This window comes from Leguminivora glycinivorella, chromosome 9 (genome assembly GCF_023078275.1).
Source record: "Leguminivora glycinivorella isolate SPB_JAAS2020 chromosome 9, LegGlyc_1.1, whole genome shotgun sequence".
NCBI classification, from domain to species: Eukaryota; Metazoa; Arthropoda; class Insecta; order Lepidoptera; family Tortricidae; genus Leguminivora; species Leguminivora glycinivorella.
The window spans coordinates 10,849,116-10,921,204 of NC_062979.1; the positions used below are offsets into that span (position 1 = coordinate 10,849,116).

The 72,089-nt window shown below is 36.3% G+C and overlaps 2 protein-coding genes across 4 annotated transcripts; one reads left to right on the forward strand and one right to left on the reverse strand.

Annotated features, from left to right (window-relative positions):
• The first annotated feature begins 3,327 nt into the window (after positions 1-3,327).
• Positions 3,328-29,902, forward strand: LOC125229460. 3 transcript variants are annotated; one of them, XM_048134305.1, is made up of 6 exons: positions 3,328-3,479; positions 22,082-22,221; positions 22,736-22,837; positions 27,643-27,795; positions 28,669-28,842; positions 29,127-29,902. In XM_048134305.1, exons 1-6 carry the CDS (start codon positions 3,440-3,442, stop codon positions 29,289-29,291), a joined length of 774 nt encoding a protein of 257 aa, XP_047990262.1. In that variant the 5' UTR covers positions 3,328-3,439; the 3' UTR covers positions 29,292-29,902. The 3 variants fall into 3 exon arrangements, with proteins under 3 accessions (XP_047990262.1, XP_047990261.1, XP_047990260.1); XM_048134303.1 differs by lacking the exon at positions 3,328-3,479 and adding an exon at positions 15,234-15,547; XM_048134304.1 differs by lacking the exons at positions 3,328-3,479; positions 22,736-22,837 and adding an exon at positions 15,226-15,547.
• Positions 29,903-46,787: 16,885 nt separating this feature from the next.
• On the reverse strand, positions 46,788-48,035 carry LOC125229606 (succinate dehydrogenase iron-sulfur subunit-like). Its single transcript, XM_048134490.1, has one exon. The coding sequence runs from the start codon at positions 48,027-48,029 to the stop codon at positions 47,091-47,093; it is 939 nt and encodes a 312-aa protein (XP_047990447.1). The 5' UTR covers positions 48,030-48,035; the 3' UTR covers positions 46,788-47,090.
• Positions 48,036-72,089: the final 24,054 nt, after the last annotated feature.

Below are 72,089 nucleotides of genomic sequence, written 5' to 3' on the forward strand. Positions count from 1 at the left end.
TCGGTTGCGTGGTTTAAGCGGGAAAGCGTAACAGACAGACAGACAGAGTTACTTTCGCATTTATAATATTAGTATAGTAAGTATAGTATAGTATAGTATATAGTATATGGAGTATGGATTATTTTTATAAGCACTGTTTTGAACTTAGTTAATCAATGATACATACTCATAATCCATTTGTTCAAACGTTTATCCAACAACGATTTATTCTGACCTTCTCGTACGTAATCGTATCTGAGATGCGATATGACAGGTTGTAATTTTACCAATACATGTCCATTATTAACATAACCGCTGCTAATAACCATAACCAGTGCCATTTTAAGATGTATATTCATTGTTATAAGGTTCTTAATAGTTATTTTTTCTGTATTAAGGTGCCAAAGAAGTGAGGTCTATTAAATTTGGATTGTGATTGTGATGTTCCAAAAATCTAGGTCACGTAAGCTGTTGCTTGCAGGCTAAACCTAAAACTTAAACCCTAATCAATAAGCGAATTATCATTAAACACGGACTAATAAACGGTTGCGAGAGCAAAACATACGATCATGAAATTGGCTATTTAATTTGATCACTTTGTCTTAATGTGCTTTTTTTATTTGCAGGACTTGGCGGTTTCAGCCGGCAACTGAAAGCGGTTTTAAGGTATGTGCATTCATTACTTATATTTAAATACCTGAATACAAGCGGAGATGGCGGGATGATCTGGACGCATATCATGGCGACTGGCCAGACATTGCTCAAGACCGTGACGGATGGCGATCCGTGGGGGGAGGCCTTTACCCAGCAGTGGGACACTATGTACGCTATTAATAATAATAATAAATACCTGAATATCCCAATAAAGCGCTGGTGCAGGGTGTAAAGCCAAGGTGTCGGATGTTCAAACCCCGGCTCGGAGTAATAAGTTTTTCGAAACTTGTGCATGCCGTTCACATATTTTTATATACCTCGGCCGGTCTTGATTTATCTGATGCACTCCAAAATCATACATACTATGACCAATCTGCAAAGAGTGAAGACATCTTCTAACTCCACCACACCGTACACAACAGAAAAAATTCGGAAACAAGAATAGTTATTATCCCAACAAGAGACCAAAATTGCGTGAGTAAATTTGTGTCGGGTAAGCGAAATATTCTTATTTAGAATTTTGAACATAGTGAGGGCTTTAAAAGTCGCGAAACGTAAACTTCGGTTTCGTGTCTCACATAGAAATTTTCACCTCAGCAGTGAGAACATAAATTATGTAGAATGAAAAATATAGCTTGATAGCAGTATTCCGTCTATATAATTTATTTATTTATAGGTTTCTTCATCTTAAGGTCATCTAGTTCACTCATTTTACATTACCTCACTAAAACACAAATGCAAAACGCAGATACCACATAATTGTTTAAAAATATCGAACTTCAAGGCAGTTTCCGTCAAACCCATAGAGTAAGGTTTGGCCCACAGTTTTGTTCCTTGGAAACTTGATTTCGGTTTTTACAACCCCGTACCACACAGGCCTCTCCTCTTGAAATTGATATATTATACAAATCTTATTGAGTATAAATCAACACATATAAGAAAACGTTGTGAATCATTTGGGGAGAGTGAAGTGTTCACAACAAATCGACGTCATGGCAACGCGGGGGCATAGAACTTCACCATAAACTATATCTAGTGAAATTCTATTATCTTTGGTCAAACCCGCCAAACTTTTTTCTTGATAAACGTTGTAATGCAAGATAAAGTCCGAATTGCGGATACTACTATTTGCTAACAATATACCTATTTTTCACCGCCTTCCAAATCTCAAGGGAAGGGGTTCTCAATTCGTCTGTATTTTATTTTTGTTTTTTTTTTTATTTTTTTTAATGTTTGTTCCTCGATATCTCCGTCGTTACTGAACCAATTTTGAAATAAGACATTCAATCAAAAAAAAAAATTTTTTTTTGATTGAATGTATATGCATACAGATTGGTCCCATTTTTCTCAGAACCCAGTTCTGATGATGGGATCCTGGAGAAATCGAGGGAACTCCTCAAATATGAAAAGCATACATAAGTATGGTGATTTTTGTGTTTTTAAAGGAACAGAATGCATTTACGTACGGAACAGTAACATTTGGTGCAGTGGAACTCCTGATGATGGTCAGAATGGAACTCCTCAAATCTGAACGGCACACTTATAGTGACTTTGGTATTTTTATAAGAACAGCATGCACTTACGTCCAGAACAGTGACATTTGGTGCAGTGGAACTGCTGATGATGGTCAGAACGGAACTCCTCAAATCTGAACGGCACACTTATAGTGACTTTGGTATTTTTATAAGAACAGCATGCACTTACGTCCAGAACAGTGACATTTGATGCAGTGGATCTGCTGATGGAGAGTGAGCCGCCCCTGGTTAGAGTTCCGTTCTGATAATCATTCTCATCTGTAAGTACTTCAGAATCATCCAAATTTCAAAATTGGTTCAGAAATGACGGAGATATCGAATAACAAACATTAAAAAATATACAGACGAATTGATAACATAATCCAACATTTGAAAGTATTTATCACCAGAAGACCAAAGGAAGGCGGTTTTTTTTTTTCTTAAAAACTATTATATTAAACATCGTAATCTTAACAATGTAATTTGAGGTTTAAGGCCATGCAAAGCAGACTGACAGGGCCGATATGTAATTTTTATAAAGGTCCTTTAAAAAAAAACTTAAAAAAAAAAACATCGTAAAATTTTTGCGTAAAAGTCACAATAAAATAATGCGTATAATAATATAGTCGTGAATGTGAAACAATTTTTAAGAGCAAGTTTTGCTCACTTAGTGTAAAACGCCAAAGAGCATTGAATCACTGCGCTATATTGCTAATTTTAAGCAACAACAACAAAGCACTCGTTTTCCAGCTGCTGGGCGATTTTTTTTCTCTGACTCTTGAAATTATAAATAAAATCAAAAGAAAGGAATAAATTGATTAACATATAGGGAATGTATGAACCGCATTAATTACAAGTGCGTGATAAAAAAGAAGTCAAGAGGTGAATAGTTATAGGTTACTCAGAAATTATACTATTACTTTGGAAAAAAATTATAAAACGAAACAAACCTTGACATAAAACCTTTACTCATTGACGAGTAACTGGCCGTCGTTATTTTTTTCTTTATTTATTTTTCAATTGACACATTGTTAATATTGTCTATGGCCAGTCGACTGATGACTTTGACAATTTACGCTGACTTCAGTGCATTCACATGTTACGGTGTAAATGTGATTTTTTTAAATTGATTTTGGAATATTTTTCGTGTTATCTATTTTAGAGGAAATTGTTTATTTACGCGCGGTCATGGTTAAATATCATGTGTTGTAAATTGTTTGCGAAAACATTAGGTAGCGGATTATTCGTTAGGAGCGCGAAGGAAGTACTAGTGTTGTCAACATGCTGAACGAATGGTGCCATCGGACAGAAGAACTACGAAGAAAATTTCAGGTATATGTAATACTAATTAAAAATTAATGATTTCGTCATTTTCGTACATATTGACACGGCGTTTTTGTGTAAAGGCAGTGATACTCATAATCCCGAAGTCGTAGGTTGAAATCCCGGCTCATAATAATATAAATGAGTGTATATTATTGGTACCTACATTTATTATGTGATGAATGTCAAAAAGTGATTCTATAGATATTGGCAGACATAACACTATTAAGTAGCCACTCTATATTTAGGCAGAAATATGCAAGTTAGTAGAAGAATTTCATTAAGGATTATGGCCTTGTTTCTTTCTACCTAAATATGGAATAGTCATTACTATGGTGACGGAAATAGCTATAGCAAATCACCACCTATTTAAACGCACTATTGATTTTGGTACGTTTCCTTAGCTTTTAATTTTCCTCACACATCGTAAGATAAGAATTCTTTACTCACATGCCTACACCTCGGAAAACTTAAACAAAACGAAAAGAACCACCTACTTTAGTCCTAGAACATAAGAGCGGTTCAACAGTATCTTCTCCGCGGCAAAGTATACTTATTTAAATAGAACGGGATAAAACACTGACTCGCCGCTGCTAGTTCAAGACTAGAACATTTTTTCTATAGAAACTTCAAGTTTCGAAGTAAAACTTTTGAACAACATATTAACATGTTACAAAATTAACAATTATCCTCATCGAAATCATCCGATCGTACGATACATGAGTTTTAAAACTCATTTTAGGTCATAGCATGTATTTTCCTCCCGCTACCGTTACTTTAATCACATGTGAACAAACGCCGTCTTGCGATGGATATTTTCACGCAGCCGTCCTCCCTCTGTCATAGATTAATATTTATTGTAGACGACCCGTCATTTTATTTAATATTTACGGCATCCATACTTCCATACTAATATTATAAATGGGAAAGTGTGTCTGTCTGTTTGTTTGTCCGTCTTTCACAGCAAGACGGAGCGACGACTTGACTTGATTTCTTAAGACTTTTTGTATCTTTCTAACCTCCCACTTCCCTGTAATGGAGGGTGGAAGTTTATATGGAGCATTCCGCATTTATCAAATATATCGCAAACGATGCCGCCGGCAAAAGCCAGTAGGTAATAAAGGATTAATTTTAGCACTTAAAACATTTTTACTTTTTATGTGAAAATACATCCAAAAAAACTAGAAAAAAGTTACACAACAAATTTTTTTTTGGCGACATTTGCTTGACGACATAAAATATTTTATCATTATTTTGCCCTCACAAAAGCATAGTTAAAATCTTTCGGTTTCCTCATGTTACACCGTGTATATTCTTATTACTTACTATCAGGTACAGTCAGACCAAGTCAGTTCTCTTTCTCGAAATAAAGTGCGCCATTGTGAATGTAAGGCGATCTTAGAACTACAAACTGTAGTCTTTTTCAGTCGTTCAGGATGTTAAATTGAACTCATTTATTTCCCGTAATCAACTAGGTATCTTATTTGTCTTATCTTATTTGTTTTGTTATAACTTATAACCCTTAATTGCGTAAATTACAAACGAGTACTTTATATTACATGTGATTAGTCGCTTCTGTATCCTTACAATTCTGGGCCGCCAACAAAAAGAGGATCGCTTCCCACTCAACTTTTTATCACCATAATGACCTTCGATTTTAATTGTCCAGCTAATTACGACATAATTTGACGACGGCGGAGTAATGTTTTAATTGTACACCCTTCTCTTTGTATTTCTTGCTAATTAGTCGAAGTGATTTAATTATTACATCATGGGAGAAAAGAAATCCAAAATGGTTCAATTTGAAAGGCGGGGTGGTTTTGGAAGATTGATCGCGTGACGTTTCCATGATGGCGCGTTGCGTGCAGCGATAGAGAACCGAAAAAGCGATCGCGATGGTTTCGCAGCGAATTCTGAATTTAAATTCAAAAATGGAATACAAAAAGGGCAAGAGCGGCCACCGTGCCCACCCAGTTGGCGACCGGCCGCTCGCTATGCGGCTCCTCGGCAGTGTTTTGCAAATACCGCCAATTCCTTTACCGAGCCCCTCCCCAGAGCACAAGACTTAAAGTCCACCTTCATTGCTTGCAGTTTAATACTTTACACACATCATTATTAAATCCAAAGTTGAACGCCGTCGACTCCTTTAATTTTCCGACAGAGATAATGATTAAATTGTTTCGGCATGTCAAATCAAACGAAATTATGCTGTTATATCTTGTTTAATAGCGGGACGATTATTTGTTTCTTACATACCAACATGGATACCTCCAAGTGAGATTTCTCCTTTGAGTGATTTTCTTTAAGTAAAAATTTAATAGGTAGGTGTATCCATTTTTTTTCAAACGAAATTATTTACTAAGAGACGAATATATTCAAGTCAATGTGTGAAATTATTGGTGTTTCGCTCTCTTATTCTGGGTTCGTATTGGCATCGTGTAAGACTTAACACTCATCATGATATTCATGTTTATTCAGGTTTTATTATTTCTAGTCATCGATTTATGACTGAGAAGACCAATTAAAATTATAATCCAAAAGACGCAAACTCACGGTACATAGTTCATCTGCATCACATCCTAAGGTACAAGAACTGTGCCCTTAGGAAAGCCCCATGGCTCATGCGTGATCAAGAGATTCACCATAAACGAAAAGCTAATGGAATCCTATATCCAGTTATATTCCCAATACCCAAGGGTAAGAGCGTCATCAATTTCTGAGGAAACGTACGTTTAGTTCATTTTACATTACCGGTTGTGTTTCCGATCGCCTAAGGTGAACGGGTATAGGAAAAGTATTGTATTACTCAACCGATTGCGGAGCGTGTCGTGACGTAGTTAAATACATTAACCTCAGTAGTTGCCCCGACTGTGAGTCATACTCAACCTGTTGCTGTGTTTATATTGCTATAATCGTTGACAAGGTGTTTGAACTATTTTATTTTTATAGTGATACATTTTTAGTTTCCTGATTTACTTATCGTAATAATACGGTACATTTGCTCAATAGGGGATTATTTGAAACTCTTTGGAATAGGTATTATTAGTCACTCCAAGTCTGCATTTTTTGACACCAGTTAAATACTGCGAAATTTTGAATATTTTTTTATTAATATTTTCATGATCATAATTGTCATTTTGTTTAAAAGGAACTTTAATTTACACAAAATAAATCATATAATGCTATGGTCATATAGGCCATTATGCGTAAGAAAAAGTAGACAAACTGCATACCTGCGGACTGCGGGCTTGCAAACTCGCTTAATTTCGTAAGACCCTTTTTGTAATTAAATGCTCCATACTTGCGGATCTGTCAAACCTAGATACATGGATCCGTATGGCCCCTTTCTTACGTATGGTAACGGATACGCATTGACGTAGTTTTTGATGCAACCATATTATTATGGAAACTGGTTAAATTGCAGGTTGCTCATTAGTTGCTTAGTAAGATAATTTTTTTACGTTGTTGTGTGTCGTAATAAAAATGAAGGCGTTTTAAACTTTACAGTGAACTCTACAGACTTTACAAAGCTTGCAATTTTATTCAATCATATCATATCATACTGTTCTTTAAAATATCATACTGAAGGGATTTTTGCGTATTGTTTGTTCAGGTTATTTCAATATGATTTCATTCGTTCATTTCATAATATCATCACATTTTTTTTAATACGGTATCGATGATTCACCAAGTTATGCACACCAGCCGTGACACTATTACTTAACTAAGTCTGCCGTAACGAGTCTGACAAAAACTCAAGTCCATATTCATTCTTCAAACCGGAAAGTAGGCGTATTATTGACTTACAATTTATCACACAAACATCCAATGATGCGACTATTGATACCGCTTCTAAAGGAAATTTCACGGCGATCCCTTGTTCCCCTTTAAATTGTATTGCGCTTAGACAGCTCATTGTGCACCCATTTATAAGGCCGCCTGCGCACGGTAAAAACAAACAATGCACTAGTGAAATTTCCAAACTTGTCGCACGCTATTTTTTGTAGGGAGCTAATACAGTTTTATTACGCCTCCCTGAGCGGTTCAGGTTTTGCTCACCGTTAAAGCGTAAACAAAAGACTGTAAACGAAGATCTATTCTAACACGGGCACCGACAATGCTTTAATTTATTACGTCATATATAAAGTAGTGAAAGTAAAAATAAGGCTTTGTTTCTAGCATTCATCGGTTAACGGTAAACAAAACAAGGTCCACAAAGATGCCGCCCTTGTACAGGAGTCGGATGTTTTACAAGCGCCCATAAACATTTTGCGAATTTTAATGGGACTTTTACGTCTTTTATATTTATGGGAAGCGAAATAGTCGAGACGTGTTTTAAATGCCAAATATTTCGTTTGTTTCTTCGATTTTCAAGTCATATTCTACCTATTGAAATATAAAAATACGCCGCTACTTACATTTGTAACTAAGATAAATCGACAACCTACTACTGACTATCCTTTGTAGGCGTATTTCCACTATTTCCAGTGCATCCGGGAAGATGGAACTCGATATCCGGTATATCTTCACACTAGTTCACTGAGAGGTGTCCTATTAATTTTATTTACACCTTAGATTTCCTATTAATACAACGAATTCAGGAAGTTAGAAAGCCTACGTCAATATTATAACTATCTAATATAGATTTTATTTAACGGTAGCTAAATAGCCATTTGTGCTATTTTTTCTCTAGACAATGCTAGTAGTATAATTATATGTAAGTAATAGGCTATATTTTTATTCTACTTATAACATTTGTTGGTATATGTAGCAAATATATACATAGATACCTAGTTCTAAATGAATGTGAGCTTCTCCTTACATAAGTTTATTACTTATGTCTTAAGTTTTTGATAGAACTATGGTTTGTTTTTATAATTATTACAGATAATGTTAGACTTTATGCATAACTAACTTGTTTTACTTCCCTATACGATTGGTCCCCATACTTCTAAAACGTGATTAGTCGCGGGTCTGAAAAGAAGTCTTGAATCATCGGTCCCGGATCTTGACAAAAGCCTACCAAAGTCACGCTCAATGTTCTTAAACTTACCCAAATTACTCAGATGTCCTCCTAAACCAAGGTTGTATCAACAGAAGTGTATTGGTCACCTGTAACGGTACATATTGTTATTTGTTAATTAAAAGATCGCGAAGGTTACATTTTTTTTCTTTACCTATAAGTGTAGCTATTATAAAGCTTTGAGCAACGACATTGTCTGTATGCTACTCGAACTAGGTTAGCCAATCGAGAATTATGTAAAAAATATCTTGTAAGTAATAACTAATAAACGTATTTATTCTATTATTTAAGGCTGGAATAATAAAAAATGATTCCTTAAGAAAATGAACATGGCTTTTCTCTGCAAACGTCCTTAATTACTTATTACATTTGTCAGATTTACTTTCTATCGTTGAAGAACTAAAGAGAGTTCTTCAACGATAGAAAGTAAATCCCTAATATGTTTCGCCGGAAATCGCTAAGAAATAAGAAATTGCTAACTTAAATTAGTACCTAAATCTTTAAGTCAACTACGAAAATAAATTGATTTCTATTGCAATGGAAGGAAGTTTAAAAATAGTGCAGACGTAATTTTAAATCGTAGATTCCAAAGACAGTCGTGCAAACTGCCACATATGGCTATATCAATAATGTCTCGAGTCATACCGCGAACCACGTCTTGCTTCCCTGTCACACTTATTAAAGACTTTACTAGAGCGACAAAGAAGCAACGCGTCGAACGTATGTAGTTCGCGGTAGGTCCTCAGGATTGACCCATGTTTAGAAAGACTGACGTTGTATGTCGAATGACGAGTATTTGCAACATGGGAGTGGCGATGGCGACATAGACGACATATTTCATGTTTGACAATACTATGACGCGTTTACTGCAAATCGTGAATGGACTCGTTTTAGACGGTTCTCAGATTTTTACACATCATTGATTTTTTTATGATGTTTATGTCAATGTTACTTAGGGAAAACTCTTATGGGAATACGTTTGTATCAGTTGACTAGACGTTAATTTTCAAAGTAGAAAGTATGATCTGTTTTATCAATGCCCCCGCACCCTTTTCGTTAGGTACATAATCTAATTAAAGAACATAATTCCATAAATCAATATCTACCTAACATTTATTATGCTGCAAAAATAAGTGAAATAAGGGCCATTTTTTTTCAAAGTTGTCCACCCCACATTTTTTAGGGTTCCGTAGTCAACTAGGAACCCTTATAGTTTCGCCATGTCTGTCTGTCCGTCTGTCCGTCCGTCCGTCCGTCCGTCCGTCCGTCCGTCCGTCCGCGGATAATCTCAGTAACCGTTAGCACTAGAAATCTAAAATTTGGTACCAACATGTATATCAATCACGCCGACAAAGTGCAAAAATAAAAAATGCAAAAAAATGTTTTATTAGGGTACCCCTACATGTAAAGTGGGGGCTGATATTTTTTTTCATTCCAACCCCAACGTGTGATATATTGTTGGATAGGTATTTAAAAATGAATAAGGGTTTACTAAGATCGTTTTTTGATAATATTAATATTTTCGGAAATAATCGTTCCTAAAGGAAAAAAAAGTGCGTCCCCCCCCTCTAGCTTTTGAACCATATGTTCAAAAAATATGACAAAAATCACAAAAGTAGAACTTTATAAAGACTTTCTAGGAAAATTATTTTGAACGTGATAGGTTCAGTAGTTTTTGAGAAAAATACGGAAAACTACGGAACCCTACACTGAGCGTGGCCCGACACGCTCTTGGCCGGTTTTTTTGGATTTGGATAATTTTATGTGGTTTCCAGTGTTTCAGAATTGCAAGCTCCTTCAATCCTAATAGGAGAAAAAAAGTGGCCCAAGGTTTTTTTCCCATTCCGTTACGTTTTCATACATTTTGTATGGCGGTAACGGAATGGAAGGTTTGAAAAATGTATGGAAATCATGGGACATTTTTTTCTCCTATCTGGATCGAAAGACCTCGCGATTCTGACTATGACTCGCGTAAAAAATACCCATGTTACAAAAAAAGTGCGGTCGACAACTTTGAAAAAAAAAAATGGCCCATAAGTGCAATTTATGAGTATTCTAAATAATTCTATAATAGGTGATATTTTAATCTATAACTAACAAGACGCACTGGCTGGCTACTGGCTACATGCCCATCCCTCACCAAACACTGGTACTTTCTTGGATCCGACCTCCCTTAGACTGGCGATCGGTCTGCGACTTGGGGTTTCGGTGTGTACGCCACACATATGCTCTTGTGGCACGGACGTGGACCGACTGGGACACCATGGATTATCTTGTCAAAAAAGTGCAGGCCGTTTTTCGAGACATGCGTCGCTTAATGACATTATCCGTCGGTCCCTTGCAACCATCAATGTGCCTGCTCTCCTTGAGCCGACTGGCATAATCAGAGATGATGGCAAGAGATGGAGTGTCCTTGGTCCCTTGGAGTATGGGACGAATGTTAGTGTGGGATGCTACCTGCGTAGACACATTGGCACCGTCTCACCTCCAACGGACCAAGATAAAAGCGGGCGCAGCGGCAGAAAGTGCCGAAATTTTGAAACGTAAAAAATACAAAAGTCTTGGCAAAGAATACCTTTTTGTACCCTTTGGTGTAGAAACTCTAGGTCCATGGGGCCCCAGCGCGAACAAGTTGTTCACAGAAATCGCGAAGCGTCTGGTTGAGGTAACTGGTGACCGAAGAGCTGGCGACTTCCTCGCACAACGTATCAGCATTGCGATACAGCGAGGAAATGTCGCCAGTATCCTTGGTACAATGCCTCAAGGGCCTATTTTAGACATTAGCTAGCTTTTAAGTTTAGTCTTAGTTTCTTATATAATTATGTAAATATGTTCATGTAAATAAAGAAAATGCTACAAGACGCTGTAATTTTCCTTAAGCTTGTAGCTGTAGATTAAAGGTGGTCTGCTGCGTACTCTTATCTGGAACTACAAATTTTGGCAAATAATAATTGCGAATTTTGTCACACAATTACTGCAAGAAACATAATATTTTTGTTTATACATTAATAAACAGTAGTTAATTATTTGTTGACATGTAATGGCTTCTAAGTAATTGATAAGAGTCGTAGACAGCTTGACGACGCTATGTTTCCACAGGCCATATGATCGCAGTAATTTTATAGTATCAGTAAGATAATTGTTAATAAAGTAAAAACATTGTTACACGACTGTTCGCTTTTTTTTGTAATATTGGTAGGTGCTGTCATATAAGCCCAAATACAAACTTTCGGCCTGATTGGCCATAATATTCATAATGAACCACTCTACATTATGTTAGTATTTTCTAGGGAAACTTTAAGTAAATAGGTACCTTATATTATTTTATCAGTTACAAAAAAATCTTATGATTTATTTTCATTTATTGAAGTTAGTAATTACATCAGTAATGAAAAAAAGTATCACTTTCATTTATTCGTGTAAAATTACCAACTAATTTCTATCGCAACTTTTTCCTGACTAATTTCTATCGCAAATATAATTTTTATAATAAATATAGTCTAGAATGAGATGCATGACGTTGCTTGTCAACAATTAAATGGATTTAACTCTTCTTCACACGCTAGACTAATTTCTTTCAGAATGCGTACATTTTGAATTATTAATTAAAGCCTGGCCAGAATTATATTACTATTGTCAGGAGGGCGCTGTTATTCTGATGTATGTCAACGCATGACAGTTCAGTACAGTATGAAAAAAATAGTTCTAATGAAATTCCGCAACATGGCGCGTAGTCATATATTTCTAGTCAGGCTATATTTGTTTATTTATTTCTATAATATTGACACATTATTACGTTTAAAAAATACTAAAGCTCTTGTTTGCCTGTGACCTATTTCACAATAGTGACAATTATCGCCCGACAATGACACTTCGCCGTTCATTGCCTGTTCAACAAGGTAATATTGACGCTGAGTAACAATGTTACTTATCAACCCAGAAATATCCACACAATTGTCAGTGTCAACTGTCAAGTGTCCATGTCACTGTGCACGATGCGCGGATCCAGGGGGGGGGGTCTAGGGGCCATGACCCCACCCCTGGAGCTTAAGTTGGCCATACAAATAGACCACGTGACCCCTCCCTGGGGCCCTGGGCCTTTACCATGTGACCCCCCCCCCCCTGGGCACGAAGCTGGATCCGCGCTTGTCACTGTGGTGACAAAACCCACTGTTCAAATATTTATACTGTTAAATATGCACCGCGTAGGCGATCCACATCATCAGTTTGTTATCAGGAGCTGATGCACAGGCTACGTGCAAGTGTTTCAGCATAGTTCAGCATCGATTCGAAGAAATTGAAACGTGAAGTCATTCTTAGATAACAATTGTCGTTAGGATTTCCGTAATATTAATGACTTACATCCGGACTACAAGGTGTAGGAAATAGGTAGTTAATAGGTAATGTTAAATTTTGTACAATATGTTACAAAATAAAAATAAAAATATTTCAAGTCTCAAGAAAAACTATTTATATATAAGGTCCTAATTTATTAGATACAGATATTTTTACAGCTGATAGTACTCGGTCTCTGGAGTATATTAAACCGTGAAACATTATAGCTTTTACGATGTTTTTTTGGAGAAAACGGAAAAACAAATTTGCTACGTAAAAACACCCTGTTTATGTGATTATTAAATGAAAACTCATTGAACAGATTCTAGTACCTCTTTTACGTACCACTTAACTGTAACTGGCCACTTCAATGACATGTGCAGTTTTCCCGCCGAACCTTTACGACATTTACAACAAACAATTGTTGACATGACGGACAGTGTTATTGTGACATGTGATAATGCACATGATGATTTTTTTTAGACGAAATTATAATTATTTTTTTTGTTAGGAAAATGAAATCAAAAAAGTTACATGAAAAGATTTCTTAATTTATATTTAAAGTTAATTATTTTAATGTAAAGTATCATGTGTTAAAATATCTGCAACTAATAAATTAGGACCTTATACACCGTGTTTCCGGTATCACTCAAAACCTCAGACACCCCAACTGATTTTTATTTTTTTAAACGTATCTAGAATATTCATTTTTTAATTTGATGATTATTATTTTTTTAAATTGAATATTTAATTTTCTGTGCAGCTCTACTCGACTTTTAACTCTACACTCAATAAAACACTCAGTAAACCTTAAAACTGATTAATTGTGTACGTTACTGCAACGACATAAGGTTTACCAATAGACAGCTATGTCACTGTAAAGCACGTTAAACTGTGTCACAGTAAACTTCAAATTGGACAGGTGACGCAGTAAGCAAATTTAAACCTAACGTTCAAAATGACAAGGTTGTAATTAGGTAAGAGTTCAATTTGTTATGACTTATGATAAACTTTAAAATTAAAGTGATGCACAACGTCAAACTCGTAGCGGAAAAAATAATCGTCCAAGTAACCAGCCAGTATTAATACCCCTAAATACTGAAAAAGGTATACAACCTCTAGCAATATGATATGCACAATGTTGTATTACGAATTTGTAGAATGGGCACGTAAACAATAACTAATAATACAAATTAAAACAAAAAATATTACCCCCATCAAGATATAGCTCAATCGATTCTACTCTCGATTCTGAACAAACAGTTTTCAGGTTTTTAGTGTTAAGTGAAACACGGTGTATAGGTAGGTAGAAATTTTAATCATACCCATTGTAAGTTGAATATGTCGGTATCTATCTCAAAAAAATATTTAATTAAAAATTAGCTTATTTCAGACTGCTTGCTAAAATGTTTTCATAGTAAATATTCACGATAATAGGCATAAGTAAAGAAACATTGATAGAACTTATTAAGACTAGATTCGATTTTCTCTTACCGATTTTATTAAATATCTTTTTAAAATGTAACCTTAAAGAAAAACATAATTTTAAAAAATATATTTGCTTAACTTAGACAAATGAAATTTATTTGCACATGAGTCAAAAAAATCAACACTGTGGAATTCATGAATTTCATTAGGCACCTAAACAAAATTAGGTACCTTTAATTTGTCTTTATAAGTAGGTAATATGCCATTTACCTATTCCACAATAAACTAACCAAAGAATACAACTTTCCATGCAACAAGACATTTTCAGCAAGAGAGTACCTAATATGTAACTGTGCGCTGTACCTAATAATTTTTACCTAAACAAAACGCAAGTGACCTAATTCATATTTTCCCAATTTCCACGGAAAATTGAGCGATTGATTTATTACCCACGGGAGATGTAGATACCATAGTATATAACTTTTGTACAAAAATAGATGTCAATTACGGTATACGCCTTACGCTCTACCTAATTTATTGTGTAATGTAGAGTAAGTATTTAATTTATTTATAAAGTCAAATTGTCTCGCTGCTAATTTGAAATACGTTGGAAAACAGTTGATTCAAATACATCATTATTTTAGGTATTGTTATTTTTCAATATTTAAAGCTATTTGTAAATAAAACTAAAAGTTTTTCGTAAATAAATCGTCACTCAAGCTTATGTACGCATACGCAAATATATAGTACATGGACCCCCATCGAAGCGAAACCAATAATATAAATGGAGCACACGGATACAGCATATAACCGCATCCACGATGAATACCTACCAACCCCTATCTACTCGGGTAGCGCTGCAGTGGGTAGGTGGAGGGTCTGACCCGCCTCGAGCCGCCATTGGCCGAGCCGAGGGAGTCCCTGCGCTCACTGGCTGATACCCCACTCAAGCGTCGGCACACGTGCTTACTTTATGTTACGCGCGGGCACAGAGTCATTTAGTCGTTTACCCGACACTCGGCGCGCGCGACCACCGTTTAGGGGATGTCATACTAATCAACATCGATCATGGACATCGCCTTGCCCGCTTGTGCCCAGCTGCGGCAGACCGGTACCGTTATAACCAAACCTAAGGACGATTGCTACAGGATATGTACAGGACGTACCAATTTTGTTAGTACGCTAAAATGTGAACTTTGTGGTAGGACTAGAACCAATAGCCAATACAGTGACTGTGATAGTGAAACAGTGAAGAAATGTCGACCCCACAGATCGAGTACAGCTAGAAGCAGTAAGATTTTATTCAATTTATTTATTTTAATTTTCGGATAAAATGGAAAATTAAAAAAAAATCCTTAATACTAATTTATAATATTATATATACAGTATAATTATTACTTTACATAAAATATTTAATTTTTAATATAAAAGGCATGCCATAATAATAAAAATTAACATTTAAACGTTAATATAATATCATTTGCAAAATATTACAATTCATTCAACTCAGTAGCATGTCTATTAGTTAATTGAAGAAAATAAATAAAGGGTTTATTAAATTATATCACAGAGATCATAATTACGTAATGACCATCCAATTAACAGGTGACCCTTGGTGCTTTATTACAAAGCGACATAAATCGACTAGCGGTATACCTACATCAGTAACTAATTACCTCTATAATTACCTGTCATAATAAACCCTTTCATAATATAAATCAGTTATTAAAACTCCACGTTCTCTAATAACACATGTGATTTATGCCTGCAACTATTAATATTTAATAAAGCAAAACCTATAATAATTAACTGTCTTTAACTATAATAATGTAAATAGAATATCCGGTGTCCAGCCTATTCTCATGTCGGAGTAATCGCCGTCCGTAATAGAGCTTACAATTTCATTACGCAAAAAACTTGGCTCGTTCTCTACAATGTTAAACACGAAGATCAGAACTAACTAACTAGGCTTAAACTGCTATTAAACTGGCCGAGTACTGTTACGGGAATGACATGTCTAACTAAATGTTTCTATCCTTTAAAGAACCGTACAGTTACGCTGGTCGTCCGACGTTTCGTAATTGCAAGTATCGCTAGGTACAGTACCGGCCGATAATATATCACATTCTTGGTTTTTTCCATATTTTTATACTTATATGTAGGTAGTTTTTACCTCACTAATTTTCGTAGTCTAGTAGCAGTCCTTTTGGCAATGAAAGCCAAAAAAATGCCCCATATTTTTTTTTCATATAGAATTTTTTGTGGAAGCCATAAATTGCATTGTATTTTTTGATAACACATTTTATAGTTGTAGCCTTTTAAAGTTGTAATTGACTATATTCAATTGCAGTATTCATTAGGTACACAATTTAAAGGCCTAGTAAAATATACTATCTACAAAACGGACAAAAATACTCTATACATGTTCATACAAAAAAATCACAAATATGATGTTATTGGCCGGTACTGTACCTCTCTATATGGGGCCGAGAAATGATTTAAGTGTAGCAAGACAAAAAATAATAGTGGATCAGCTTCGGTATGACCGGAAATTTTCCCGTGCGGTATTAATTAGAATCTTCCCTGACTTTCCTATTGATTGGAGTCATTACCGGAAAAAAAAACAAACATTGCTTGCCTATGTAACTGTGGGTGTGTTAACCTAATTAAAATATTGATTTTGTGCTCAGTACACAAAATACTTTTTATTATTTATTTAAATATTACAGCAGTTCTCGAAAAGTTTGTACAAAAATTAAGGAAAAAGTTAAATTTGTTTTTATTAATTCCTATTTTGTTACCAAGACTTTGTTGATGAATTGAGATTTTATTAAGTTTTATTTCGTCATTAAGGTTCCCTAGTATCTATATTTTCTTAATTATAACAATTAACCTGTATATATCTTACGACAGTCGACTTATATTACTAAATGTTGGTAACAAAATAGGATCAATTAAAATTTGCTGACGTGGCTATGTACAAAGTTGCCGGGAATTGCTCATTAGGTATTTTCAATTTTTTTTAATTTGCAAGTCTCAATTAGTCTCATCATAAGTTGAATCCCAACCCTTTAAAGCTCAGTCTAGGTCAAAATATGTACCTACCTGTATCATCATTTTTAAATAACTTTTATTTATATAGTATTCAAAATTACAAATAAAATGTAATATCACACTGTAAGTAATTGAGTTACATATTGTACTTGACCACAAAACCGCAATTATTCCATTCATTAAATTGTAGGCATGTATGTATGTAGTTCACTAGATATAACTTTAGAACTAATAATATAATTTTAAAGTAACATACAAATATTCTAGTTAGGATATTTTTAATTCTTCTATTACCAGATACTTCATATAACTATTACTTATCAATAAATATATTTCCACCTATTCTTAATTAGATTACATACAGTCTACATTAACTATAACTATAATTATGATGATTACAACTTCCGACTCCTTTCCGAAGACGTCAATTTCTGAAAACAGTCACGACAATTTTCTTGCTAAATCCGAAATCGGAAAACCACTCTTATCTCAACGAATGAGTCATCGCCGCGCAAGGTAAATATTACCTATGGTAATCGACATAGCGCGAATACACCCGCGTGACGTCAAACTATAGTAGTAGCCGTTCCATGTTCGATAGATAATACGCCCGATCGAAAACGTAAGTCGACATATTGAAACTATTGGCGCTTGGGTTGTTGCTGGGTAGTAATTAATTAAAGTTGATTGATCGCTTACTTATTTCAATTTGTTTGCTATCTTGGAAAATCTATATTAATTGTTTGAGATTTTTCTGTATTGATCTTATTGAATTTACTTAGTTTGCGAATCTTATACGCATAGAATAACTACTCAAACAAGGAATACATTGAGATAGGTCGTGATTAAGGTAATATTATTTTACATATGTTATCTATCAGCCCAAAAGAATTACTTAGTTTTTTTATGTTATTTTGTATCTTTTTTAACACACACTTTTCTAAAAATACTTGAGGCGGGTGAACGATGAACCACAAAACAGTTCCTGAGCTTTTAAATAGACTTAATTTCTAAATAACTTAAGTGTTGTAATATGTTTCAACAATTTTTATTATTACTCCAAAGATGCATCTCCAAATAAAAAGTATGTTGGAACACCAAAAAACGTTCAAAAATGGATACAAAGTCACTCCTTACAAAAATGATCTATCATAGGTACGAATCATCATTCGCCCCTTAAATATCTAAACTCAAAATAAATGCTTTAAAATACAAGGCAAGAAAATATTTAGTAAAATAAGAGAACATCTAAAAGCGTACATTTTAGTTAAGTTAGTCGTGTCGTTAAAAACTGGTACAGGCTCCTCGGCTCGAGAACGCCGCGCTTGCGCTCGATTTCAGACATGAACTATGTCCGCGTCATTAGGGTTGATCCACTCTCATTAGCAACATTTTCACATAAAACGCTCATCATTTACGCGGCAAAGCAGCCGCATCAATTATAAACAGTTATTTCAGTGAGACGGCTCATAATTGCAGTATTTAACTGTCACCCACCCATTTAGCAACATGTCGATCTCGGCTAAACAGCAATCACTTGCTTTCATGCCGACGCGGCGCACTTGTTCTGAAAATGAAAAATCTCAACCCTAAATAACCACGATGTTCACCCGCAATTTCGGTAATAAGGTTTTCGTTATAACTGTACAAACGACTGATACAGATTGGTTTTCTAGAAATTGAGATGAAAGTAAGGAAATAACTGCAGCAAATTGCATCCTGATAGGCGCATCTTCGGCACGCACCGCCTTATGCGTGTCAAGTTCTGATTGACCGAAATTATTCTGCAATATTACCGAAAATGCAATACACATTTGCATTTAATTTTGCTTTAATAAAAGTTATTGCGCTACCGTTAAGTATAATATCAAATTGTTACCTTATTAAATTAAATTCGCGAAAAATTCACGGTTGTTTCGTTAATTTTGTCGGAGGCTATTAGCATTTAGAGCGATTTTCAGTTGATGAAGAGCGCACCGCGCTCGTGGTGGCGTCGCGCCGATAATCGCACTTATTATGCGCAGTCAAATTTTACGACCGCATCGGTTGTTAGCCGCTACTAACAGAATGATGATCTGACTCAAATTAACTCTATTATGGATAAACATAACGCTTTTTCTATGTAATGTCACACGAACGGATATTAGTAGGTACCGTTAATGACCTGGACCAAGGAGCTTGGAACGCGTTGGCACCGACGAGACAACAAAATTCCCTGCTCATAATTAAATAACATCTGGTATTGTTTAATAAGCGTACATTCTGATTAATAGTGGGCGTCATATCATAAGTGATAGTCAGAAAAAAAAACTGATGACGTACAAAATAACAGGACTTTATTCTTTCAGCGTTCAAAAGATTAGCCGTTGGTCACAGACGGACGCGGCGAGCTCGGTTTAAACAGTATAATGTTTGATTTACATAATGATTTCGCAGGCGCCGGCCGCGGCCAACATCCGGCGCTCTGTCGACGCAAACTTTTCTCGGTTTTCGAGCCGAAATTCTAGTTAGCGGCGATTTCTTTAAAGAAGGTAACAAGGTGCTCTCGTTTGGGTCGTTTTTCGTGCAGCCAGCCTCCACGGGCGAGCTGTTAAAAAATAAACGAACTCTTTGTTTCTCGAGTAGTCGCGCCGACCTCCGACGCGGACCCTACTTTTTTATGCCCCCTTATAACCTGTGTATTACGTGTAGGTATCTACGGTTTTTATGGTCGCCCGGTCAGTTCTTCAATGGGCTAAGGAATTCGATCGAGTCTCCTTATACTCCTTATTGTTCATCTTAGTAGCGTTAACAAATAAGTTTATTTAATAAAAGAAAGTAATTAGTATTGTCATCTTAAATCACACTATTTTATTTTATTGTACAAGATATCGATAAAAATGTTGTAATAAAGCAACCTTCTCGACTTGCTTCAATTTATTTTAATTAAACGCTATTAAATAACAAAAGCTATTTGGAAAAAAATAAGGTATAAAATTATTTTACGTGTAGAATGGCTCCACGTCTCTTCCAAGTTGACCTGTTATTTTTTTGGTTGAACTTTTGCCGGCGGTCTCGGATGCTTTTGACCGCGCCACTAATAAAATGTTATGATCGTGTGTTTAACGCGTGTTGTGGTGTCGGACCTTCTTTTGACATGATCGTTATTACCTCTCCACCTTTGTGGTCTCCGAAACTGTAACAACATTATTATAGTGTCAATAAGACGGCAATATACCAATAAAGGGCCTATAGATGGTCTAGTTAGCCAGGGTTTTTAATGATCACAATTTGTTTATGCAAATGGCTGTGCGTTTTCGAACGCTCCGTGCCGTGAGACGGTTTTATAGCGCCGTCCTTCTTTATAATACGAGGGGCGTGCGATAATCGAGATCAGTTCACGGGGTCTAGTTAAATAATAAGCGGCGCGAAGCCCTGTAACTATAATTTCCTTTATTTGACCGCCGCCGCGCCGCCGGCCGAGGGGCGAAATCGCAGCGGAGCTTGCTAACGAGACCGAAGAACAAAAAAAGCGCACGCACACTTCACCCACACTCGGGCTTATATTGAAGGCATAACTTTAAGCTCATTGAAAAAAGAGGTTAAGTCCTTCAGTGTTACTAAAGGGTGTAAGCCTTTGGGACTACGTTTGCACGACCAAGATTACGTGAACGTCTTTATTTCTATGAGAGTTTAAATAGATTAGTTTGGCGAGGGCACTTGTTGTGAGATTGTTTTGAGTCACCACGCGTTAACGCACTGACTCAGTCTTGAGTCAAAACATTAAAAAAATTAATAACCATGAGTAAGATGCGTAATGCATAGTCCAACGCTTATGTTGTATCAAAATTAATATTGGCTGAAAACGTAAGCACCACATGATGTAAAGTCGTTATATTGCTGACGTAACAATTTACCAAAAAAAATCATAGGTAATGACGTTTCACTTAAACAGATGTACGGTATACGATATCAGCAGTACGAATATTAAATAAATAAACAAGAGAAGAACTTATCAGTTGCCAAATACCCAGTCGAAAGATAATTTGCATAAACATAAACACTACTTATCACTCAATAAAATCATAATAAGGAAAACCATCATACGTGCCGCTGTCCGTTACAATAAGTACATAGATAACCTATTTTTTGCGTATAGATTTATCGATATCAAAAGAATGTCCGTCCGGCAACGGTTAAGTAGCGCCACATTATCTATTCACGTAGGTTCACTGCACAATTAGCAAAGGCTGTCCACCTCTCGAGTGCTCATCGATTCATCGGATGTCCATTGATTACCATAATCGATAGCACCGCGCGTGCCGCATACGATACGTTATCGCCCATTCATGAGAAGATTCGATTATATACATACGATATAAAACACTTGAATGAAATTTAAAAATGTGATAGTTGGCGCTAATCCAGAAATTCCGTTGTATGTGCCAAAAACATATTGTTTTGTTTCTATGGGAAATTGTACACGATACATACAAACAAACTTTTGATTATTAAAACGTACGGTAGTACGTGTTTATACGAGAAAATTAACACATCATTAAATTATACAACAATAATTAGGTAACACTTAATCACCCAGCCGTGAATGGTATTCAAATACATTTGTGTAATACAAATTGTTGGCAAATTGTGGTGGAGAAAGTATCAAATCACAACAACTGTTTGTAGAATGGGGTAGATTTTTTGGCGCGCTTTCGTGACTGCCGCGGTACCTAAAGGTCCAATCCTTGTACTCCTTTTTTGACGTCATTAAAAGTATATTCTCTTGCAGGATACGTCAACGTCTGTGCAGCGGTGTGTCTACTGCTACTGGTCGGCTTCACCCCGCGGACATCAGCGGCGCCGCGGCCTAGAAGAGACAGCATGGAGAACGAAGCGTGGGCGAACCCATGTGACTTCGCTCCTGATAGCGTGAGTACCTGATCTTCTTTCTATACTCGTTCATGAAAATTGTAATCCCTGTCTAATATTTTTATCTGTTTTTTTTTCTGATCTGATAATTGCTGAAACTTAGACATGTAAATTGAACTAAATATTTAATTTGGATATATCTATATCGATGTCTGTTAAATTCGATATGCATTAGTTCTTTACACTCCTATATGTCTAGCATATCTTGCCGTAGCTTGCGCGACTTACTTCAAACATTACTGAATTCGATATTTGAATTTCTTAGAGTTGTGGCACGGCACGAGATGCTAGACGTTCGAGTGTTTCGAGCGATTTGTCACCAGAGGATGAAAAACGCAACGCCTTTCATTGTAAACTCTGAATTAAGTATGACTCATGTAATACAAACATTGTACTGGATAGTTGCCGCACCATACCATCACATGTATAACTTGTCTGAACATTTTACAAAAGATTAGTCACTGCGTAAATTCCAAGGTTGTGTTGTAAATAACCTTCTTTTTTTTCGTTACAGTCACCATCATCACCAAAACCATTTACAAAAGCCCAAGCCAAAAGAGTCGCGAATCAAGCAAAAGCAGCACTCGACAATGCACAATCATTCAAAAATAATTTCGTAAGTACCTATTCATATTTCATAATTCAAGTTGGCAAGTCTTTCTCTTTCATTCACCGAGTGTAGTATTCGCGGGGCATCGATATGCCCGACGCGTCGCACGAAATGAACGGACGGACTCTACCACCGGCCAATACCAATAAAACCTGGCTGAGGACGTCAATAGCGTATGCACAGGTTTGCGCATGATTATTGCCGATTTTATCTGAATGAATGAAAGTGTCGCCATGTCGGTTGCTTTGTCTCGTCGTTTTATTATTTGCGACTAATGTAATTGACTAGACGGGACAACATTCCCATATGCGTACAAGACATTTCCTTGCAGAAGTCTAGACTTCGTGTTGAGTCGAACGGCTTTCATCGAATTTTGACCCCATTACTGATTCCCGGCGTGCCCATGTTTAGCGCCTTTTTCTCACCGCGGCGAATGGCATGGAGAGATTGCATCGGGACGGGCGCCGGTTTCGCCGCTACGTGTCCGGTTCTCATCGCTTCCTCTCTTTTAATTATTTTGCACACCCCTCCTACCACGTGACGGTGTCATAAATTTAATAGAGAATCTGGACGTAGATAAGACATAGTTGGAACAAGTCTTGTAGACTACAAAGGCTTTAGACTTAACTATTGCGGAAACGCAAGCACCTCAACCTACATTCGAGAATTCATAAATAATTCACGATTTATATGGAACAAATGTTTGGCATGTTAATAAAACAATTCATATGACGCTTCTATAATTCCAATCCTCTGAATATATTTCCGAATCGGAAGTGTGGTGGGTCGATCACGAGCAGTAATGCGTTGTCGCTGTCGCGCTTCGCATCACTTATAGAAGCCTCTTACCAGAGTCCGTAATTAACAAGGCGACCTTAAACGCATTTGTAGTACATTTCGGCTTCTTCGAGTGTCACTCTTCCTTGTCTGTCGGACACAGCGTCAATGGACGAGCTACACTCGCCGCTCGTATAGTATGCGTGTAGAGCAGCCTGCAGAGTTGTTCGTTTATGAAGTATGGTGGCATTGTAATAGGCTCAGCACTCATAACGACGGCGACGTCCTGTCCGCTGCCTCCTTGTCGTAAAACGACATATCGACTCACAGTAGCCGGAACGAAGTACAGGACGGTGCGCGGACGACTCGAATACTGATTGCGCATTAGTATTGCACGACACACCTGCCCGTCGATGTGTCTTTTTTTCTGTCTCTCCCCTTAATATCGGTCATTCGTTGCTAATGTATCATATTTATTGCGATTTAGACTCCCGGGAGGCGTTGAACCGCCATTGTTGGCGATAGACAAGGACGCTCGGCTCTTTGTTTTATTCGGGATACGTTTTTTGACTCCTCATTACATCAGTCCACCTTTGTGATCGCTCATGTTATAAAACACTTTTTACGGCCGAGATAGAGAGATAGTTGTTAAAATAATTCGGGCTGAGCCAAGTGTTGTCAGACCATTTTGTTTAAATAATAACTGCCCAGGTTGTACTAAGAACGCCATAATAAATTCAACGAACCCTACCGGTACTGTGTGACTCGCCACTGGCGGCCACCGTGTGAATGTGTTTTAACACTCGGCTTTTGACATTACCGGTGTCAGGTTATCGCATATTTTGGACATGGAATACCTCTAATATGACCGACCAAATTATAACAAAAAATGCGCGATAATACATTTTTTATCTCACTAGCAATGCGATTAGGTATTTGAAGGAATCTGAAGGTGATTTTTTTCCTGAACTATAATTATCGGCACACAAACGTTGCTTGAAAAACAGTTTTCTTGGCCTGTATACATTTGGTACTGATTATTCTCGTAGTCAGAAGTTATCGAATACTTAATTGTTGCTATACCTATATCGGGGTTTTATTATAAATGAATTTAATAATAATGTTTCGTTTCCAATAATATATTTTTCTGATCTCAGTGATCTTCTTTTAGAAGTTTAGAAATAAACAAAGGAACACAGCATATCATAGTCGCAAACCAATCTGAGAGCAAATCGTGATCGGGCCACATGTGTGAATCTGTTCTTATCTCAGCATAGCGTCGATACATAAACAGTGAATACATACGATATGTACATACTTAGTATGATAGCGTTGTTCACACGGCGACAGGCTGTCTGCTACGGCCTGCGTGTGTGCTATGTAGACTATGTAACGACGGATGTGTGAGTGCCTCGATAAGCTTCCGATGGTCCGAGCTAGGCATTCGGATGGTAGTCAAATTTCTTGGAGGAAGCCCACCCAGTTGTGTCCTAAAGAGGACCTACAGAGCTGTTTACAACGTGCCGTGAGAAAGCATTCACGTATATCATATTTAGTTGGATATTTAAAAAAATCATACAGTATAAAAAAGGCATTGTTGCATTTAATGGTGTCGGTTGTTTGCTACTTATAAGAAGTTTACTTTGGCAATCAAATCGAGTTTTTGTATTTCTTTCAACATTTAAATCGTTCGCATGCTCAGGTAAAGGTATCAATATAAGCTCAAGGGGGCATCTAAGATAAATGGGTAACTTCTTCAAACTTCAACTGTGTCAATATAATGCAAATTGTAATTTTAAAGATTTGAGACTAAAAGTTTTTTTTTTACATTAAATAAAATTCATATAAAAATCTTAAAAAACAATCATATCTGACTGTGTCGTACCTAATTAGGTGGCATAAGGCGTGAGACACCGGACGCGCACCTGTGCCCACAGTATGCCCAGGTCAGCACATTCCGAATCTACCGTGATTCATGCCTCTCCTCCCAAACATAAACAAATGCACTAACGTTCCCAGAACGAATTGTAGAACCTAGTAATCAAATATGCAGGAGTAATCATTTCGCGATCGTACGATTTGCCTACATGATTGTATGCGTGTACGCTTCTGTAACTAGGTTTCTTAGTAAGTTATAATTTGTAATAGTTACTTTGAATGCAACTCATGAGTTTATAGCTTGCATATTGTTCATAAAACTAAAGTAATTTCAAATTGATTATAATTTTATCTAAAATAACCCGCTTGATAAAATCTGCTTAATATTTGGAAATCCTCGTTTTGCACAAATTTCTATTGCGGTTTTAATTGCACTGATCTACTGATATAATAAGCATTGTTGTCGTATATTGTCGCCGCGGGCCGGGCTCTTTCGTTTAATTAGCTACATTGTCGAGTGACCATATTTCTCCAATAATCGACATCTCGTTAACAAAGGGACAGATCATTTCTATCACCTCCGTTGCATCTGCCACCGGTGAGCACGTGGCAAAGGTTTTTGAACTCTCAACGGTACAACATAAAAATTGTTTTTGTGCACGTATAGCGCGTCACGTACTTGCAATAAACCACTAGTTTAGCACAATTTTAAACGATAATGCGAAACATAATGTGTCTAACAAAATATGCTAGTGTCAAACTTTATCGGCAACCGGAATAAGTTGGCTCTATTAAAGTGTCGAATTCGACTGTCGCAATGGTTGCTAGCCAGACGTTATCAGATCGCGATCCGGTCTTGTTTCGGCTCATCTTGCAGGGACGGCCTTCGTTTGGCCGTCAAATTGTAAGCGAAGGAGTAGCTCCCGGCTTCCGATCACGAGATGCACAGTTTAAATTATCAATAAAAAAAACACAGATAAAAACGGTTATAAGGTTGAAGTACTTTAATTCGAACACATAGCAAATGAATCTAACCAACCATCAAACATGAGCGGTATCAACCTCGAACACTACAGAGGATAATCATCTGTGTGACATACAGATTGCAATTGCAGTAGTACAACCAGGACCAACTACCTGTGACATCGCACCGGGTACTGGTGTAACGCGTTGATAGATCGACGTAACTGGACTGTTGTTCACTTGATCTATAAATATCATTTCGAGGAACAGTTGCTCGTATGTGGGCGACTTAATACCATTAGTGTATTTTTTCCGCATCGCAATAACAAATAATTGAAAATGTCTTAGACAACTTTCTTGTACTTTGGCAAGATACTATATAAAATGGATAATCATGGCATAGGTCATTCCGTGCTAATCTAAATCCTGTTAACTGTTCGTATTCAATGTGTTCTCTTAGTATTTACTTTGATAACCTTTACATTTTCCTAGTATTTCATTGATCTATCATGACCTCCATAATTATAACGTTAATACAATAAATCAATAATCAAAGAATCAATGAATTCTTATTGATAAGATTTAAGCATATAAACACTTACATGGGGAAAGGTATCCTGTCCATGTCAAATCCTCAGGACCACTGTCCCAGACAGCAAACCCCAGCCTTTTATATACCGGATTAGAAGCAGGATACGGCAATATGGACACCAACTCATCTTCCGCTCATCTCGTCTTTCCATGAAAGTCAATCAGCGACCATTTTATTGTCCAGCTGGACACGGAGTCAGATTGATTGCTCTGTTCTGTATGATTCACACTTTTTACGGGTATTCCGCAAGATATTAGTAAATATTTATTATTTGTAACAACTTGTTTCCATGCGCAATTGATAAGACGGGAGCGAAGAGTTCGGTTTGACATAACAATATAATATGAGATTATTTCGCTATAAAACTGTTTTCAACTGACAACGTTTACAAGCAATACATGTTATGGCAAAGTTCAAGTTTAAAATTGTAGATAAAATGGGAATGGGATTCTCCCGGTTGAAATTTTAAATATGTAGCAACGAGTGCTTCTTGGCTAAATACAAAAAGAAAACGCCATCTTATACTTTAATCATAGCATTATGTTAGATGTTAAGATAATAATGAAATCAGAAAATAACCGTTTTTTCTCCTTCTTTGCAGTCTGACAGCATACAAAGCTTTCCATCATTCAGCGAGACGTTCGACACGACGCCCTGGCTGCGGAACAAACCATTTGTTACTCAATACACTTTTCCCGAAACCAAGAACAAGATCGAAATGGAATTGCCGGCAGAGGATCTGAGCAATGTTGTTGTAAGTATATTTTATTGTTAAATTCCTATAGTTGTGTAAACAAGTACAAATGCAGAGATAATAGCATAGAAACGCGTTTTGCAGGGGGTCAATCTCTGGAACATAATATTCATATACATATTCGCGGAACTAAATGATAAAGTGACAATAACAATAACATATCCGTAATTTGTGTTTGCATAATGATGTGTGAAATCCAATCGAAGTAATTTATTTAATTTGTTTATCACAATACATTCTGCATTAATAAACCGATGGGCTAAACCAGAAATATTAAGAACGAACAGGGATTTTTTTAAATATAAATCGAAGTTACTAAAACATAACTTATCATTGTTATAATCTAATTTGTAGTACCACTTGTACTTTTCGTAAGTTGTTGCCAAATTGTCCTCCAAAATAATCGAAGGGCGGCGAATGCGCTGATGCCAAAAACGTGCATCCGTATGTGTTTTTCAATCGATTTCAAGGAATCACCTCCGTCGGTGGCACTCATTGTCGTGGGCCGACTATCGATTACGTGAGAACACAATGGTTTTGCAATGTGGATGTTTCAATCTGTAATAATTGACAAAATGCTCGGTGATAATGCTCATTGGGAAAGGTTAAAGACTTTAAAGTAACCGTATTTGTTGTTCAGTATATACAACATCAGTGAAGATCATGAATATAATTTGCCACTATCTTCTTGAACCTTGTGTTATCAAAGCATTTTGCACTAGTTACTGACCAAGCGACTGACCTTCCAACCCTGCGGGAAATCTAAGCCCTATTGTTACAAGAATTAGTCCTTGCCCTACCTATACTAGAATATAAAAACCTTTAGAAAAAAAACGTAGGTAATATTAATATGTCATTATCTTTTGTTCACAGGCTAATATTGACGACCATTTGCCAGCCATGTACAAGGCTCTGAAGATGGTCGCGGCAGGACTGTACGCAATCAAGGAGAACGGACTCAAGCAAGACGTTCGAGAAGAGAAGAATCTAAAGCCTTTCTTTGACCACTACTTCAACGCTGTGAGACAAGTTCTTTGCGAATTTAATGTAAGTATCACAATCATGTAATTTTCCTTTCATTATTTACCATAAAGGAAAATTTAGTACCTAATAAGTGCTGAAAGTACATAAGCATGAAGGTCTTCCTTTTAAAATTAAAATATTAACATTCAGCTCGTCAAGATATTACATGTCAAGATATTATACATATTATTATTGAAATTGAGAATAAAGTTCTTAAACCGTAATTTTTAAAAAATAACCCGTTTAGTTGTACCGAAAGTAATTTTTATAATATCAAATTCTAATGTTTTCTTTTTCTATTTTTGCAGGAAGTGATGCTGTCAAAAAACTTGCAAATCCTTCCTTTGCCAGACAACGAAATTCCATTGATCGGAGAGAACAGAACCGACACAATGTTCCACATATACAGAGATACGATGCTGTACCTCGACTACCTTCGGCAAGTCATGGACCACTGGGCCCACAGTCCCTAGACCTCAAAGCTTCGGACTCCCAAATGTTGCAACTCTGGAAACGGAGTGACTTAGGTTCAAAATGGTCAGATTTAGTGACATAGTAGCCTAGCGATACCGCTATTTCACGGAGAAATAAAATCCATTAGATCAATTAATAGGCATACTATAAACCCATGTACATTAAATTATACATAGGCATTAATTACATATATGATCTCATAGATCTGTCCATTCTCGAACGAATTTGACAAATTTGCTCGTCATCGTGAATGGCACTATCTTGAGTAAAATCACCCTAACCTATTAAAAGTACAATATAATGTTTAGCGACAATACGTATGTAAAACCCAGTTGTAGAACACATCCGTCCCTATCCCATTTATTGTAAACACACTCACAATTGTGTAATTTGTAATTTCTACATCGTCTCACATAGCACTTGTGTTTCGTTTAGAGTGTAACTTAGAATTTGGTACAGATTAGTTTATCTTACCACAGTCCTCCACTGGTATATCGAAGTTCTATAAATTAGGTATTTTCATTTTGTAATAGCTGCATATTGAATTGTTTTAAAAAACTCCGCATGTCAATATATCAGTAAATAGTACAGTATTATCAATTTATCAATTACTGTAGGCAGTATTATCGCCGCGAGATTGACACGTCTTTGTCTATCATAAGGACAGGTTCTATCTCGCGGCGACATACTCCCGCGGCCATCATCAAAGATTTTAACTGCGGAGTTTTTTAAACATTCTTAAAATTGTTGTCTTCGCTTAGTAAATTAACATTATTAATAGTAGAATGTCATTGCCATTACATTGCCATTTTGGTCTAGAACAAATAAGTTCCTTTATTTTTGTAAATAGTTGTAAATTATGACTTATTTATTATCGGACCGGCATTCATAACTCCCTAAATTCCCGTTATCCTAGTCAAGGTCTTAACTTATTTTTACATGCTTAACTTCATTATAATTTTGACTTGTAATTTTTTAGTTTAGATTTTAGTTACGACTTGATTCCATCAGACTTGGTTGTTGATGTTGTGATGAATTCATGAATGTATCTGATGCTGTATCGTGATTTTGTGTAGTGACTAGTACTCATGACTATGTGGTCGTTAGAGACGTCTATATTCCTACTTTCATTAGTATTACTTAACTTTGTTACTATTTATTATTACTGTTACAGAAATCCAATGAAATATTGATTAGCTTTAATACACCTGTTAAATATTATTATTATAAAGAGCAGAGCTGGCTATAGCTATAGCTAGAGCTATTTATGACTTAATCATTATTTGTATAGCTCAAACAATATGTTTGAGGAATTAAATTATTATTACATTTACACGCTTTGTTTCAATCCATATTTAACTCCACTATTCAACCGTCAGGTTGCAGATTAACCTTTTCGCCGCTATCCACTTCATAATTATAAAGTCAGTACATTTCGTGCCCCACGCGCTAAGATTTGATAAGAATTATTTTTTACACATCGTTTGATGATACTTAATACTTTTACCTTATTTACTTACGTGGCGTGGCGGTGAAAAGATTAATCCAAAATTTGAGAAGCAATATCAATCACGCAGACCTTTCATAGGATAAAACACGTTTAGGTGATACACATATTTACAAAAATAATATTATTTGTTTACAATCTTGCAAGTAATCACATACAGGAAGAGTATACAATTACATAGATAAACGACGGTAATCTCGATAAAGCTTTTTACTGTTATATTCTCATACACAGTAGGTAATTACACTCTGCGACAAACGCCCACAACTAGGATATATTGCTGGCTAACAATATCAACGCTAAAGGTAAAAGTGCCAATGCTCGACAGTGAACCAGAAGATGCCATTTTCAAACCTAAGTCATTGTCAATAATACAGTCATTGTATAACAAAAGAGTGTCACCTATTGGGTACTTTTATTTATTATTACAGAAAGCATTCCCGCTCTTCCAGTTCCCATGGCTCGGCCTGGAAACAATTTCACATCTTTACACAACATATTCACAAAACGACGGGCGCTTATTTGCGTTGGTGACTCGAACGAATTAGGACGGACTATGGGAGTTCAAAAAAGGAACAAGAAATCCAAGAGTCTTAGCAACTTTTTTATAAGGTTGGGTATTGGATAGAAGTAGAAGTGTGGTACTTTTGACTTATTTTGGTTGTGCTACCGATTACGATGTCAAAAGCGTAGCCGATGTTTGTTTTATAAGTTAGTGGTGGTCGTGATGTCGCCGGGTCGCGGTGTTGGTGCTGGTTATTAGAGCAGACGGTGTAATCAAAGATTTCGCTGAGGTAGGTCAAACAGGGCTCGTTTTGACCTCCGGGGTGCAGCTCGACAAGTCAAATTGGTAAGAGTTTAATGCTACCTGATAAGCCTAAAAATGATGAACAGAATAAGTCATACTACTTCTATCGTTTAGTGGAACAAAGAGTTTCACATTATTTATTGACAGATATTTTTTTACATTTGTAGCGTTCCACGCCAAAAGGGTCCTGAACTCCTGATGATTTATTGGCAATAAAAAATAATTTCTGTCGATATTTCAGAAAATGACCTTATTGTGCTAGAAGCGTACGAGACCTTCTGTAATGGATAACCGCATGTGATAGCACCATTTTAATCATAAACATTTTTATCCAAAGGAGATGCATAACAAGTTACTACACTTCATTTTCCTGGCCTCATACTCGTAGTTCCTTCCCCGGTAGATACATTACAAAAATAATAAAGGTAAAGCTAAAGCTGTATTTTGGATACAGAAACCCCAGCATCAGTAAAAACAGTAAAATACAAACAATGGGACGGATTAAGATTAAAGTATTAGCCAACTTATTACCTCTATTTGTTTAACTACCGTAAGCGTTGTTTGAAGACTTACTCAGCTTAAGTTAAAATACGGGTATTTACCACTTTAAAAACTATAATCCTCGAAATGGTTGTATGATACTTGTTTTATTGAAAAAAAGGTACAGGATATAATTGGTAGAAAGTTGTACAAACTTGTCCCAAACTTAATTCTTCATCTGTGGATAACATAAGAGATCTTATCTTGTGTGCCTATGCTACTAAATATTATGTAGCAGTTTTGCTCATTGCGTAAATCATACATCCCCAATTGCGTGGTTCTCTGATAGCGACCAAAGTGTTACTATTTCAATAATGTGACCTTTTGAATTAACGTTGTGCACCATAAGTATTATTACTATACCTCAATTTAATCAAAATAATTTCCACTCATGTTTATTTTTGTACTTTACGCTAATTCCTCATTTGTTTACAACTTGCAGCTGAACCAAACGTTCACATCCGTCACTGTTCACTTAGAATTATGTCAATTACTTGTTGAACCTTAAACACAAAATGTTTCTACGCTTTAACGACCCTTCGGCGTCCACAATGGCTTGCCCGGGTCTCCAGCATTATCCCTCTCACGTCCCTTGTTTTATTTATTATAGAGATTTATTATTTACCTCGCTCGCACACGATGTGTCACGAATCTGGGACGAAAAAACGAGGCTATGGTAATTCGTCCGCGCACGTGACAAACTTTTTTTAAAGTTTTAAAAATACTTTTTTGAGATAAGGAGTTTTGACCCTGGGTGGCAATCGATGCTTATTCAACTACTCTTAAGCTTGTTCTTTGATTAAAAGATTAGCTACCGACTACCGTCTTAGTAGATTTGCGTAAAAAACGTCAATGTAAGTACCACTTACTCAGATTCATGAAAATGAATGTAACTTATTACTTTTAATAATAGTTAGAGGTATAATACTTATTTTGATTGTTTTTAATCAGCTTCTTGAGGAGCTTACAACGAAGAAGCTCTTCTCTCAAAGCTCGTAAGGTACCTTGGTGTCTAACTTATCATCAGGCTGTCCTTGCAAGTTCACATTTTCCGTACAAAGGCATTTGAAAAACTCAGTTCTTTTGTATTAATAGAACTTTGCGTCCTATATTAATTCTGAAGTGATGTGTCCGGCAATGAGATTTTCCCACTTAATACATAGGCTTGTTCAATGCGAAACCACAGGTCTGCCCTGACCGCGACAAACAAAAAGACAAAGATAGTGGACAGGTCTGTTTGAAGTTCACTGTGTGCATTGCAGGCCCTCAGAATAAACACAAATATTGAGCGTTGGCACTTGACCGCTTTGTTAATCATGTGCCACAAATGGGTAATCTGTTTTATAGTTCTGGACGCTTTTTGAGTAAGTAAAATGTCTTCTTTGAGATCTATTTTATCTCTAACAGTTTGCTGCAGCTTGACGATGACGATGAGTAATAAAGAACAAATCTTGCTTAGATGAACTTTTTCAGGGAGTCTGGAGTTCTTGGTTTTGTTCCACTGAGACAGAAGTGTGGTACAACCATTTCTGAACCCTAGCGAATGGATGTAACATTTGTTTTAGGTTATAAATTTAAATACAAATTTTGTGGCTACTTGCTAGTTTGCCAGCTAATCATATCTTTGCCAACTTATTTTTATTTAGGTAGCACGTTTTTCATCATGCAACCTAAAACGAAGCCAGTACTCACAAATGAGTCATCGACTAATAGGCATCTTAACCTATTCAAAAGAAGAACATAACTATATACTCATCTCGGATAAACCAGGCAGTTTCCACGGACTTTTATTTTCTAAATTAGTCTCACATTAACACATTAACACGGACTTAGTCAGTACCAGACGAGATTGAAGACAAACGATTGCCAGCAATTATCATTTCGTCTCCTAAGGTCACACTCGATCCGTTTGCGAGACCCGGCCTCGTGAAATATCACGCATAAAATGACTTACGCAAATATGATTTAATTTAGACTTACGTCCATTTATGTCTTTGCGAAGTCTTGCCGCTCACGAAACTATGACAGGAAGTGAGGTGCATACCTTTCTTCAGGCGTCGGTAATCGTTGGTCCGTTTTCAGCTGGTTTTTGTTTTGTTTGCCTTTCTCTTAGCGGTGGCTTTGTTATTGCTGTTCCATTTTAGTTTCTATTCAATTTTCAAATTAAAATTAATATACAGGCAGTCAGACATTTAGTTTAGTCACAGAGCTCACGAGACATTAAAAAAAAATTTTATTGGGCTGAATTTTTCTATTTATTTGTAGACGAGCAGGTCACTACAGTAATTAAAGAAAGACTCTGTAGTTAAACTATGGAATTTTTTCGTAGTTGGGCTAACTTTGAATCATTCTCTTCGAATGTATGTTAACATTCGGCGAAATTAACTTGTATAGCTGAGCTGATTAACAAAACGCAAATTTTTACTATGCATATATCTACGAATAAAATAAAAACATGTTTTCCAAAATTGTACAAAAACATTAACCACCATTTGGCAACCTCTGACTGATGCAAAGTTATACAAGTGATCATTGTCAGTAATTACGACGTAAGAACTGTATCCCACAGTTGGTAGCCCTGATCTTGTGCGGTCCGTATCATCTGATCAAACAGTGCGTTAATTGTTTAAAAGATTCACATATATTGGTCCTGTCATCTTGGTCTATGAATGCAGGTGGTAACTTTGTTAAAGTGATATTGATTTTTGTTCGCTAGTTTGATGTTGAAGATCCGAAGAAGAGAGACCGACCACACCGAAGTTCAAATTACGTCGTCTTACAGGCCGATGCAGATAGTACACTCATCATAATGATAACTCATATTATATTATTGCGTTATGCACACACATGAAGCATTTCGTATGTACAAAATGCGCATGCATGAGAAGCGTGCCAATTATTAAAAGAGTACTAGTCTGATCAAAACCATACCAAGTTTTGACGTCAGAATCAGGCTATTCTCATATTATTACATTTATTACATCATTAATGGCTACCATGTGGTGATGGGTTAAGATTTTCACTATCCCCTTTCTTCTCGTGGCGTAGGTGTCGTAGAAGTCGACTGTAGGATACGGGTTCAATTGTAATATATAGGTAATAGGCTAGCAAATTTTAACTGCAATATCACATTTTCTATTGGGATTTTCAACCCCTTTATTGCTAGGAGTGGCTCTTAAACCAGTTTCATGTGCTCTGCCTACCCTTTTTAATACAGGCATAATTTTGCTGGGATTAATCGCTTATTCGTTTTAAGAAAATACAATGGAATTGATAACGTCCTCCTCATCAAATTTGAAAGTTAAAAAAGAAGCTGAGTCATAGCAAGAATAGTACAATTTAGATTTAGAATATAAGTATTGCGTGCAACCAATTGAGTTAATTTACTCACACCGACTAATCCCCGTTCTGAGGACTCAGATTGGTTCTAAGAACGTTCGTGTTTTATTCCAGTAATAGTTACTACTGAAAGCCTAGTAACTGTAGTATAAATATAAACGTCTAATTAGATCGATTCCAGTATGAGAATGTCATAATTATAATTCCAATAACTGGCCTTCTTCTAACGACTGGCTATCTAGTACTAAAAATAAACTATGTAGTATGTTGGTAAAAAGAAGTCATTTTGACATAACGTAATCAGTTATTAAGAGGTGATCAGTAATAGAAATTATACGCAAAATTAACTCTGTTAATAAATTAAATAGATAAAGAGAATCAATTTTTAGTATATTGGCATGGCCAGTTAATGTACGCTGGCCAGTTACTGGCAATTTGCCCTGTATCAAAAACATCATATAATTTATATGTGTCGATTTTAATCGACTATTTTTTTTGTTAGAATTGTACCTAAATACATCCTCTTCTGTCGTTGATTGATATGTTAGGGCGTTTATTTACAGGTTATTTATTATTTATTAAAATGTAATTATAAATAAACAAAAACAATTATAAATAAGTAATTGTATTTTTGTAAACTGTTTACAACCTCTTTCCCGATAACCCGACATCAGTTACTAGTGTGATTCACATTTAGTTATGCCCTATGTAATGTGTTACAAGGTGGACCTAGGTATCACGTAAGAAATTGATAAGGTTTATTACCTTATAAATCGTCACTTGTGTGGGGAAATCCAATTATTCATAATATTCTAGGAATTTTATTAAATTTATGTATTTAAATGACTCGACATTCAATCGATCACTTTTTTTATATGCGAGTATTTTTTATCAATTTTATATTTATACAAAAGGATACTTAAGTACTTACTGTTTCTTTGGCAAACTTTAGAAAGGGTATATCAGTTAGAAAATTTGCCAAGAATAATCTCTTGTCTGTACTAAGTCACAAAGTAAATTTGAAACATATTTTCTTAAAATATATTTTAATCTTATTAGCTTATTTGGTCTAATCCATTCAACTACATTAAATTGAGAAGGAGTTATTGCTTTATAAACTAAAGATAATCATGATTCACATAGTCAATTACGGGTCAGTACACCACAAAAACGGGATGAGTAATATGTACTTCATTACATGGATGTAATATCTTAGGCCCCGTCTTCACTTTGCTTGTAGGCCTAGCACATGATGGCCGCGGGAGTATGTCGCTTTAGCTTCTTTGGTATTAATGACATAAGACAGGTAGATCTCGCCGACATCTATCATGAGTGCTGGTGACAAGAGCCTCTATCATGAGTTGATGACGTTTTAAAAAGCGTCGCTTGATAGCGTAAATGTCACTGATAATGACATTCATGGCATGGAGAACTTTTTTTTTTTTTTTTAACGCTTAGTAAAATAAGTACATACTAACATCTACCATAACGTTTGACGATTTCGAGTAACGCATTCCAGTACGCCAAAAACTCGCGGCAAGCTTTTGGAAGCCAAAATAATAAAGGAACTTTAGAGGCGGGCCAGATTTACACCAAAAATGCATTTTTACTACCTAGTTAACCTATAATGCTGGACATGTCACAGGTCACACACTATTTTAAAGGATCGGTGGCGGGATGAAATAATCCTTTCACAGGATGGACATGTCCCGCGAGCCGTACTTTGCCCACTCCTGCGCTGGGGTCAAAGGGCAAAATGCAATGGCAGAATACATTCGGCATATTAAACATATGAAATCGAGTAACTCACGTAAAATTGTCAAAGGTCGCTCGACATGTATTGCTCCGTAACGACGAAACATGTCGAGCGACCTTCGACAATATTACGTGAGTTACCCGATTTTACATGTTTAATATGTCAGTGTCTCATCTCAAGGTAGTTTTATTACATTTGGCAAAACGATGAGGTCACTCCGAGAAGCCTGTGGAGACACCTGCGCTTCTGGGCGGAGTTAGGCTGGCTAGACCCCTAGCTGGCAAATACAGCACGCACAATGGCCCCTATCTTTGAGGCTAAGTGCGGAAAACGGAGCCCATAACCATAACCATAACCATACATTTGGCATAATTATCCTTTAGATTTAATTAACGGATCTACGTGTTGATTTCACCCGTGATTTAAAATTATTTCCTAGCCGTAAGTACCGCAACGATCGAATTAGAACAAATCGATTAGATCGATCAATACGTCAGCTGTCTTGTCAAATATTGGAGCGTGCCAAATACAATGGGACTATAATGATTTCTATTATGATTCACGTCCGGAAATTCCTTGCGGATGTAAGATTTGCGTTCTCAGGCGCAAAAGAATGCGTATGAGTAACCGCCTGTGGTCAAATTTGGACCTTCGAATGTCGTTAAGAAATGTAAATGACGGAATTATGTCTTTGAACTCTCTTCGTATGCGATTTGTTCTAATTTTGTTGAAGCGCGGATAAGTAACAAAGGGACTGATCAAATGACTGATTAATGACCATCAACCATTCAAGAAAGTTTAGTTCAATTTCAAAGTCCGGCATTGCAGTTATAACTATTACAAGTTACAACCCCTGAGGTGTAGTTGTTATACGTTCGATAATAGAATCCTGAACTTGTGAGTTTTTTAACACACGAGAAGTAAAAAAACATTTGCACCCGAGTGTAACACAAAACTTTTTCCCCTCACTAGCTCGGAAACACGTGTTTTGTCCTTTAATACCAGCGGGTAAAAACGCATTTTATCCACTAGTGGGTAAAGTAATTTGACCTTGAATAAAGTCAAATTAACTGCTTTAAAATTGATAAAAGTAGGTGAATCTAGTAATAAAGATGATTTACCACCTGTGGAACTACTGGAAGCAGTGATAAACGAATTTTTTGCGTTGTAGTGAGGGGAAAAGTTTTGTGTTACACTCGGGTGCAAATGTATTTTACTTCTCGTGTCGTAAAAAACTCGCAAGTTTAGGATTCTATTCTCGAACCACTCGCTTCGCTCGTGGTTCAACTATAGAATCCTTTCACTTGCTCGTTTTTCAATTCCACACTCGGCGTTAAAATACAACTTTGCCCCCATGTATAACAAATAACTATTCCCCATTAAATAATCTATGAGGGGAAAAATAAGTTATTATAGACGTGTCATTCAAAAATGTATGATTTTGATCGTATTATTATGCCATTAAAGGTTATTTTGACAAAAATGCACGTCATCATCAATGACACTATCTATAACCTTAGTTTGACCTTGTTATCGATAAATATTTGCACGGGTACCTATAATATTGGAATACTCTTATTGTTTAGACATTTTCTAGACTCATACATAGAATTATAAATAGAATATAGTTATTTACAATACAATCAATAGAAACAAAAGGAAAGGTGTTTTTCCTACATATTAGGTATTTAGCTATTTACCAATATTTATTTATGTTTTGAAAATAATACTAGAACTGGTTTACAAATAAAAAAATGAAAATAACTTACTAATACTTATAAGTCTTATAACTAGTAATTAGTTAAGTATAATCTACATTACATTTACATGACATCACATACGCCTGAACATATGCTGTTCTATAAATCTACGTGCATCATAACAAATATCCGCAAATAACGGTGCGCGTGATTCACGGTATCAATGCCTTCATTCATGTTTGCGCAGTGACTGATAAGGCGCGCAGTGCGCGTAAGGCCGATGACTGAGCGGTAGAGACCAGCGATGCGGCGAGTGGGAAATCAAGCCCGAATAAGTTTATGAATGGATGTGATATCTCTATCGCCTACGTCAATATGCAAGCATAAGAACCGAGGGCATCGGCACCAGGATGTAAATTTTAATTAGTATCAAAAATAATACGCAAATCTAAAATGTAATATTTTTAATCAGGTCCGTTTGTGGAGTAAAATCTATGTTTTAATAATTTTCTCGCATTACAGGAAATGCTCGGTAGGTAAGTTTATTTATTTTATTGGGTACAGTCGACTACAAAGAGATGTATCCACTTTTTCACTTTATATATTACTAGATTTTGCCCGCGGCTTCACAGATATTTGTTCCTGCGGATTTTTCTAGAAATATAAGACAAATTTAAGTAGCCTATGTCACTCTCCATCCCTTCAACTATCTCCATTTAAAATATTGCGACAATTCGTTGCTCTGTTTTGCCGTGAAGGGCGGACAAACAAACAGACACACACTCTTTCCCATTTATAATATTAGTATGGATAAAAAGGCGAAAAAATAGATACATCTCTTTGTAGTCGACAGTACATGTTGTATAGATATTTTATTTGCTGACTACAAAATAAGTACTGCCTGTCCTGTGCCCCGTATTTAATGTTTAATTTTGTGTTTTGTACAATAAAAAAATATAGGTATATACAATATCAAGCACCAACCTTCTAGTCCTTCTTTCCCAGTCCGTAGCTAACTAGATGTAAAAACCACCGCCTTAGTTACACTTGCGACCTATAGGGGATTTCATTCATGGTTTACTATTATGATGCGTTGCGTTGCGTATTACTTATTTGTTTTGACATCATGTGTGTACCTATCTCATTTGTATGCTTTGTTGTATATGCAATAAAAATAAATGAATGAAATAAAATATAGCTAAAATATATCTAACAATTATGAGGATTATTCTGGCACCTGTTTCATCTAAATACGCTTAAATCTAAACTGGGCCAAAACGCTGAACAAAATAGATGATCTCCTTTAATTGCCATCAATGTCCAATTGTACATCACAGACACTTGTCAAGTAAGGGCAATGACAGCTCATAAAATATGAGGATGAGGTAATGAGAAACGACGTTACGAAGTGCACGCAGTACATTGAATGTGCGGATTTTGGAAAATAAATTATGCAAACGATTGCTAACTGATCATATTATTACTGGTTTTAATAAATGCCCGGGTGGTGGTAACACACAGTATAACGCGATATTACATAAACGTATAGCTTCTCTTAGCGAGCCACGCGGAATATTTTGGATACACAGCTTCTAAACCTACCTACTAAATGTAGCATTTGACCCAAGTGCTCAGTATCGGATGATGGTTGCCACTTTTTTTTTTTTTACACCGACTTGTACTTAAACAATATCACAGTAAAATAAAGAGTACAGTATGGCCACTCCCGCTCACCGCTGAAAGTGCCGCCCACCCACTCTCGGTTACCTCATTGTTACCGCCTGTCAAAAACGCGAACAGTCGACCTGTCATATGTCACTCATACAAGCATAGTACGCGTTCACCTACACGAGCTTAGACTGTGAGCTAGGAACGCGCCTCTTTCATATATTTGATCGCCAGTGTCCGAGGTGTGACAATATTTATCAATCAAGTAATATTAGAATGATACAACAAATCGCAAAAACCGCAATTTTCCGCCGACTTTCATTCACAAAGACCCACCGCACCGGCGCACCACCGCACCACACCGTCACTCGATAGCGCAAATCGTATCGCTTGTTAAATTGTCGAAACGCGTTTATCGTAACAATAGACAAATATAGTTATCGTATCGTGTTCCTTTCCGGCCCTTCGACGGTTAGTTTAACACGTAATAATTCACCTGTTTTAGTTGATAATTTGCTTGCAATTTTGTTATATCATATTTCATATGTTACTCATTTTAACGACTTTTGTCTTTGAATTTTAATTTTAGAAATGTGGCAGACCCAGGCGACTGTAATAGATTCTTAAATATTAAAATTACAAATCAATGGTTAATCCTATTACTTTTAGAAAAAATATTTTGTTTTACCTACAACTCAAGATTTTCGGTTATAAACTTGGCAAATGATGTCAATGTAGTCTTGCACATCGTGAAAAAAAAAAAAGATAGTATCCGATGTTGGTAGGACTGTTAACTAAAACTAAAACGACGCCCACCGAGCCGAAGTGTCAAGCGCACAAGCGGCTTGGATTTGTTTTGCATAAAAAAATCCCTAATCAAAACAGGCGAACGGCAGCCTAAGAAAACAAAAGCGGTCGAAACCCGTGACATTCACACGAGCACAGATTATGTAGCAATTAACGCGGACAGAACAAACTCGGGACATGGGAACTTTCTGACGGCAGGAATGTCCAGGCTTTGTGTCACATGCTGACGTGTGGTTGCCGATGAAAAAAGGAGATTAGTAAAAGCGATTGTGTTTTGTTTGCTTTCTAGGATGATATCAAGGATCAATATAGAATTTACAGTCTCCACACTAATAATCGTACCTACCTTGATTTTTTAGCGCCACCTATTAAATACCTACTATCTATCATAACTACACTGATGATGCCTACAATTTCTTTTTTCAAAATGTGTATTAGCATGGTGTCATGATATTAAAATAAAGAAGGATGTCATTTGTTCTTATAAAAAATAAAAACACGCAAAAATATTTGGGCAAAATATGGTTTTGGCCACTTCCAGGCTGCGAAACAACGCCATCTAGTTTTAAGCTTAAAAATCCCATACATTTCAGGGGTACGCTTTGTTGTATGGCCGTTGTATGTCCCGTATTCTATCGTCCTTGGAAGACAGTTAAACAAATCTTCAACGAGACGTTGGCTATTTTCGTGTTTGAAATACAAAAACCGGCCTAGAGCGTGTCGGGCCACGCTCAGTGTAGGGTTCCGTAGTTTTCCGTATTTTTCTCAAAAACTACTGAACATATCAAGTTCAAAACAATTTTCCTAGAAAGTCTTTATAAAGTTCTACTTTTGTGATTTTTTTCATATTTTTTAAACATATGGTTCAAAAGTTAGAGGGGGGGGACGCACTTTTTTTCCTTTAGGAGCGATTATTTCCGAAAATATGAATATTATCTAAAAACCATCTTAGTAAGTAGTAGGGGTACCCTAATAAAAAAATTTTTTCCATTTTTTATTTTTGCACTTTGTTGGCGTGATTGATATACATATTGGTACCAAATTTCAGCTTTCTACTGCTAACGGTTACTGAGATTATCCGCGGACGGACGGACGGACAGACAGACATGGCGAAACTATAAGGGTTCCTAGTTGACTACAGAACCCTAAAAATTAAGGTATTTACATTATAGATTAAATTTGTATATCTAGTATAGTAGTATATGAGTACCTTAAAGGAGACCGACATTGACAGGGAGAGAAACGTCAGGAACTGCTAAACCAAGTGGCCACAGTCCTAAGCAATGAGGGCCCGAATTGACAAAAAAGAGGTACAGAGTACTTAAAAATACAAATTCATGAAATACAACTACTCTAACGACGCTAATTACCAGGGTGTCTCCTACGATAGTATGAACCATTGAACATTAATTCATAGGTACTTATTTTAAAATCATAGGCAAATTAGTATGTTACTACTTTCAGCGCCTAATACGCACTCGAGCTTTTAAGTTTCAGCCATCTAAATTTTCACAGGTCACAATACCTTTCTGCTCTCTCGTATCTAAATATGGAGGTTACACTCGAACAAAAAAACAAGAGAGACTACATATTAATTTCCAATCAAGAGTATGACTAACCAAATAAAAAAAAAACATCTCAGTTTGTGCACAATTTGGTCACGAAAAAAAGCTCTTGTTTACCTAAATAAAATAGAATCGACCCATTATTTAACACCCCAAATCAAATACTCCAGGCTCAACATCCGTGTAACTACACAAATAAACTTTGAAAAATCGATCGCCGCAAAACAGGAATTCTTTAAAATCGTCGTGTAGGTCAAATAAAAGAATTCGGGTCCTTTAACAATAACATAATCGAATGCGCCGGCGCCGACCAGGCGACCGCTTAGCACACCCCGTGTTGTAACAAAAAGACAAGAAAATAAAACTTCTACTCAGGAAAGAAGCCCCCGGCTTTCGACTTTCAACTTTAGTCAAAAGAACATGAGGTGTAACCCGCCCGCATATATATTCTAAGGACTTGGCACGCGGCTGTGACTTACGCTCTTCTTAAAGTGAAATGTCACATGGAGAAATATTATAAAGCAGATATCTATGAATGTGTGAAATCGGGATGACACTGGGAGAACAAACAAATCTATGTTGGAGCCGTTGCGCTTGAGTTTTAGTGAAAAAAGATTGAGGATTTTGTATAATGAAAAGGTGTTTTGTGTGACTAATGGGCTGGATAGGTTTAATTGTGTACAAATACTGAGATGATAACTTGGTAACTACCTTATTATCTAAAGTAATTTCCACTTATTATTCCCATATTTTAAATTGTTGCTAATACCTATGTGTCTGGAGCTTTTGGTAACCTTATATATTAGGAATTGGCGCAGGTAAATTTTTTTTATGGAAGCGATTTACATTTAAGCTTTTAAACCGCGCTAGGCCACTACCGCTAGATAGGTATCGAGCATAGATTAGTAGAATTTTTAATTATAATTTTTATATTTTATTAATTACCTATTTTTAATTAGTATATTTCTGATTTTAAATAAGTTGGGTAGTTTAAAAATAGTTTGGGTACCTACATAAAACCACACTATGTTTCAAGTGAAGAGTTACAGTCCGAAATAACGTCTAATCAGAATTAAATACCAATTATTTCTGTGATTTTCACACACCTTCAATGTTTAATAAAATTCGGCAAAAACAGCTTTGGCTATAGTTAGATAAACGCGGGTGCACGCAAAATGTCAAAGCAACACTAAAACCAATTTATCATAAAACATATTGAATTCCATTTCATTAATAAAATCGTTAACGAACAAAGGCCACCATAACACTAACGCACCAAACCGCACCGACGAAGCGTCCCAAATTAATCGGACATAATTAATATCGCGACTAAAACTAGTACTTTATCTCTAAAGAACTTATATACATAGGAATACTGAGGCACTTACGCTCTTTTGACACAAACAGCATTACTCCACCCAGCTTCTGACCGATCTTGTATGTTAGCTTATTTGTTATAACCGCAACCAATTTAAACTCCACCTGTCTGATCTGAAACTTTAATAGTATATAAATACAGTTCGTTTCCGAAAAGCAAGCGCGTAGATATCGGTGGTTGTATTGCCTTGTTGTGTGTCTAAAGTTTTTTTTGACATTCCTAACAAAACGCCTGTTGTAAAGAGCATCCGACTATACCACCCATTCATAAGGACAGTGGTGACCTATTGAGATTTTTTGGATTAGGGTGGATAAGCTTTGATTTTTTAAATATTATTTTACTTTAAATACGACAAATTTAAGAAGGCAATATACTGACTACTGACTTGTAATTCGCTGTAGACAGTGACATGATTGGTAGAGAAATATATCCATTAGCCCGTAATTTATACATAATGTTTGTATTTTGTTTTTGAGCATTTTTACTGAAAGAATCGTACATGGACAAGTATGTAGGTACTGGGCCACCAAGGAATTCTGTAAAAGAAGATATAAAGTGTGAATAAATAAATATGGACTATATTATTATTAAACGTCGTAGGAAGTCTGGCAAAAATAAAGGTATCCTGAGCAGATTACGAAACTCTAGCTGCATAGATTATGAAATTAATAAGGACGCGCTGACAAATGTATATAACTTTTTCTTTCTCTCAGTCCTTCCCTCAATGCTGAGGATCATGACATCATATCATTCTGTTGAAGACTAGATCCCTCCAATAGGCATCTATCTGTTCCTTTAATATCATGATAATTAATTGACATAACCTAACCACAAAATTAAAATTTTTAAAAACCCCCCGACTGCGACATAGTAGACCGATTTTCATGAAACATGGCTAAGAACACTCCCGACTAACTCAGCTTTCAGACAAGAAAACTAAATCTAAATCAGTTCATCCATTCGGGAGCTACGATGCCACAGACAGACACACACACAGACAGACAGACAAACAGACAGACAGACAGACAGACAGACAGACAGACAGACAGACGGACAGATGGACAGACAGACAGACAGACAGACACGTCAAACTTATAACACCCCTTCGTTTTTGCGTCGGGGGTTAAAAACGAACCAAGACACAAGTCTTCCTGAATTATATAATCTATATAAGGTACAGCGGGGCAAATCTCGACTGAGAGCAATTGTAACTGATCCATTTTTTCTATTATTACACTATGGTGTTGACTTCTACATGTATCCACTGAACACGCCTACCATAATATTCAACCGATGGGCACTCTATTTAACAACGCAAACATTATAAAACATGGAATAAATGGACCAGTTACATTCGCCCCCCAGTCGGGATTTGCCCCGCTGTACCTTTGTAGTGAGGTCACAGTCATGGCAGCGTCATACACCCACACATCGATAGATAACCTTTAATAGTACATTTCGATACAAGTGCGTAAAAGAGGAAGTTCGAAACGAGTGGCGATAAATTAAAACACGACCGAAGGGAGTGTTTTAAATCGACACGAGTTACGAATTTCCTTTTCGCACGTGTATCGAACGACGTTTTTCAGTACAGATGAGCCTCCGAAGTTTCGACCTGACACATAATGAACCACTTCTCGTACTAGTGCGTAAATAAAACACCATCTGTACTGAAAAGATCATTAAATTAACAATAAGATATGCTATCAAGCACAATCATAACCTTTGAAATATGAGGTACATCGGGGAAAATCTCGACTCTTGTCATTACCTCAATAACACTCCTACATTTCACCTTAATAACAAGTTTTCAAATAAATAATACTTATATAATAAATTCAGTTTATATTTAGTCTTATCCATGTATTTCTAACCTGTCTCTAGCCCACACGCACAGACCTCTTGTAGCGACTCGGCTCTCGGCTTTGTCGCTCGTCCTCGGTACCAAATTTACGATAGCACCTAGTATAATCAGCGTCAGCACCACTGTTCACACCTTAGGTACTCAATGAAGATGTAACTGAAGTACAAAACAAATTAAGAGTTGATTCATAGTTAGTTTCATTACACTTATATTGACCGGGATATAAACCGTGATTACCTTTTTGATTTTTATTGAGATATTTCGACGCAGTTACGTACCTACATCATGATCACGGGAAACTGAAGACGGCAAAGGTAATCACGGTTTATATCCCGGTCAATATAAGTCTAACAATACAAATTGTTTTAATAAACAATAGGTAATAACAGTGCAAATAAAATATTTCTATTCCTATTTCTACAGTACCTATGTAAGGCATTTATTGTACCTACCTTGTGAACTAACTACAAAAAAAAACATTTATTTAGACTCATGAACTTTATTTATAATAAAAACTATATGAATTTACAATTATGTTATTTATACTTATAAAACTCCGAAAACAGGTATGCACAAACCTACTCACATTTTGCCCTTCTATGCTTTTGTGTAACATTTTGTGACACAGTAATTTCCTTATTACAATTTAACCCTTAGATGCATGGTATCATAGGTTTCACTTCAAAATGACTTAAGAAGAATTGAAATCTATGTAAATTTTAAACTTGATGTATATAAAGTTTCATATTGACGTCAATCAGATGTCTAGTTGTGTCATTTTGATAAAATCTTTTTTGATACCATATGCGTCTAAGGGTTAACAATTCTTTGAATGTGAGCAAGGTCCTAACTAAAATTTAAACAATTCACTTGCATATACATCCACTCCCGCCAGCAGATGGGCCACGACCACCGCCGCCGACGGCAGTCTTTAAACCCTCGTTAGCAAACAGCAAAGGGTCTAATTCAGGCTCTGGCTTTTTCTCCACCTTCGATATTAACCGCTTCAAACTAGAAATCTGAATACCCGGGTGCAAGCCTTTCGGGCAAACCAACATGCAGACCATTATAGTGTGACACCTGAATACTTTAAAGTCATCTCGGACGTCCCAAAGTCTCCGATCGGTATCTGAGTCCCTAGAGTCTATCACCCAGCGGTAAGTATGCAATAAAGCAGCGGGTCCCATAAACCTGCGGCCATTCCACCAGTAGCTAGGGCACGATGTCGAGCAGCAAGCACATAAAATACACTCGTACATACCGACTAATTTACTGTTATCTTTAATACTTTGTGCATACTGCGTTACACCCATCGGCAGAGGGTCTGGACGAACGAGATACGGCCGCACACTGTTATACTGTTGAAAAAAGTGTGACATATCGACCACCAAATCTTTTTGGACGTACATGTGAGGTAGCGGCAATATAGTGATCACTTTGTCTTTTGGTATCTCCGTTATGCACGCCAAGCAGTTCGCACCCTGGAGATTTATGCCACAAGAGCCGCAAATGCCTTCTCGACATGATCTTCTGAAAGTGACCGTCGGATCTATTTCCTTTATCTTGATGAGGGCATCGAGAACCATGCCACCAATTTTAGTGACATCGAATTCGAACGATTGTACCTTAGGTTTTTGGCTTGCGATAATCCCGGCGAAACGGTATACTTTGAAAATGCGTCGGTCCGGGGGTCGGTTAGCAGGATCGACCGCTTGCTTAGGCGCAGGTTTTGCTGTTTTCGTACGTATGTGCATCCAGACAGTCACCGTCAAAGTTCGCCAACGTTGCAAGAATTTCGCTGCCATTTAGTAATGAAATAAATAAATTACTTATAATAAAATCCATAAAACATTTCCAGATGACATCAGAATTGTCACATTGATTTAAAATTACAAAACGAATAACGTCGAAACAAATCTAGGTTGTATTTTTTTTTCGTGCTGCAATAAAACCTCAAAAAATTTAACCCTCAATGATTCGTTTTTTCACCTCTTTCTGATTTCATTCACATGTAATTTTTGTGGACATAGCCGGGGTGTAAGTTTCACTTTTGCCACAAAAACTCGTATCCGTCGCCTGCGAAGCGTATAATTAGTAAATATAGTCGGGCCGGTCACAAACGACACCTAACGCCTCCTGACACACAATAAATCCGGCCCAACAAAAGTCGTTTATGATTTTTAAAAGATTCCTAAACGAAAAAAATAACAATTTATGAGCACTTCACCCCCGCTGTAACCATTCAAAGCCCAATAATTGTATATTCTTTTACAGTAGTGTGCCGTTTATTTTGTACGGCCGATGAAGGTAGGAAAAAAAAGCATTCAACTAAAATCAGAGGCGCCTTTAATCACCTCTATTGAGATCTATCGCGGGATCAAAGCGATGCGCTGGCATGACGAACTGACCTCTCACAATATTGACATAAGGTTCATTTTGGGGTGCGATTCGTCACGCCCGGTCCGCGTTTTTGTGGCCGAGCGGATGCTCGTGTCAAGCGCTTTAGTATTTTGAGTTTGTTTTGAAAATTCTTTTATCTGATGTATTATTTGCCGTTCTTTTTGTTAAATTCGCAGGGATGTTCATCTGCTTCGGGGGCGATTTGTTGACTCGCCTTCTGAAACTGGCTTCTTACAATAATTTAGATGTCAAATAGTTGGTTTTTGTTAGGGTGACGTGGCGAAGGTTTCAGGGATATTTATAGCGTGGCAGCTCACAATGCTGACACCGGCTTTGACGGCAGCTCGTTGGTGGCATCTCGGTTATTATTAATTTTTTTGTGCAAGTAAGACCTCAAGTGTGACGGCTCGGTATGCAGCATCTCACCGGATGTTGGTGACTGATGAAATTGCAAAGTTGTTCTAATTTATCCATCCAATGTGCGACGTAGAAAAGACTTCAACGAGTGTGTCCGACCCACGCTGTCATGAAAGTTTACCGTCTAATGAATATTGAATAAGTCGATAAATTTAATGCAACCAACTTCTACAGGTTTGTGATAAATAAGAATGTAGAAAAGATACTAAGGTAGGTATTGCTATTAATGATTATTGATTTTTCAGGCTTAAAACATCATGAAATCATCAGTGTATATTGTTAATAAAACATATGAGTATCGTATTGGAGTTCAATCTAAAAAAGTGTTTCGTTTTTGTTATTTACTGGTTAAATAAAAACAAGATTTCTAATTCTAACTTAGTTAACAGTTCAAAAGTAAAACACTTTATTACGTATTGGGTGGATGATATTTATTTCAATTTATAAAAATATATAAATAAATCTAAAAGATTTCATTTACGAACACATTTTACTGCAGAATTGTAGATTTTTTTTTTTGTTTTACTCCCAAAATATTTCACACATCAGTATTATGGGTCACCGAAATCCGCAAGATGTACGCCTGGTGTACAAGAACAAATCGCAAGCGCAGCTGTGTAGACAGGTGTGTGCGCACGCCCTTAGATCTTCCGCGATCATTGTGCGAGCTGACCACGCGTGTGCGGCGATCACATGTCATTTTATTATTGTATTGGTGAAAAAAATATGTGATCCCTTTTGAGCAGGCTAGGCCTCAATAAATTCAAGTTCTATTATGTTTAATCTGATTACCAGTGCCATAGGGCATGTGCTACTTTTTAACCCCCGACGCAAAAACGACGGGGTCTGTCTGTCTATCTGTTTGTCTGTCTGTGTGTGTGTGTGTGTGTCTGTCTGTGGCATCGTAGCTCCCGAACGGATGAACCGATTTAGATTTAGTTTTTTTGTCTGAAAGCTGAGTTAGTTGGCAGTGTTCTTAGCTATGTTTCATGAAAATCGGTCTACTACGTCGCGGTCGGAGGTTTTTCCAAAATTTTAATTTTGTGGTTATAATTCCATAGCGTAAACACCAGACTCACCAGATGCGTAGCATTCGCCTAATAGTTCTTTCTCCGTTTATTTGTATAGAAAATAGGAGTTCAATCAGGTTGCTTGAAAGTTCACTTCTAGGAAAACTACGGTATTACGTTGCCTATGATGGACTAATGCATGTGCATTTATGTGTGTTACTTGGTGAGACTTGTTTGGTATAGTTTCAGTGCGAAGTTAGAAGTGCGACAACGGGACAAGATACTAAGATTTGAATTATGTCTTTGTTTTCATTTTTTTCCTCATATTGATCAGAAAGCAGTCGTCTTTAGGTACTGCCATTTTTGTTAGCTACTGTACTGATATAACACTATAATAGGGAGATTAGAAAACTATATAAACATATATAAACTCCATAACCTATAACTTTGTGCTGTCCTATGTTATTTCATGTTATAATGTCAGTGTCAATTTCAGTATCACTTAAAATGGAGACTTATGGAGATTAGATTTATTTCTACATTCCGTAGTATCACTTTTGTCCATATAATATTTGAGCAAAATTGTGTTGTGTACCTTAATTTTACCTACTGGTATTTCTATGACTTTTCTTGTTAGGTATAATACGTGTTTAGTGAGTGATTGTAGACATCTTTTGGACTAGCTCCATAACCAACGTGCTTACCAATTATGGTATCATGGAGCTGAAAGGTAGCGGAAGGCAGCGGAAAGGTAGTCATAAGAACTCTGTTATAAAACGTCGTATCCCCATCGAGTATAAGGGGTTTTTAGAAAGATAGAGAGCAGTAGATGACTGTTGAAAGAAAGGTACAGTCGCCGATAAAAGCTTATGCTAAAAATGTTTTTTTTTTTTTGCAAAAAACTTATTAAATACATTCAATGAGGAGGCACACTGACATTTTATCCCGCCAGGCGGCGCCTGTGCAAGTGTCCAGGCATGTCACTGTCATTCATTTATAAGAGAGAGAGAAAAATATCTTCTCTTTATTTGTGCAATGGACTAATAAGGTGGCGCCATATGTCATAATCATAATCTTTGAGTGTGCCTTCTCAGTATTAAGTGATTAATTATTTATATTTTTTTATATTTTTAGTTGCTGGTTGCTTTTCTACTGAAAAGACAATAATGGAGGACTCCCGCGAAATACTCTTTAACATTACCAACGTATGTTGTACTGTACCACTTGGTAACAATACCTTTGTTCAACGAAACCTGAACTTTTCTCAAGAATCACTTTAGTTGAAATCCTTTTGGTAAGTTATTAAAAAGCAGTTTGGTAAGTTATTGACTTTATCACGAACGTTCAGTGCGACAAAAAATAGCTAGTAGAATATATAGAATAAAATGGAAAAAAATAATTTAAAACATAAAAATGCTTATTGTATTAAGCACGCAGTACGTCAAAAATATGGCCGTTTGTTTGAAAGAGGTGCTCTCACTTATTTTCTACTATTTTATGTCGCACTGTACGGCTGCCATCAGATATAGCTGTTTGTCACCTAGCCAAAATTCCCACAAATAATCGGAACACTCACTCTAGTGTCTTGACAATAAAAACGGGTTCCGATATGTATGAGAGTTTTGGCAGCTCCCATATATTTGATAACGAATATACAAGCAGACAGACGACCCGGCATTGCGAAGTAGCAGTGATTCATTTTATTGATTGACTTTTATTGAAACTAAACAGAAAAGGTCACCTGTACTACAAAAGTTGATCAATCTACATTTACAATATCTTGCAGCATTTACAAAACAAAAATCATAACATTCATAACATCCTTTTATTTAGAAACATGAACCACTCTCCCTTTACAATGCATATATTATAAACCCGCCTCACAAAGTGACAAAAAGCTATAAAACCGAAGAAATCAAGACAACAATATATTACCATAAAAACATCGCGTCAAAGATCCCTTACAAAACGCCGCTAAAACATATCTCGGGTTTACGCTGATATGAAACTCAGATGTGAAAGGTTTACTAATGCGTAATTTCATACTTTACTGCCTATAAAACCGGGCGAGTAAGGATATGTGCTCCATAAATAAGAATGTGGAAAACGCAAATGGGTGCGAGGGCTCGCCCCGTGTGAAAAGGGCCGCGCGCTTCGCTCCTGCCCGAATCCGGGTTGCTGATTGGTTAATAAAACAGCGGAATATTGTACCTCATTTGTTAAAATCCTAGTTTGATATGAGTTTTTTTTTGTTCTTTGAATCATCGTGGTTCCTACGGGTTAAGGTGAGTGTGGTCTCATTTAGCTCACCACCGTTCGATTAAAATCCGTTTTCATTGATTTAAATTTAGTGTCAATATATGTTATACTTCTACACAAACTAGATTATTTTTTGGGAATTAGAATGCAAGTGATAGACTGAAATTGTCCGGGATATACGTGATTACATTTTTTATTGCTTATGAGCTTCAAATATTTCGAAGCTCAAAAATTCTAATTACCATCGAGTCTTAGTCTAGTGATCATCCTTCTTTTTCAAAAACTAGGTTTAACTTTTGTAGACTATCAAGTATTTTAATGCCCGTTCCTATAATTAGATAACATAACGATGCGACAATTTAGAACACGAATAGGAATCCGGGCGGCGATGATAATCTGCCGTGATAAATGGACCGTGTCAGGATTTATTGTGTCTCTAGCTCGACTATTGTCTCAATGGCCACTTTTTTACCGTATCTTAAGGAGCTCGTTTGACAACCCGATTATGATCCATTTGTGATGTTCCTGAATAAAAGGTCACTAATCATAAGGGAGCATTCCATGAAAAAGTCTACCAATGTCCCGTAAAAACGCAAATTTTCACCAAATTGGCTGGGGTAAAAGGGTCTTTTTCTGAGGTGATGTGCAGAATTATGCACATAAATTGCATGCTTTAAACGCCGAAAAAAAATATCGGGACACACGAAGTTTTTGACGAAATAACCGGTTTTAACCGATTATTATGTCAAAAACTTATAACTAATTATTGAAAATTCGAATAACCGGTCACGGTTATTTGTAAATTTCTGAAATTGATCTTGCATTGACTAGAAAGTCCTACCTTTTCTGGCTATACTTTTGGTCTTTCATGAAAAAAAATATACCAAAATTACTTTCCCTTAACTGTAAACTACTTTGATTCAATTTAATATCACATTCAAGGTGATATAATAGCTATATAATGTGTTATGACTTATACATAATTTGTGTGTTTTCATAAAACACAAAGAATTTAATGTGGTACCTACCTTTATTTTTATAATTTTTTATTAGGTACTTGATTGAAAAATTAATATTTTGTGTCGATAATAACCGTAACCGACGTTACTTTTCGGGCATAACCGTATTCACAACCGATTATAAGTTTTGATGACGATAGTACCTTTTATTGAGAACGCCGCATTTCTCTGCCCGCGCTATATCGACTATTTCTCTGTGTCATAAATTGATTTTGATGTCTTTTTTATGATGTGTCCGAATGGAGGTTTGATGCGGAGGTAATATCGATGGGTATTCGTAATATTCATATGGTAATTCTTAAATCACATAGGTACAGAGGTACAGAGCGGGGCAAATCTCGACTGGGGGGCAATTGTAAGTGATCCATTTTTTTTTCATTATTACACTATGATGTTGAGTTCTACATGTATCCACTGAACACGCCTACCATATAATATACCCGGTGGGCACTATATTTAATAATGCGAACATTCTAAAACATGGAAAAATGGACCAGTTACATTTTCCCCCTGTCGTCGAGATTTGCCCCGATGTACCTTATATATTTTATCGTTTTAGGTAAATACATGCGTAATGATTTCGTTAAAGGACTTATGTGTAACTGGGATATATGTAGTTTATTAAATGTGGTGGTATAATTTATATTGGCATATTGCGTCATCCATATATTACGTCACAGTGTAAGGGGGGGGGGGGTCATACTAAATGTGACAATCCCTGTTAAAGGGATACAAAAAAGCGTGACATAGGGGGGGGAGGGGTCCAAAAACCTGAAATTTGGTGTGACGTAATATGTGGATGATCCCTAATTCACCTTTCGCATAATCTGTTATGACATAGTACAGGTACGCATAATTTGTCTAGGCATATTTTTGTTTGTCCGAATATATTTCGTGCATAAAGGTTATTCGCCGAATAGTTTTTAAGCATAAATTATTTGTGCATAACATTGTTTAGTCGAAATTTACCACGCAGAATGTTTATCATAGGTTATACTACTATATTGATGTTGCAGTACTAACCGACATTCTTGACAAAATCTTGTATTTATTGAGATCGCAGTTGTAACCTAACCCCTAACCGTCTTCTCGGTAGTAGTTTTATACCTAATGGTATTATAAATTGTTTTTTTTTTTTTACTTTCGTTTACCGCTAGTTCCCTCGTGATACAAAAAAAATGGATATAAAACATTAGACAGTGTTTTTTTATATTTAACCCGACGTTTCGGACATGACATTACGTCCGTGGTCACGGGTAGACTGGCTGGGAGTTAAATATAAAACGTTTTACGCGATTAAGTCCCGTTTTAGACAGTTCTAAAAAATCATTTTCAAACTTCAATCAGATCACACACATCATTCCATAAAACTCAACATTACTATAATCTCAGCCCATAAAGGCAAAATATAGTTTTTAATTTATTGGATGCACAGTTTATAACGTGTTGGGACGTGCGTCGCGCGTTAATGCGCTCGAGTTCAATTCATTGCATTCACATTTGTCGCGCAAACGCATATAGTTCTCAGTATCACCACTGACACATGACCTCGAGTGCCATAGAAACTTCTTATAATCTGATAACACTCTTATAATGGTCTCATCAAGTTGTACGACTCAATCGCGCGCTATAAGCGATTCTATTGCCACCAATGAACAAAAAACGTTTGAAAACGTTTAAGTGGCGGACATAGTTATAGTTACTGAATGAATACAAAGCGAGCGGCTGATTGCGCTATATATTATATCTTAATAGGTTTTATGATACCAAATATTTGGACAAGGGTTTTATTGGGTAACATGATATTTTTGGATTGTTTTGGGTTTTATGACGGCCTATGCGCAAGGACTGCTAAAAATTGGGAGTTTTTTGCTTCAACCGCATTTTATGACTATGTAGTTAGATGCTAAATATAATTTAGAGGTATATTTAAACGATGATTCATCATGTAATGATATAAATACCTATATGATATCGCTAAGCTACAGCATTCGCAAATGGGAACGACTAGTTATTGTTTGAAAATTGAATGAATTCTCGTAACCATGTTAGACTAAATACATAATAAGTAATAAGTACCTGTACTGACGTACATTACTAGTAACTGCTATAGGAACCGAATCCCAACTTTTAGGTCATGGGTACTGTACATTACAGCGGGACCGAATCCTAACTTGGGGGGCAATTACAACTGATAGATTTTTTCCATTATTACACTATTAAGTTGAGTTTCATACGTATTCACCGAACACGTGTGCCATACATAACCGGTGGACACTCTAATTAATAATGCAATTGTAAAACATGGAAAAAATGGCTGTAGAAAATTGACCCGCTGTACCTTACTTAATATTTAGTCCAGCGTGGTCCCGTACAGTTTATTTAATATTTTTGGAAGTATGAAAAAGACCACCATGTTCTTTGGCACCTTACTAAAAAGCCATTAATAAAATTGAAATACACCACAACTCCCATTAAGTTATCTTTCGTATGTTATATTAAGCCGGTTCCTTTATACAATTAGCTTTACCTAATCTTTACAAATACGTGAATACCTATTCACAAAACCTATGTTCCTTAATTAAATCGCCCACCGGCCATCAAATCTAACAAAACCCCCAGCATCGCAACGGGCCAATATATAATAATCACCCTCTAATTTATGACTATCATTGACAAGAGATGGCAGGATGCGATATTTTAAACCATTTTGTTTGGCAACACTAAATTATCCGGGTTTGACTCACAAACGTACCGACAAGTACCGCGTGAGGAACCTTAGCTTCCCAACTCTAAAAAACGACTTAACACCCTTAATAAAAAGTATAGCTATAATCTTTTTTGTATGTGTGGTATTGACAAGTTAATGTCTTTATTTCTGGAACGGAACACTTCAGAGGCAAAACAGACCGCCTTGTTGAACTGTCCTACTGTGAGGCAGGTGACCGAGCACGGCTCTTTGAAGTGAGACCCAGTAGGAAGCCTGAAGCGCGTGCGGTAGGCCCTCGGGAAGGTATTCTGTAACTACAGTGCTGCCGCACTTTTCATGGTGGATCGTTAAAGGCTATTGTGCTGTTGCAACTTAAAATAATTTGAATTTTAGCAAAAAATCTGATATTATAAATCTGAAATTTTAACAGTCAGAATTTTACTGTATTTTTTTTTCTAAATTAGTTTTAATTTCCAAGTCTATACATGATTATTTTTCACTTTTGTATGAAATGTGAGATGATTCAGGCATATCTGTAAACATAACAAATGATATTTATACACTGTCATTTTCAACTCGGGCTGGCGAATCTTCTCTGACAAAGAAGCATGCTTGTACTTGTTATATCTAGTCGCATGTATGATTTATTCACAAAACTCGTCCCAATGGCAGTCCTTATTAACGGTTGCAATAAATTAATTACGTGACAACAAAACTGTGAGAAGTGTAGATGTTCGCGCGGTGGGCGATATCGCCAGTGGGCCGGCGAACCCCCGCTGGCAGCGACCTCACGGGGCCTAGCGAGCTCTCTTTTGTTCGCCCAAATGCGTCCTTTTCGCGTCAGTCAGGTGTAAATTGAATTAAGTTGTTACGGTTCTGTAGATTCGACACGGATGCTTTAGAACGTCACCGGTTGTAATGGGACGTGTAATTTTTACTGTCATGTCTTTGCCTTACTAAACGTATAATTGGCCCTTTATTACCGGAGTTTTTATAACGTCCCGTTTTAATGATTGAGATGAGGGCGTTTTGTTATTGGTATATCTTTTTGTAAAGTATAATTTGTTGATTCTTGAGGTTTGCCATGATACGTTTCTCATCATTACTTCTATATCAAATTCTACGATTAGTGAAAAACAGGCAATTTGTTACATTTCAGAGGTAGGCAAGATCATTGTGATACTTTTACAGTTACTAAAATGTTTATACATAATTAATAATTACATATCTACAGTAAAGTCTCATACGATTTTTACTCGATTCAACCTACATAAAAATATTTGCTACTGATGAACAAGATTGTTCTCCTTTCCTTGACTTTCATTGGTTCCTAGATACTAGTTTATAGATACTATTTCTAGTTAAATTTATACACCTGAAAAGATACCCTTACACTTATGTATTTTAAAAATACTCTTCACTACTCTCCAGCCGCGCTAAACCTACGTACCCCTAAAAAGCAATCGTCGGCGTCGCCTTTGCGCCGTGGTCATCATTTTTCACGTTTTATTCAATAACGCATAGCGGCGCGATAGTGATCGACTTTTGAAATATTTCGATGGGAGACGAGCCCTTCCCAAGGATATGGTGTTACTTTGCGTGCGGAATGTGCCACGGCAGTCTCATTTTTAGCTGAATGCGACAAGCAAAATGTGGATGGGTGTGTAATGATTGGTATAACTTTTTTTGGTATAGTAACATTTGATATAACAACATTTGGTATAAATTTAAAGGATATAATCACTCATTTGACATAATTAAAATTTGGTATAACCACAAAATATTTACTTTTATTTTGTATAATCATTATTTCGTATAACATTTATTTATAATAACCGTTATATGGTATAACTATCTATTGATATACGACTAGTATAATATAACAGCAAACAGTATAAAACATTTCATGAATTAATTTTATTATTTTTTGAAGGGATCACAGTTCTAACCTAACCTAACCTACTTTTCTGATAGCAGTACATATGTTTAAGGGTCACAGTTCTAACCTAACCTACTTTTCTTGGTGGCAGCGCGTTGTGTGAAGGGGTCACAGTTGACACAGTTCTAACCTAATATACTTTTCTGGTAAATGATGGATCTAATTTATTGTAATTTTTTTTGAAATTCTAACTGTGCTTTAGAAAGAATTTGTGTTATACAATGTATTTAGTATCGGAAATAAGCATTATACTCAAAGTATGTTATAATAAATGTTATTCGAGAAAATGATCATTATATTAAATAAGAATTATACAATTTGTTAGTATGTCATTTGTTATTATATGATTCAATAATTATATCAAATGATCGTTATAACGACTAAAAATATATCAAAAAAAGTTATATCGATCGATACGCACCCAATGTGGATAAGGTGACTATCATTATTGAAAATGAATTATGCCACAATTCAATACATTAAGTTTAAAAAATTTGATAGATATACAATAAATTATCATTTAAAAAATATTACAGGTAGTTTTATACACAGCAATAATTAATATTTCTGGCGATTACGTCGATACTATTTATAGTGGAATTACGTATACAAATTAATAGTGTAGATATATAATAGGTGTAAGTGCGTATTTTATAGAGTTTCAATTCATTTTTCTTTTGCAAGATGCAAATATCTTAAAATAATAAAACCAGCAAATAAAATTTTGCATCCCTTTAGTCCTATTTGATGTAACAGGGCGTCGGAATATCTTTATCATCATCCTCATCATCATCATCCTCCTTGCGTAATCTCGGCATTTAGCACGGCTCATGGGAGCCTGGGGTCCGCTCTGACAACTAATTCCAAAATTTGGCGTAGGCACTAGTTTTACAAAAGCGACTGCCATCTGACTTTCCAACCCGAAGGGTAACTAGGCCTTATTGGAATTAGCCCGGTTTCCTCACGACGATGTTTTCCTTCACCGAAAAACGAATCGTCGGAATATCTTTATCTTAATCGTTTTCGTTCATAAACATGCCTACCTACTTTGGTGGCTAACTAATATAACTTATTAATCGTTTCAACAATTGTATAGGTATGTTTGAGTTTGACGTACCCTAATGTCATAATAATCATTTATAACAAATAAATATTTAATAAATTTGCCGGAAAATAGTAAGGCAACGTTGACTCGAGAAGGCCTTTAAATAAATAATATATAGATACTACAGCATGCTTCGCAAACAAACTCAAAATCAAATCCCTGTGCATTTGCATCACTGGGCACATTATATGCCTAATGCAGAAGCGTCAACGTGCAAAACCGTGTAAGTCATTTATTCCCGACAATAACCCACCATCTTACACAAGAACCCTTTGTGTTCTCCACATAATAGGAAACCCAAGCAAACAAAGTGTTTGGTATTACAATTGTAAAATTACTTGGTCGGCTACTTTAACGGATTACCGCTTTTGTGTCTACGAATTTATTGAATGGTCAGAGGGACAGGTACAGTTACATCCATCTTCATTGAGCACAGATGTTTATCTTTAAAACAATCTAAGTTTTGCAAACTGCGGATTCTGCGGTGGCTTATCGCGATCGTGTTTGGGCCCTGGCGGCTTAATGTGTGTTATCGGGAGATGGGGGTTTGGGGCGGCGCTTTGATCAGATTAAGTGGCGTGAAGACATCGGTTTTGTGATTATGGATGCAGGTTGGGGTGTATCGTCCTTGATTAGAACAGATGACTTAATAAAGGTGAAAAAAATTAGTTGTGTGTTGTTCAAATTAAAAGTGTGAAGTGGAAACATTTGAAAAGTTCTCGAAACACATATATAATTTTATTATGTAACCTACCTGTATTGTATGGAGCAGCAGGCTATACGACCTTGTTATAAGGATGCTCCTATTACCGAAGGCTGCTGAAAAAGCTGATAGAAATCGTTTATCCCTTTCCACCATACCATTACGCCGAAAAGAGACAAACGATTATTAGCGGTACATTAACTTTAGTAAAAGTCTGAATAAGTGGATTAGTATCTATGTATTTATATACCGTTTTTTCGTTACAAAATCATGGACTGGCTTGGAGCTCTGTTGGAAGTCAAAGTTCTTATCCTCCATAATTCAACAGTAACTATTCGTCTCACGCCATAAGAAATATCGACTGAAAAAGAAAAATTATAAATATCCTCTAAACTTAAAGCAATCTGCCGCAAAATCCGCCCATATCCGGACCTCCTCTCATCAATGTGCTTAACAATACAATAAATGACGGATGTATCAGGAAAATCTTAGCACATTAGCCCTTTTTGGAAACGGTGTAATACTTTTTAGTAATGATGCTTAAAACCCTCACGAAAGGCGCCGGTCCCAGATTATCTATAAATCGTGGATTTGTTTTGCCCAGGGACTTTTGTGAATGAAACTTTTTGGAGAACACAAACTGACTATTGGTCGATGACTCAAATGTTTTAGTGAATTTTATTTTCTTCGTGTCTTATAAGAAATAAGAGAAGCTTTGCGGTTGGTTTCTAGTTAACTAACTATATTTAACTATATTTTAAATGTATATCTACAACATGTTATTTTCCACCGGTAGAAAAATAAAATGACCTTTCTTTCCTAAAGAAAATCCGAGGTGCTTTAATTAAAACAAGATAACTGGAAGGTTATAAACTGAAATAGATACCATACACTAAAGAAAAAGCGATCAAGCCGAAGCCGAAGCGATCAATATTTAATAAAATAATTTGATTTGTTCCCTACATCGATAACTGGAAGGTGCTTAAAATAACTGAATTTAACCTATTTACCTATGCCTGTGTGCAGATGTTTACTTCGTACGAGTAATGTATCAGCGACTTAATTATATGCTATAGTAACATTCCTAAAATTACCTATTGTTCTAGATGTTGAGCAACCTGGAGCTAAGAAAAATTGGCGCTGGGCTGCAGTCAGATGCGCTGAGTGAGGTAGGAACTGTAATTATTATGGTTTTTTTAAATTTCTGAGATGAGAAAGATACCTACAGTTCAGTTCAACGAAAGTTTTATAAATACTAGATACTCGTATTAATGTATGTGTAGCATTGGCTTTATTACATACCCATATTAAACTATTTAATAAATCGTCCGTTTTCCGACTTTTCTCTCTACCTGAACGGATAGCGCCATCTAGCGTCAAGTAGCAGAAGCACTAGAAAAATCAATAAGCAATTCTCTATTCTAAACAAAATAAACTTCGTAACGATGTATGTAATAATCATTAAGATCTATTTTTATTTTTGTAAATGCCTTTTGAAATATATAAATCCTAAACTTAGGCTAAAACATTCTGAGGTAGTTTGCACGTTACATCATAGATGGCGGTACCAAACATTTGTTGGCTTACTGATTGGGTGATTGAACAGTCCCGATTAATAACAATAGTTTACAATATTATATTGTATCTGTAGAAAATGTACGGGACGTCGCTCAGGATCGAGATAATTAGCGTACACTCGTGTCGGAGGCCAAAACTCATTTTGGGTCGCTGCGCCAATAAGTAAGTACCTATATTTTATGTATATTTCTATATAATTATAAACTATTCATGGAAATTCTACCGTAGGCAGATACATTCAAATGAAAAAAAGTCTTAACAAAGTTTTCGCAACCATTAGTCCGTCCACAACACAAAATTTATTTTTATATCCCTGCTAAAACCACCTTATTAATTGACAACATTTCATTTTTCTTACCCCTTATTTTTATAATGGTGTGTAATAGTACTCAAAAAGTTAAGAGACCCGTATTTTTTCTTTTCTTTTTGTTTTGAGTTTAACCCCCTCATTTTTATTATTTAAAAACGCTTCGTTCTGAAAGGGCGTAAGTACATGTCTAGGCATAAAACACTATACGGCTGTAGTCAACTCACTAAAAAAAAGTAAAAGTATACTGTATCTGTGAATATCAGCGATTACTTGACAGTGACATTTGACATTTTTCCGTTGTGTTTGATTTCATAAAATTAAACCCTGAAATAATCTTTGAAAATAAATTGTTAGTTTAAAGAACCCCATCATAAGCAATAAAAAAAATGTACCGACGAGATCCCTTAATTACATGTTTCGTGCCAACTTGTAAACATAAAGCTTTAATCACGCTTTAATGTCGTCCGAAAAATATTTCTTTTTCGTACCGCACGGAAACAGGGCAGAATGGTGTGCCACTGTTAATAAGACGAATGTAAATAAATTTGTATACAGAAACATGACAACTCAAGTGAAAAATCAATCGGAAAAAGAAGAACCTTCGAGGATGATTTATCTGTAGTAATAGACCTACCACCAAGTTCTGACTTCTCGGGACATGGGAGCTCCTCAGAAACAGAAGTGAACTCTGAAAGTGACATTAACAGTACCAAAAACTTTATACTGTCTTTGATTGAAAATAGTCTGGAATAGAATACGTATCCCAAAATCATGTTGGTGGATTATAGAATGGCTTGAAAAACGATGTAAAATGCTATCATTAAACATAATGTTGTGCAAGATAATAATATAGTACATTACGATACAAGTGCATAAAAAAGGAAGTTTGAAAAGAGTGGCAATAAATTAAAACACGACCGAAGGAAGTTATTAGGGAGTACCTACGTCATTCAGAGTAAACTCCGAATATGTAAATGCATCATAGACTGCTTGTATGCAATAAAGTGAAGAAATCTTTGTACTTGACCGAACAATAAAACGAATTAATTAATTTATTTATTTTAGTTTTATTTGTATAAAAAAAATCGTTTATTCTCAAAATAAACCCTTTTTTAATAACATTAAATCTTCTGCCAAACTGCAGGACAGTTTGTTGGCAGAGGGGACTCCCTTACATAATCTAAGTGGGTAGAACTATCTAAGTAAGTTTACGCTAGGTACAGTTTTGATGTATTGCTTACAGAAAGTTTTAACTTCAAATTATAAGAAATTGTATTTAAATACTTCTTCATGTTTCTGATTAAAAGGCTATCCATATCATTAAAAAGCAACTTTACTTATAAGGTCACTTATAAGCAAGAGCCATTCCTATGGCTTTACAAATAAGACCAATATAAGCTTGGTAATAAAACTAATAAATAAGTTCCTACAAATAAAATTTAGTAAACTCAAAATAACATTATATACCTATATGAAAGAAATAACAGGCTTTTTCTTTTTTTTATGTATTTATTATTATTATAAATAAATAATAAGAAATCATTTCAACACTTATCAGTCAATATTATGTTAGTTTCTAATTAAAATACACAGAAGGGACGCACGAGCGTTTGCGTGGCGTCCGTTCTGCTTTTTACGACGTGCGTCCCTTCTGTGTATTTTACGCCTTAGTTATGTTATGTAAGCTGTCAGTGGTTAGAGCTGCAGAGAGAGGAACCGTCGGACTATTTGCGCTGTGTCCAAGATCACCGCCTTCTGCATTTGACCCTTGATCCAACCACCTAGCGAAAATCTCAAGATGTTGGTCGAGACTCTTCGCTATGAGACCGTTCGTGGAAACACAGTCTCACTTAACTTGGGCCGAGTCCAGTAACATCGGACCCGATATGACTGACGGCTCTTCGGTCCGCTTGATTAGCCACAAGATGAAACAAACGGAGTGTTTGCATCCTCCTTCTCTTGCAGCATAATTTTCACATTTGACATCTAAAATGATATCCTCGGCTTCATTGATTCGTGCAAGCACTGAATACAGTTTGGAATTAACGTTATGTTTGGGTGTGACCCTACACCTGACGAAACATGACCCTGTCTCTCCTCACTTCTGCGTATCCAATCGCAGTTTCTACGTAGGTGTCTCGGGGTAGAAAGAAGGGTTTTTGTTCCGTGAACGGCCGCAGAGTTAAAGCTATCGCTTTCGCACATAAATTGCATGAGCATTATATTATCTACTCGTGGCAGATTGCGAGAATCTGCCACCTCGTAGCCCTCCGTAACTTTCATTAATGAGTTTAATCTCTGTAAAAATTGAACTCAAACGTATAAATTGACAAATAAGTTGAACAGACATAAACAATAAAATACCTATCATACCATGTCAATAAACTGTCAGTGTCAAACCGCTTCTTTCTTCTGACGACGGGCGGAATATAGGCACCGGAATACTTCTAATCTGCCTAACACTTGGTTTAGCCAAGTTATTTTGAATTTTCTCAAGAATAACTGAATTTAAAAATCCAATTTATTTTTTTATGTACTCAGCAAGCCCTAATCTACAAATAGACATCAATTTTTAGCCATTGTAAAAAAATGAAATGTTGTCAATTGTGAACAGCGACACAAAACCAACATCAAAGGTTCTAAAACTTAATTTAAAAATGCCCTTATAAGAATCACGTCGCGGCGATGGCTATCTAAGGACTCAGGCCGCAAGAGCGCGCCAAACATCCTGTCATTTCTACCATTTTACCTTTAAAAAAAAGAAATCAAACCGTTTATCTTCAATCGGCACCCTGTTACTCGTTCCATGTGAAGGTTAACACCGATTCATTAAAAAACGACGTCCGTAGACCCCCAAAAGACTGAAAAAAGTTTGTAAAAAGACTACATTTGGTTACCGAGCGGCGCCTAGCGGTTGCGCCTGACCTGGCGTCTGTGAATTTGGGTCCTTTTAGAGCATGCGATCAGGGAATTTAGCGAGTTCAGGGGATTAGGGAAATTACGTTTAAAATGTCATTATAAAAGATAAGTAATATTATAGCATCGATATATGCAGGGTTTGATAAATTTTAAATAATAAAAAAATAATAATAACTATGAGGCATTTAGTTTCCTTTTCTAAGTGTAAAATTACCCATAAGGTATGCCTTTACCTACCCGTAGAAGTAAAAATATAAGTCCTTATCTGCAATACTGCCCTCCTAAGCCGAAAAGCCTCAAACAAAAATCCTTAGCTAACTTATACTTAAGTATCTATAGCTGACAGTTCCATTTTCAAAATCATTTGGTTTTAAGATAGCGCCACTCGGCTTAGCAGGGCAGAATAAATAGTAGCGTAGGAACAGATTATTTGTGGCATAAGACATTAAGGCAACGAACCACATTTTCCTTCCATTTTTTTTGGAAGCCATGCAGAAAATTGTTTTGCAGCGTTTGCCAAGACTATACATCAGTATGTATTTTGATAATTATGCTTTTTTATGTTAGGTATAGTAATCATTCATTTAGGACTCGTAAACTTTCTCTTACCGTCACTCAGTTTCACTTGAATCACAAAATAAGTAAATAAGTAGAGCTAGAACGAAGAGGTCAGTTCAATTAGATTATTGGCACAGAGGTCGACCCACGCTAGTTTTCACTTTCCAGCGACTGTCGCTTATGTGCGCATATTATGACAATTCTAATCCCATATCTACTTAATAAATAAGTAAATATTATAGGACATTCTTACACAGATTGACTGAGCCCTACGGTAAGTTGATCAAGAAGGCTTGTGTTGTGGGTACAACGATATATATAATATAAAAATATTTATATACATAGAAAACATCCATGACAGGAACAAATATCTGTGCTCATCACACAAAATAAATGTCCATACCGGGATTCGAACCCAGACCGGTCATCAATATTACATTAATTTCCTACTAGCTTTTGCCCGCGGCTTCGCTCGCGTTAGAAAGAGACAAAAAGTAGCCTGTGTCACTCTCCGTTACTTCAAGTATCTCCACTTAAAAAATCACGACAATTCGTCGCTCCGTTTTGCCGTGAAAGACGGACAAACAATCACACACACTTTCCCATTTATAACATTAGTAAGGATTTTATGTCTAAGTTGCAGCATTTAATTAAGCATAAGCATTTATTATTATTTCTACAGACTTCCCATTGTGGATATACATATACCTAAACTTGGATTGGAAACTAATGAGTTATAGGTTGTCATCTGACAAAATGGGTATAACTTTTGCATTTTTGTAGCTATTGAGAAAAATAAAACTACTTATTTCTATAGGGGAAACAAGGCTAAGATCTATGGCACTCTTATTGAGAGATTAATATCATTCCATGATCAAGATGCCTCTGGTAATATTACCTACTACTAGTAATAATAGACCTTCGCCACTTGTTCCATTCATGGGCTAGTCTCCTCCAGAGGTGCTCGTTTTCCGAATGTCGTCCACCCAACGAGCTAACGAATGCGAGGCGTATCTCATCTCTATATATCGTATCTCATCTCATCATCCACCAAGCAGCAGCCATACTGACACTATTACTACACATGCCCAATGACTGTAACTGTTCCTTGATCGCAACGATTCTGTAAAGTGTAAAGGGCCCCAGATCGGCTCGATATTGGGCGTAGTTTTGTTGTCTCGCGCGCACCTAATTTATACGCGTTGACTGCGGCGCGAGGCCCTATTGCGACGGCACATAACGACGTGCAATTATCGCTGTGATTTAATTAATACGACATTAGGGTTTGTGCTTTATTCTGTGTTTAGAGTTTTAATATCCATAAAACGCATTGTACATTTATTAAATTTCGCTACGTTCGTGTTTCTATCTGCTGCAATCAGACCAAGTGGCAAAATAAGGGTAGGTAAAGTACGTTACGCTTAGTGTGCCTACTTTCTCTACACACATAAAGTGGGGGTGTATTTTGCGTCCCATTACTGCGGAATAAAATATCGTCATGTACTTAGGTAATATTTTTTCCCCTCACTAGCTCGGAAGACACGTGTTTTGTCCTTTAATACCAGCGGGTAAAAACGCATTTTATGCACTAGTGGGTAAAATAATTTGACCTTGAATAAAAGTCAAATTAACTGCTTTAAAATTGATAAAAGTAGGCGAATCTAGTAATTAATATGATTTACCACCTGTGGAACTACTGGAAGCAGTGATAAACGCATTTTTTGCGTTGTAGTTTCCTCGCTATAGTGAGGGGAAAAGTTTTGTGTTACACTCGGGTGCAAATGTATTTTACTTCTCGTGTGTTAAAAAACTCGCAAGTCCAGGATTTTATTCTCGAACCGCTCTCTTCGCTCGTGGTTCAACTATAGAATCCTTTCACTTGCTCGTTTTTCAATTACACATTCGGCGTTAAAATACAACTTTGCCCTCTTGTATAATAAATAAGTCCAGACATCGGATTCCGTGGGGCGAAACTTCTTGACAGCTAGGGACTTCCTATGTCGATAAACTCATTTATCGATACTAGTTCTAAATACTAGTGATCACACAAAAGTTTGCTTATAAAATATTTTTTTATTAAAAGAGTATGCGCATGTGACACTGTTTGAGTTGCAGGCGTCCATAGGTTACGGTAACCGCTTTCCACCGCACCGGACCGTATGCTTGGTTGCCACCGACGTAGTATAAAAAAAAACATTATATAATAAAATAAGAACTCAATTTTCTTCTTCTTTTTTGAAAACGTTTTTAAAAGTTTACTGGTCACAATTTATTTCGACGCTATTTATTTTAGACGCTAAGTATGTATTTCATACTGATCTTCAGAACAATAGTTTCAAAAAATACACACAATGTTGGGGGCGGTCACTAGTATATAGAACTAGTATCGATAAATGAGTTTATCGATATAGGAAGTCCCTAGCTGTCAAGAAGTTTCGCCCCACGGAATCCGATGTCTGAATAACTATTAAAATAACCAAGGGCCAACAACCATGTGTAAGTGTTTTCCGAAATAAGCGCTCTGGAATAGTACATTACGATACAAGTGCGTAAAAAAGGAAGTTCGAAACGAGTGGCGATAAGTTAAAACACGACCGTAGGGAGTGTTTTGAATCGACATGAGTTACGAATTTCCTTTTCGCACGTGTATCGTACGACGTTTTTCAGTACAGATGAGCCTCCGAAGTTTCGACCTGGCATATAATGAACCACTTCTCGCACTAGTGCGTAAAAAAACAACATCTGTACTGAAATAGTTATTTGTTATACAAGGGGGCAAAGTTGTATTTTAACGCCGAGTGTGGAATTGAAAAACGAACAAGTGAAAGGATTCTATAGCTGAACCACGAGCGAAGCGAGTGGTTCGAGAATAGAATCCTGAACTTGCGAGTTTTTTAACACACGAGAAGTAAAATACATTTGCACCCGAGTGTAACACAAAACTTTTCCCCTCGCTATAGCGAGGAAACTACAACGCAAAAAATGCGTTTATCACTGCTTCCAGTAGTTCCACAGGTGGTAAATCATCTTAATTACTGGATTCTCCTACTTTTATCAATTTTAAAGCAGTTAATTTGACTTTATTCAAGGTCAAATTACTTTACCCACTAGTGGATAAAATGCGTTTTTACCCGCTGGTATTAAAGTACAAAACACGTGTTTCCGAGCTAGTGAGAGAAAAAATACATTTCCTTTCTGAAACCTTTGAGAATAATATTTTTTCTTAACTTAAAGGATAGTTACAGTCATCCAAGAAAGTGGTTTACCACTTTTCGACTCTATCTTTAAACACATAAGATCGAAAAGTGGTAAACCACTTTTTTGGCTGACTGTACTCTGAGCGTGGCCCGACGAGATTTAATGCGGTTCTTTATTGATTAGTTTTCGCTTTGAAATTCCTATTTTGCTTCAAGGATCGGCGTCTTACTTCATATCCTTCCGGTTGCTTATAATATACATAAGTACATATATGTAAGTACATAACACTTTTATTTATGCGATTGCAATTTAGAGGCTTTGCGACTTAGGCCAACTCCTAATACAAATGTACCTACAGCTTGACATTACCACGACAGGAAACTCATTCCAGCACATTTCAAAGGAAAACCTAATAAACCCAAGGAACTAAGATTCCCACAGCGCTAACTTCAAACGGCAATTCTCATAAACCGCAACCTAATACCCGACCCCATCCAAAAACAAACAACATTCTCACGAAGAACAACTGTTACAAATACCTACCATTTAACGTTGATTTATCTTCAATCTAAAGGGTCCATTCAAGCCGTCGCTGACCGCAGATGGTATCTATACCTTTTATTCGTCCCGTTTGTGGGCAGTCCCATAATCTGTCAAAACTGAACAATATTTTGTCTGCTGGATCCTTTGTGGGCTGCGCCGAGACGTGAAGACACGCGGCGCGGGTTGCTCGTTATAGTGTCGGCGCCTATATTTGACGACGCTGTAATTATTATATGAAGAGTGCTTAATGGTTAGTGCCGCTGATGGGGGATAAGCTCGTGTTTTTGGTTTTAATATGCACATGTAAATTATGACGGTATTTTGGTAGTGAGTAAGTTGCGAAAAAGTAAATATTATGGCCCTGAGTTCAAGTCCTAGTAAGCGTTTATTCTTCTTGATGAGCACAATAGGTTGTTCCTGAATTGTTCATTCTAATTATTTATATATTAATTATATGTATCGTTGTCTCAGTACCCGCAAAACAAGCCTTCTTGAGCTAACTTTCAGGTTTAGTCTATTTGTACAGCCTGGCAAAAAGAGTAGAAAATAATAGGGGTGCCACCATCTATGTAAACCGTTTTGCATCGCGGCTTCTTACTACTTGAAAACTATACCGTAAGAAAGAGAGAGAGAGAGAAAGAGAGAGTATAAGACGGAATTGGCCTGTCATAGTGTCTCCCGATCCGCAGTCGCCACTGAAGAACGACACTAGAATGCAGAACCTTAAAACAGCATTAGCAAGTGCATTATGCAGTATAATCACGCCGATGTGACGAGCTTAGTGCATTTTAAACGACGTCGTAATATCATTTTAATCTATTATTTCTACATTTACGCGCATGGAAAGCTCGAGCTTTAGCATAAACACAAATAAACACAAGTGACTGTCGATTGTAAGTTTTAAGCTACAGATTCAAAGTAGAAAATTGAATAAACATGAGTGGGAAAATAGGGGGGGGGTAGGGTGGCGAGAATAGAATCCTGAACTTGCGAGTTTTTTAACACACGAAAAGTAAAATACATTTGCACCCGAGTGTAACACAAAACTTTTCCCCTCACTATAGCGAGGAAACTACAACGCAAAAAATGCGTTTATCACTGCTTCTAGTAGTTCCACAGGTGGTAAATCATCTTTATTACTAGATTCTCGTAGTTTTATCAATTTTAAAGCAGTTAATTTGACTTTATTCAAGGTCAAATTACTTTACACTAGTGGTTAAAATGCGTTTTTACCCGCTGGCATTAAAGGACAAAACACGTGTTTCCGAGCTAGTGAGGGGAAAAATAGATTTTTTTTATTCATCGCAAAGTGAAAAAACTACAGATACATACAGAAAATTATTCTTGGATAAATAGACCACCGCAGTGCTATAAATATGTAGTTGTATAGTATCTGACGGCACAGACATAGGGACTGGATGAATCAGGCTAACACGGCAGAGGTCTATGATTGTATATCCAAATAACTTTGATAATGATGTTTTCGTTATAAATAACACGGTGAAATTAAAAATAACGCCCGGTCATGCGCACGTCCCACGCACATCCTGCAGACAGGATGCGCGGATCCTTAATCGCCCTCATTACGCAGCCCTAATTCGACCAACGTAGGTGTCTGCACGTGCCATTTCCATCTCATATATTCAGCGTTGATTCTTTTGTCATGGGAGTAAATGATTATGTAGTAAAATAATTGAGATGTTTGAATGTCGAGGCGCGAGGCTTGAATGCGGAAGTGAGCTGCATTTTGAGTGTTATGCACATTATCTGAATTTCATACCAATATTTTAACTTGAAATTCTTCGACATAAACCTATAAGTACTTAAGTCATAGTGTTTGCTTTTGGCTTCCAATCCAAGTCTATCTGCTATTATAACATGATAATAAGTGAAGGTTAAGACAGCTTTAGAAATTGAATATTCAGGATACCTTGCAATCATCTCTATGAGTTTTATAACGAAAACTTAAACAGCGCGTTATCTCAAGGACATTCATTTTTCAAAATGAAAGTTAAAGATAATAAAATATAAGTTAGCTATGGATTTCTATAGAGATCTTAGTATGGAAATGATAGTCTGTTATTGTCAACACTTTACAGAAATGGACGGCAGACCAAAACCTAGTTCCATTAATAATCTACCTAGCCAGTATAACACTTGAAAACTAAAATATTATACTTACCCAGTACTAATGTGATTATTTTTCAATTACACCCATACAATAAATAACAGTTTTATAAAATAACACATTTAAATCAATAATGGAAAATATTTTTATTAGTTGAAATTACCCTCCAGTCGAAATGAGCCCCATGTACGAGCTTTTAAGTGCTCAGCCGTTTTGTCACGCTCTTAATCCGGCGTTTGAACGGAGCCCGAGATTCGACCATCGGCACAAAGACGTATTTCAAACGACAACCAGCTAAAACCACAGACAACAATAAATTTCGCATTGACACACATCGCGCCGATCATAAATATCGTACGTTTTGTTTCTTACCATTTTTATGTGGACAACATCAAAAAAATACTTCCCAAATACCTCTGAACGAAGATAAATAAAGCAGTGAGGTAGTAAATGTCAATAATATGCAAAATAATGGATGTTAATCTGGACAGGCTTTGTGATTTGCGAGTCTGCGCTTCAAAGATTAGCCGCGTACGAGATGCCTTCTTAAGGTTTTGGGATACACGGTGCAATATCACGCCACGCACCGCGGCGTTACACTGTTACGCTACTTGGTGATACACCTATTTTATTTAGATAATTTTTGTGTTCTATCTATCAAATTAAGGAACGATGAAGTTACCAATGAGAGAAGAGGGTTCCAGCGGTTTAAATAAAAATGTAATAACCACTATTTACGCCTGAAAATCCTGCCACCGTCTCCTTACAAAAGTGTATTGTATAATGAAGCCGAACATTCAGTAAAAGGCAATGTCATTTAAATACACTTATACGAAATTATTATTACCATAATTTTTCTAAACATCTGAATCAGTGCTAAAGTGTCGAGAGCTCGACAAAAATCAAAAAAGTAATCACGATCTGTAGTCTGGGTCATATACATACGTCTAATAAGACTAACAGTAAATTATTCAAAGCTATTAATCATTTTACAATTTTTATGTGAATTTTGCGACTTTTGTTTGCCTTTTATCCCAATTACTTGGGGTCGCCACAGCATGTCGCTTTC

Coding starts and splice junctions, on each gene's coding strand:
- LOC125229460 (XM_048134303.1), top strand. CDS start 15,325: ATGGACATCGCCTTGCCCGCTTGTGCCCAGCTGCGGCAGACCGGTACC. Junction 15,548..22,081: donor ATCGAGTACAGCTAGAAGCA/GTAAGATTTTAT, acceptor ATTCTCTTGCAG/GATACGTCAACGTCTGTGCA. Junction 22,838..27,642: donor AATCATTCAAAAATAATTTC/GTAAGTACCTAT, acceptor CCTTCTTTGCAG/TCTGACAGCATACAAAGCTT.
- LOC125229606 (XM_048134490.1), bottom strand. CDS start 48,029: ATGGCAGCGAAATTCTTGCAACGTTGGCGAACTTTGACGGTGACTGTC.